General features: G+C 40.4%; 1 protein-coding gene across 1 annotated transcript; it reads right to left on the reverse strand.

Annotated features, from left to right (window-relative positions):
* Positions 1–1343: 1343 nt before the first annotated feature.
* On the reverse strand, positions 1344–29606 carry NAMPT (nicotinamide phosphoribosyltransferase). The gene is made up of 11 exons (XM_020797258.3): positions 29401–29606; positions 22786–22942; positions 18137–18240; positions 16440–16568; positions 13577–13735; positions 13021–13157; positions 12068–12293; positions 9066–9185; positions 5904–6044; positions 5644–5778; positions 1344–3949 (listed from the first exon to the last, which is right to left on the reverse strand). Exons 1-11 carry the CDS (start codon positions 29458–29460, stop codon positions 3836–3838), a joined length of 1482 nt encoding a protein of 493 aa, XP_020652917.1. The 5' UTR covers positions 29461–29606; the 3' UTR covers positions 1344–3835.
* Positions 29607–53617: the final 24011 nt, after the last annotated feature.

Here is a 53617-nt window from a genome sequence, read left to right on the forward strand (position 1 = left end):
AAGGAAAGAGGAGAAGGGGACGAGAGAGGATGAGATGGTTGGACAGTGTCACCAAAGCTACCAACATGAATTTGACTCAACTCCGAGAGGCAGTGGAAGACAGAAGGGCCTGGCACGCTCTGGTCCATGGGGTCACAAAGAGTCGGACACGACTAAAGGACTAAACAACCACCACCGATTAAAAGGGTTATAAGTAAAATAAATGTTTTAAATATGTTAAATATTAAGTTTAATTTAATCAAAAGATAAATTGATAACAGAATATATGAAGATATGCTATATAAAGGAAATATATATATGTAATAATTTTAACATAAAAGAGTAGAAAGGTGTTAAAAGTTTTCTAGTGCATTGTTCATCAGGGTAAACAAGGTTTACGTTTCACAAGCTGGACTATCGATGCCAAGCATTTAAAACAGGTTTCAAACAGTTTAAGACACTTTTAGAGGAGCGAAAAGGGACATCGGAAACGGCTCTTTGATCTCCGTTTCCCTGCTGCTTTTGAAGCTCTTTCCGATGTCCCTTTTCGCTCCTGTAAAAGTGTCTTAAACTGTTTGAAACCTGTTTTAAATGCTTGCAATTGTTAGCCCACCTCCTGAAACCTATGCAAACTTAATTTGGTGTTGTTCTGAGGCCTCGTTAATTTTTGGTGAATTTTTTTATTCTCCATTGAAAGCCACTGGACGGACCGTTCAGTGGCTTTCAATGGAGAATAAAAAAATTCACCAAAAATTAACGAAGACTCAGAACAACACCAAATTAAGTTTGCATATGTTTCAGGAGGTGGGCTAACGATTGCAAGCATTTAAAACAGGTTTCAAACAGTTTAAGACACTTTTACAGGAGTGAAAAGGGACTTCGCAAACCCATTCAAATGCACTGAGTCGGCTTCAATGCATTTCAATTGGGGAACCGCGTTTCCCTCAACGATGTTTCCTATGCCGATTTTCACTTAAGGACGGCAATTCGTTCCAATTGGAACGGATTAACCGGTTTTCAATGCATTCCTATGGGAAATGGTGTTTCACAGAATGATGTTTTCACAGAACGTTTTTTTTTTTTTTGGAACCAATTAACATCGTTGTGCGAGGCACCACTGTAAGTGCACGTCCTCAAACTCTGTGGAACTACTTGTGTTCAATGGTGTCACCTTGTTTAATTAACTTCCAGTCTCTGAACTAGTATTTGGAGAATACAGTGACCACTGAACATACCGTGGTGGGCAGTCAATGATTTATAGCATTGTATCGCCCCCTTTTCTTGAGTAATTTTACAAGAAATATAGAGAACTCATTTGCTTGTCAAACAGCGCAAGTCTAAAACAAAGTCAAATAGCTGTTAAGTTTCACTACTGGAACTAAAACTTTATTTCCATGTTGAGTACATTTTTCTTTGAAGCCAAGTACATTATAACTACTTAAAACACAGGACTTAGGTGAAGAATACTTACTCGGGTAAGCAGGTTAAGAAGGAATGTAAAACTAGAGAAGATTCTTCTTATAGTTTGATTTTTGGCAAACAATAAATACATCTCCAATCTCCCAAGACTGATTCTTTTCTATAAAAAGATTTCATATCTATGTCATAGCCATTCCTCAGAGAGAAAAATACTCATAAAAATTTCTTACGTTAAATACAGGTTACAAATAAATTATTTTTAAAATAAACACAAAACGCCTCTGAACTGTCATTTCTAAATACGAGTATTTTACTATTATGAAATGGGAGCTACAGATAATTCCTATAAAGTCATTCTTTTCCTAAAGCAACCCCCATCATGCTGCTTGTCTGCAAATGGAAGTATTGGATATTTAAGGTTCAAGCTCTGTAGGCCAAGTTGTAGCTTATACCTAACTGCTTGGTGTTTCAAATAGGGTTTTAATTCTTTCTCTCACTTCTCAGAAATATCCAGAACCCAAACATTTACTAACGGAAGTAATGCATCCTTCAGAAAAGGGCCTTTCTATAATTTTCACATTTTGTTATAAAAGAGACTTACCAGGTTTCTTGCACCATTTATCACACTCATCCCCCAGTCCATTGCAAGAAGCAATTAAACTGTTGCTGACCTTTAACCTGTGTGTGTGTGTGTGTGTGTGTGTGTGTGTAAATTTTATATATATAAGAAGGCTACTCTTGTGCATGAAGGTCATTGTTTGGGGAACTAACCAAGCCACAGTCTTCCATAATGCTCTATGTATAATTACAATATACCAGAAACCCTTGTTAAGCACAATAATTAGTAATCTAGAAAAATCAGTATACTTCGTAACAGAATTTTAAAATATGGCTTTTCAAACATTTAGAAAAGCATATTATCTGGGTTTGCTCCATTTCATTAAGAGCTCTACTGAACCATATTCCAGATAATTGCTTAAAACCACCCAGGTGACACCAATCCCATATGTGAGCTAATGAACCAAAATGATAGTGCCTCTTCTAGAAAGTCTGACAGTCCTTGTCTTCTAGTAGCTATCTAAAGTATGGCTATACACCTGAGAAGTGGACACAACTCGTCAAGTCTTTCAGTAACCAATTTGTTCTTCAATAAGGAAGTCAAAGCATGTGTAGAAAGTGAATTAAGTGCAGTCATGAAAAGAGTACCTTTCATTACCATTAGGTATTAAAATAGTTAACTTCTGCATAGTGTCCCCAACCAGGGTGGGGGGAGGCTACTAATGTAAAAGGAGTTTGGCTAGTATAATGTTTTATTAAAGTTGTTTTAACAAAAAATAGTTAAGACATCTTTACAATTCAACATCAAATTGGACAAAAAGGCAAAATTAATGACCAAAATACAAAAAAGGTAAAAAAAAGTGCACTACTCCATTTAAGTCTTCTGCTTTGAAATTTGTTACAATATATGGAAAAATAAACCCAGAAGTGTCATTCTTTTAATATACCACTTCCATACCTGTCAATATTTTACATATACATGCTCTGTAGTAGAAGGAAATTCCTTAGTTCTAGAGCCAGCTCTCCTGCATGCCTGCTTTGAAATGAGTCCCACTGAGTGCAATAGGACTTATGCCCAGGTGGACATGCAAAGATAGCAGCCTTGCTCTTGGAATACAGAGGTGCACTTGGCAATGTCTGCTGAAGTAAGAAGTCCTTCCACATTTGGCATTCCACTTATATCTCTTGCTCCCTGGCAAGACCTATATACTTAATATATTCTTATTTATAGTATCCCACTGTTCCAAGGAAGAACAGAAGTTTATCAATTAAATGATAGATAACTGTAAGGAACCATGAGGTCTGTTCTTCTGTGGGATCTGAGGGAACAATCCTGATTAAAACATCAAAATAGTGCAGTTATCACAATAAAACGTAAGGCCGTTTTTTATTTGCTGATCAATGGACAAAAGGCAATGAATTCCCCCATTCCCAAATATTCCTTGAAAGTCTGTGCTCATAAAAATCATGAAAAGTTGGAAAGACGTAATTATTGAAACTTTAAATATATTTTACACAATCTTGTTTGTACAAAAATACAAGTTAAATATAAACATAAAGCAATGATACTATTATGCAAATCTGTTTTGTGGTATGCTACTATATATATAGTATATAGTAAAAAGTCCCAGCTCTGTCTCTTGATGAGGAGATCAATACCAGATTGAATCACTACTGGCCAAGGGCCTCTAGAAACACACTGAACAAGTTTTAAACAGCAGCTATTTCCCCAATTCCTTTTAAAAAAAAGATAGGGTGGTGATGTCCATAAACCAACAAATAATTTGGCTATAATGTAGCAAACACAAACACACAGATCTCTACAAGAAACCATTTGGAGTACATAATTGTTACACATATACAAACACGGAATGAAACTTTAGTGAGATGCTGCTGTTAGTTCACTAGTCTTCAGCCTGGCATTTTTTCTTACTTCATCAAACGAATAAGACTTCGTTACTACTCCATTCTTAAACACCGTATGAAGGAGATCCTGGAAATAAACATCATTTTATTTCAAGTTTCAGTAAAACAGAGTTTTGGATCAATATGTCAAGGAGTCTACAGTTGTGAATATAGAACCTCAAATGAGAAACCTCCTAAATGCACTTTATTTTAAGAGCCTAGCTACACGTATAATTAATAACACCCTGTTTCCCAAAAATAAGACCTAACCTGAAAATAAGCCCTAGTATGATTTTTCAGGATGCTCATAATGTAAGTCATACCCAAAAAATAAGCCCCACCTAAGTGAAACCCTGCCTTCCACCATTGTATAGCAACCAGAAGACGATGACATGACTGTATTTGAATAAATGTAGATTGTTGTACATGAAAAAAAAAACATCCCCTGCAAATAAACTCTAATGCGTTTTTTGGAGCAAAAATTAATATAAGACCCGATCTTATTTTTGGAGAAACATGGTATCCAAGCCAACCCTCTAAGCACTTAATTACATTTACTTATTTATTTATATTTCACCTCACTATTGTGCCTTTCCTCCAGAGAGTTCATCCTCACAATAACCCTTCAAAGGAAGTCAGGATGAGTGAGAATGCGTCACTCAAGATTATTTAGTAAAATTTGAAGGCACAGTGGGGATCAGAATCTGGATCTCTCAAGCTGTAGTCAAATGCTAACCACTGCATCAAAGTACCCTCTCCTTTACAGACTATGTGACCTGGCTGCTGAAAAGCAGAGGAGCAGGAAAAATTTTCCACTAAAGGGAAAATAATATAATCAGAACATGTTAATTTTCATGTTACAAATATGGCAGGTATTCAGTTCTCAAGAGATCCCAACTGCAAGTAGGCTACTCAAATCTGGCAAAGTTAAGGTAAAGGTAAAGGTAAAGGTTCCCCTTGACAATTTTTGTCCAGTCGTGTCTGACTCTAGGGGGCGGCGCTCATCCCGCTCTTCAAGCCATAGAGCTAGCGTTTGTCCGAAGACAATCTTTCCGTGGTCACATGGCCAGTGTGATTTAGACACGGAACGCTGTTTACCTTCCCACCGAGATGGTACCTATTTATCTACTCGCATTTGCATGCTTTCGAACCGCTAGGTTGGCGGGAGCTAGGACAAGCAACGGGCGCTCACTCCGTCGCGTGGATTCGATCTTAGGACTGCTTGATCTTCTGACCCTGCAGCATAGGCTTCTGCGGTTTAGCCCACAGCGCCACCACGTCCCCATGGCAAAGTTAAAGCTTTACCTATATTCTTACTTTACACTTATGCTTATTAAGTTAAACTATTGGTCCACAATGCATTTTAAATAGTATTCTTTTAAAAATTGTGCCAGACATAGCTTTGCCACAAGCTTGGTCTAATTTCAGCTCAGCTGCAGACACAAGCAGACATGAAATCTGTATTTGCTTAGTTTTCTGTTTACTAGCTGTTGAGGCCACATTCCCATTGGAATCAATCTTCCAAAATACAGGATGAGGCAAATGGATATATTGTACTTTGCAGCAAATACAGGCACCCCAATACCGACCTGCCATCCCCAGCTGTTCTCTGTGTGGCCTGCTAAGGCCCAGGGTTCCCTGCCCACTTTTCCACACTCCCCAGCTGATCAGTGGCAAACAGATCAATCTCCAAGAACGATCAGTCTCAGGAATTCTCTATTGGGGTGGGTGCATGCATGCATATCTATATAAGTGCATGCTCTGGGCTGACAACACACATACCTGTCCATATTCTTCAAGATCCCCCTTGCCTTCTTCTAGTGTAACAAAGTCTCCATTTGGTCTCCTGTGTAGAGACAACCTGCCTTTCTTTGATCTTTTGTTAGGATCAGCTACGGGATCTTTAAAGACATTTACCTAGAATTTAGAATAAAAGAAATTGTGTGTAAAATATACTCATGCTCCAAATAAGCCAGTGGATAAACAAAGTCAGTGGCATTGCTTTTTCCCCCCAATTAAAAAACTGCATTCAAAGGTCTTACCCCAAGGCCATTGGTGACCACATAACTGCATTTGAATGAGCAATTCAAAAGATCCCTGGTTAGTTTCTGCAGCAAAGCTCCACCCGATCCAAAGGCAATATTTTCAATACTCCATTTCTGTTGCTTCATCCCCTCCACCATCTGAAAATGAAAGAAAGGATTTTAAGAGCTGAGCACGTAAGGTACATTTTCTGTGTTACTAATGTGCCATAGTATAGGTAAGGTAAAGGTTCCCCTTGACAAATTGTCCAGTCGTGTCCGACTCTAGGGAGCGGTGCTCATCCCCGTTTCCAAGCCGTAGAGCCAGCGTTTGTCCGAAGACAATCTTCCGTGGTCACGTGGCCAACGCAAGTAGACACAGAACGCCATTACCTTCCCATCGAGGTGGTACCTATTTATCTACTTGGATTTGCATGCTTTCGAACTGCTATGTTGGCAGGAGCTGGGACAAGCAACAGGAGCTCACTCCGTTGCATGGATTTGATCTTACAACTGCAGGTCTTCTGACCTTGCAGCGCAGAGGCTTCTGCAGTTTAACCTGCAGTGCCACCACGTCCCTCTATGCCATGGTATATGTATACGTAAATATGCATATTTATAAACACATGTATCTTATGGGCACAGGAATGAAAGCTATCTAAAGAATTCTCAATATTTAGCATTCTATCTTATTTTAAAAGAAATCATATAAAATAGTTACAAAAATCTGCTTTTAAATACTGCTTTTTGATCTCAGAGGGTCAATGTGAGGCAAACTAGTAAGTTCAATCCAATTAATTATTTTCTGGAGAAACAGCTCAATACATAAGTTTTTTTTAAAAAAATGTACTGACTCTGCAGCAGGGGTAACCAACTGAAAGCTATTTTCCAGACTGGCTAATTATTTTATTTTTTTAAAAAATTCCATAAATTCAACACTTTATGAAAATTAAAAATATGGATGTTTGCTATAATATCCAAAACCAATATGCAATAAGTAAAAATAATTGAATATATGGATACACAGTATCTATTTATAGAGAGATCAGAGCAGTACTAGAGACTTGGAGCTGTGATTTTCTGATAGTTGGTTAATAGTTCCTTAAGACTCTTACATCACAATTCAGCTGTTAGACAGCAAGTTCTGTATAATAAACTATCCACATTTAAGGAAAAGAAATATTGGAGAAACACCTGAGACGATTTCCTGCTCAAACCTGCCACTGACAAAAATCCCTCCTTAGGATCTTAGTCACGTTTTCTGTAGAGTTAGCAGTTTGCTGTTCAGCTTCAACAACAAATTGTGGCACCTAAACCAAACATTTTCTGGGTGCCATGGTGGACACTAAGAGGCACTGGGAGCCATAAAAAAGGGGCCTGGGGCCTGCAGGTTGCCTACTTTATAAGACAGAAGAAGATAAATGTATTTTTTTAAATGTCAAAACGGATAAACAGGCAGAGACATTCCTGTTTCCCTTTAGATAACGTTTATGTGCCATTGAAGTTCAAGGTTAGATAACCAGTCACCAACTGGTTACCATATCTACAGTAATTGCAGAGCAATCAAATTTTAGTCATTAGTTATGACTACTTTCAGTTCAGTCTACAGAACTATTAACCATGTCAGTGTTACACATGAACATTTCTTAAAAGAAATCTAGCTTCTATTTCATTTAGCAGGTTAACATTTAAAGCTAAATGTCAGCATGCCTTATTCCTGACACTCAGTCTAATCATGTTTATCCTGAACCAAGTCTCAGATTTCAGTGGGACTTAACAGTGCAGTCCTAGATATTCGGACGTCTGACTGAGTTCAGTGTGACTTATTCCCAGATATGCATGTATAGAAAACATTCCAAGCCGACAGACAACTTCTCTATTAGGCACACGTTTGGTTCACATTTTGTTCATTCCTTGGATTCATGTACACATGTACACATTATTAATATAATGAATCTGGGAGGAAACCCTTTTATCAAGACCACAGGAGTAATTGCTGAAATTATCTGTAACATGCTGATTTTCCCCCCATGTAGGCATGGATGAAAGCCTCTCATTAAAGCAGATACTACATGTTTAAAATAGGCAACGAGATAATTTGAGGACAGATAAGTTTTCTTTTTTGGTGTATTTTTAAGGGAGATTTATAGATTTTATAGGAAGGAATGTAGTTCAGGAATTGTCACAGATAACAGCAGGAGTAGCTGAAGTTGCTGGCCTAGGCAAACTTTGCCCACTTTTTCCGTTCCAAGTGAGGACAGATTTCAGAGGTAGAAACCTGGCTTCATACTAACGCAATATGGTACCCATGCAGGAGGAGCAGGCTTCTAAACCTTTCATACTGCAGTTCTGATCCAAGCTCACATATGCAAAATGGCTTTCTCCTGAATTAAGAAGACACTGGGAATTCTAACAAAGAACTTCCAGGTCATGTCCAGTTTCACCAGAAGTCTCATCATTGGAGTAGGATTTCCAATAAGAAGAAAATAGGTTTAAAGTTCAAATTGCAAGTTAAACTACCACTGCCACCAGGTATTACTTAGCTTCTGAGCCTCTGGAATAGGTTAGGAGAGAATATGGCAGGGTACACTGGCTAGTCATTCCCACAAATGGTCCACTAAAACAGTTCTCGTACATTTATGTCTGCGAATATGCAGTATTTAGAACCTATTTTGATCTGCTTTTGGAGTAGTGATTATAGTCTAATCTCTACTAAGTACATTTAGCTGTTCTTTGAACATCTTTACAATTAAAAATTGATGTATCTGTATTCATGTTGTGTCATTCCAAAGTATACATACTTGCATTAAGCTTTAAAAGTGCACTTAAGATAATGGCATTTGGTTTCTAGTTAAATAAAGACTTACTAAGCTTCTAGCCCAGAGTGTTATACTCATTTATTTGGGAGCAAGCTCCTCTGAATTCAGTGAGTCTTACTTTCAAGCATGCACAGAACTGTACTGTGAAAACACATCTTTTGATGATACATTCAGATTAAAGAAAATATTTTATATCCTCTTTCCCCAAGCTTCTAAAGGAAGCATGGTTAGTATAACAAAGTTTAGAAACAATAACTTGAACACTAAGACATTAACTGTTTTTTCTTCCTAGTATTTGATTTACTTAGTACTTGAGAGCAGCCACTGAAATAAATAGCCATTGATATATTAATAAAAAGCACACCTCTTGTAATGTATTAATATCTACACCATCTCCTTGAATTATTCTGAGGTAAGGAGGCAACACTTTATAGCCTTTTTCATTTTCTGTAATTGGGAACTTCTTGCCTAAAATTTCCAAAACCTGCAAAAAAAAAGAAAAAGAAAAGAAAAGAAAGAAAAAAGAAAAGTTTAAAGTTCAGCAATTTTGTCCACTACTCCATTGAAAGAAAGTTATATCACACAGATCACACAGATGTTTGTAAGCATTTAGATACAACACATTTTTAAAGAACATGAAGGAGAAAAAACTCCTAAGGGAATTTGGGCCTAAATCCAACATACTGTTAGCAGAAAAGAACAGTGTGCCAGCAGAATTGTTATTTTTCCCAGCTGTATACATACATTTATTCTTATGATTCCAGACATGCTATCTGTTGCAGAACTGTAAATCTCACTGTATTCTCCCCGTCCCACGAAAACACATAGTCTGGAATTAGGGGTATGCAAATGTAATGTCATTTGTATTAGTGGAATGACACCTTTTGAATCGGACTTTGCTCCATGTACTGAACAATACTGAAGGTATTGTTTGTGAAGGGCTAGAACTTTGTAGTACAGCACATGTCTTGTGTGCAGAAAGGCCCAGATTCAACCCATGACATCTCTAGGTAAGGCTGGGAAAGACCTTTGCCCAAGTCTGGAGGCCTATTGACAGTCAGTGTAGATCTATGAGATCCAGATTATCTGAACCAAAATGTAGGAGCAGGTGATACATTAGACCACTTAAAAAAATCAAACAACAAATAGCTAGCTTTCAATGATACTGTCATATTTTTCTGTGTATAAGACACCCTCCTTTTCCAACCCAAAATTTAGAAATCTAAGTGGGGTTTAGCAAGTGGAGGGGAAAAGCAGGGATTTCTTGCTAACCCCGCTTAGCAAGTAGAGGGGGAAAAGCAGGGATCAAAGCACTTTGATGATTCCTGCTTTCCCCCTCCACTTCCTTGCAAAGAAAATGCTTTCCCCCTCCTCTTTCTTCACAAGAATCAAGCAGAAATCAAAGCGCTTTGATGATTTCTGCTTCCACCCTCCACTTTCTTTGAATAAAGTGCTTTCCCCCTTCACTTTCTTCTCAAGAAAGTGGAGGGGAAAAGCAGGAATTATCAAAGTGCTTTGATCCCTCCCCCTGTCCTTACTTCCGTGTATAAGACAACCTTCAATTTTTCATCTAAAGATTTTAGATAAAAGTATCATCTAATACATGGAAAAATATGGTAATTCATCTTCTTCAGACTACACCTGAAGAAGATGAATTATCATCAAAAGCTAGCTGTTTGTTGTTTGATTTTTTTTTTAGTGGTCTAATAAATCACCTGCTCCCATATTTGTATTGTTTTGGAGACCACATGGCCCTTGTCTGATTTTTTTCTGAACCAAAATCATAAATGTTTGCATTCTAGCAGTAGATATGGGCAGATATGAGTGAAATTATTCTCACCTCTTTATACAACAGCTAATAAAAAAAAGTCACCACATCCAAGCATTCTCCTTCCTTAACTTGTATAGGATTTATCCAACCAAATTTGTACTTGGGGCAACAAAGCAGATAAACTAGTACTTATAACCTGGAGAAAGGCAGGTAATGGGCTATGGTGGGGGAAAGTCTGGTGGTCTGTACTGATAAGCTCAGAGATCTATCTCTGACCTATGGAAATGCAAGTTCCCCACCACTGGTGCTCACACTACTAAGCTAGATGAATCAGTGATCCTAATATAGCACAGCTCCCTATATTTAGAAATAGAAAGCACACAGAGATACTAATAAAAGTCAACCAGGATTTCAATGCTGGATTCTCAACAGATGCATCCTTCCTAAGCTCAATACTTTCTGTTTGCTTGGACTCAAGATACTGATACAGCTGATGGCAGGTAGCACTTTGTGAAGCATCCTTACCACAGACATTCAAAAGTATTCCCACTTCAGAAATGGCTGTGAGAGTCACAATATTGGGCTGAAGTGGGGATGGGACAATGTTCTTTGGATCTGATGATAGCCTTTTGTTAAGCGTCTATGTTGTTCCTTTTTAATGAAACAATAATTTTAAAAAATAGTTTGTTAAACTGACATGAGCTCTGTTAAGTAACCACAGAAAGTCAGAACATATAACTATTTTGAAACAAATAAATACTACACTCTTATATGTGCTTTCAGGAAGGTGTTAAATTATGCTATATCTGTCTGGTGCAACTAAGTGCCAATTTAAACAAACTAGATAAACTTAAGTTTGTTGTTATAGATAGCTGCACCTGAAACATTTGTGATTGTTTATCAAGCACTTCGTTGCACTCATAAACTAAAATCATTAACTTTTACTGGCTAAGCAAAGGTTCCATACATGTATAGCAGTGTTATTCCTGTTGTGTAGTCTGAATATCTGAAAGCCAAATTTGAAATTGCGAAATTTCAGACAATATTCTCATTGTTTCTGTTCTGGACAGAAACTGATACTGGACGTTTTTCATACATTCCAATTACTATCGTTTGCACTTTGCAACAGAACCACAAAATGAAAGCTCCTATTTGTTCCACCTAGTTCATGACCATCTTTTCATTGTATCTTCCATGACATTAGGGGTTGAAGAATGGAATAATAATTTTAGTAGCTAAATATAAGGATGAAAGCAATTAAAATACTGGGGATGGAAAGTGCATACTATTCTGCACTAGGATGTAGGGTCCTAAGAACCACACAGAAGAAGCCTCCATTCAAATTTTGGGGAATTCCATGATAGCACAACCATAGCCTACTCAATTTAGCTGTCTTCTGTCATGGTTTTTTTTTGTGTGGGGGGTGTTACTCAAGAAGCTGCTGTGGGGGGACAGGAGATGAGAGAGTCTGCTTCTAGAAGTCCAGTTTCATGAGTCTAATCCAGATCAAACCCACTAGGTTTAAAACACCCATGTTTCTTTCATATAAACTCATTAAGCAATTTTAAAACTTTGAGAGAATCTTAAACCATTACCTTTAGCACAGTGTCAAGAGGGTTTCCTGAATCCGGCCTAATAATCAGTGGAGCTTCTGCACTTCTTGATTCAATTAAACGCCTTAAATCTTCACCCCATATTCTTTCACAAGCATTGTAAATGTCGTAACTGTCACTGACCACAGATACAGGCACTGAAGAAAACTGTGTCACAATGTGTTCAAAAGCATCTTTTTCATGGTCCTTCCCCCAAGCTGTTATAGTACTAGAGGAAAAGTAGATATTTCAGCAGACATGTTATTAACTCAAGAGTTTATGTGTGTGAAGCTTCATTTTCCTTCTAGAAAATAAAGCACAGTTTTAGATGACTATAATCTCTTCTAAATAAATCCATTCCTCACTCATAAACTGTACAGGTTTCAATTTGTAACATTTTACAATGTGTTACATATTTACATGGTGCTCTTACCCCTGAGATATATATTTTTAAATCTATTGTCCCATGGGCATTTTTGGCTACTCTGAAAGCAGATACTGACATACCAAGAATAATGCTCACTCTCAAGACTGATATTGAATCAATCAGATTTACACAAGTGTCATTCCATCACTCAGTCATTGGTTCCATGGGCCTATTTTAAACAAGACTAACCATCAGATTTAGGGCACAGATTGCAATTTGACTTCAGAGACAGGTTGGTACCCAAAATTTACCTCGTTTGGTCACCACTATAGTAAATTCAAACTGCAAGAAAAAAAAAACCTAATACAGAAAGCACCTTTAAAAAAAATAAGTTTCTATAAGATGAATGTACATACACATAGACGTATTATGTACTGTAAATCAGTAAAGGAAACTTCCTCAGATAGTAAAGTTTAAAAAAAATACATTTCCATCTGTAATATTCATATGGGCAGAATGAACACAGCTTGTGTTAGTAAACTAAGAATAGAGGTGCAACATATGAAAAGTCAAGGAAGTGTGAAGTTACCTGTGCTCAGCAGCTGGAACAGAATAGCCTGGTACAGGGTCTTTTGTTCCATAATATTTCTTGATTAAAGCAATTCCTGCCACTGTATCAGTTCCTTTAAAGTTCACCAAATGTGCAGACGCTCCTATTCCTGCAGTCTGGGAACAAGACATGTCTGTGAATTACCAGAACAGCAAAGACTTGAACATTCTGTTTTAGTGCACAGTAATTTAACATTAAGTACTTTCTCAATTTTACAATTAACAGCTAAAGGAGAGCTTCTATTGCAGTCTAAGGTTACATCAGTGGTAGGAAAACTGCTGTCCTCCAGATGTTTCAGACTGCAACACCAAAATATGCAACAAGTTGCTCTGGTAGATGAGATGGCTGATGGGAAAATAACTGGAGCATAACAGGTTGCAGATAAAACAGGTTTTCAAAGTTTTGTTTTGACATTCTGTTTTACACAGAATTTCCAGATACAGGAACCAAGAGTAGCTGTAACTATGATCCAAAATTCTGTATGAGCTCCATTCAGCAATAAGGACTCTGAATTATTGAAAGAAAAACATGTTACCTCTTGCGAAGAGACCCCTCTGTAACCAAAGTCATGTAGTTTGTACTCCAGTCCTTCTAAACTTCCTGAGGTTTCTAGCAGATATTTTGCCAATATTTTCTTTTGTTCTCTGGAATTTGTTGCTACTGTTATGGGATACCATGACTGCACAAGGATAGTCTAGAAAAAGATGAAATGTGCAATAAATAAGAGCAAATATATCCACTGTTGGCTCTAAAGTACATATAACAGCAAAAATCAGAATGATTCATGTGAATGAGAACAGTAATATAGCGATGAAATTATTTATGGTAGGAGTTATACATGTAGGTACATAGGTACCCTATTTATAAATATTTAAGAGGGAGGCATACTGGATCAAACCCAAGTCCTCTGTGGTCCAGCATTCTGCTACTATACTGGATAACCAAATATCTATGGGAAGCCCTGATGCAAGATTTTATGTGCAAAAACATGCTCCTGGTCATGTTTGATAATGGAGCTCATGTCTGTCTGTCATGACTAGCAGACACTGGAGAGGCTTTATAGTCCTTGAATTTGTCTATTCTCCTTCTAAAACCAACTTAGGTGATGGCCATCACTACATCCTGCAGCAGTAAAAGCCATAGTTTAAATATATGATCTATAAAGAAGTACTTGATGTACAATTCTTCTATAAGCCTGACTATATGACCTTGGATTCCAGTGTGACAAGAGGGCAGGAAGGTTTCTCCCAAACCACTTCTTCCACACCAAGCACAATTCCACATACATTGATCATGTCCCTGCTTTCCTTATGGTAAAATACTGCATGCTTTGAAAGCTTCTCTTCTAGAGAGCTTGGTCCAGCCCCTTGATCATTGGGATTGCTCTTTTCCAGCTCTGCAATTTTTCTGATGTGTGATGTCAAAAACTGCATATAGTAGTGTGGTCACACCTTTCATTTGCATAGAGACATTATATAATTGTTTTATTTTTTGTTTGTTTTTTAAATTCCTGTCACAGCAGCCACATGAATTAAAATTTGGGTCAAGCTATTTACAACAAAACCAGGATCTGCTTCCTGGTTAATCACTTCCAGCTCTGACCCCATCAGGATGTGAGTGAAGCCAGAATTTTTCCTTGATCTCTCTCATGTCCTAGTTGCTTAAACTGAACCATATTTGTCGTATTAATGCCCATTTTTGCAACCTGAAGAATTTTTGCCAACCATAATTTGATGTCATTAGTAAACATGGCCACCTGGTGGCTCACCATGATCTCCAGATCATTTATAAACAAGTTTTTTTAAAGTTGGTGCTTCCTAATACACATCTATGGCAGATTCCATCACTCAGATTTCTATTGCATGTTTCACAGCACCTTTCACCAAGAAAAGATTTGTTTTACAACATTAAATTATTTTTTATTATTTTACAGCTATTTGAAGTTCCTAAAAAAATCTACCCAAATAATCCCATAACTAAAAAGCAGCAGTAAAGATAAAATCTGAGCAGTTCTGGCAAACTGTTTGTTTGTTTGTTTTCAACTAATTAGGGGGGAAATTAATGTGGTGGTAACCATAACAAAATGTGAACAAAAAAGATAGACAACAAGACAATGAAATATTGGCTGAAAAACACTTTTGATGTAACTGTATGCTGTGCAAGTAGGATAGCATCATCTGTGGCATTAATATTTTATTTAGTGGGAAGCTTCCCATTACCCCTCCCCTCAGATTCCAAATCTCCCTAGGGCTACCTTTCAACTTGGGGAAACCTTTGGGAGTTCTGGGACGGGGTGGGGTGAATGTTTAACATCCAAAAATTGCCACTGGAACACCACTTCTGGGATTGGAACTGTTGCTAGTGATTCAGCTGCCAATTGTGGACATTAAAGGCTCTCCTCATCCCAAGGCATACAAAGACTTCCTCAGGCCAAACGGAATCCTTAGGGAGCCTTGGAACCTGAAGTGGGGAGTGGGTGGGTTGAAAGCTTTCAATTCAATTAAAATAATATTACAGTTACATTATGGTGGTATTCTACTAGTACAGTATAAAGTTACTTAACAAGACTTCAGCCACTAGATACATGAAAGAATGCCCATATACCAGTCTTTTTACCAGACTCCATCTGCACAACATACTACAGTATATATATGCTACAACTTATCGTCTACTCTTCCCCCACAAAACCCTGCTTCCCTTGATCTCAGGAACATTCATACATACAGTATGTGAACGAGAAAACAATGGAGAACTGCTGTTGTTCACAAAGCAGCAGGAAAACAGGTACAGCAGCCAGTTCTTCATTACCACTTCCAGCACAATTAGAAATCAGAAGTGAAGACAACCAGGCTAAATGCAAGGCTTATGTACCTGAGTGTCTCATATTACCCTAAACGATCTGCTGCCTTTTGGTCAAAAAAGAATGAGCGCAACATTTTCATAGCATAAGAATACACGGTCCTTAGCTCATGCTCTCTATTGAAATGTATGGAAAGCTGCCTTTGCACTAACTAGTACTGAGCAGAGCACACACTGTTTGTATTCTTAAGGAACCTGCAACCCCAAGGTACTGAATTTATGAACCAATCAGCTGAATGTACAAATAGTGCTGGGTGTATCCTGAGGACAGGAAAGAGAGCCAAGCACATTAATATACTCAATGCATTAAGAATAATGCAAAATAACTCGTCACTGTAAAAATAAATACAGTCTAAAGACATTTGAACATGATACAATAATCACAAAGTATATTTGTTTATGTATTTCCCTGTTTGTTCATATCAAGGGCAGAACACCACCATTTAAAAGTGGCTTGAAATACATTATCAGGTCACAGTGAAAATGGAAGCAAATTAACTACAGAGATCTCAATCAGAGAGATATTTTTTACCACTTACCTCAACCCAGTTTGTGAGCCAGTAACAGTCTGGATCAGTGTTTTCGACAGTGAATAGTACATTTCCTCTGGGAATGACAGAGCCCTCGGGGACAGCTTTTATTTCTATCGGAAGACGCCCTTCATATTTCTGTTATACAAAAAAATAAACTAACAATAACTATCTGGAAATAGCCAAATACAGTCAGTTATTTTATTGGCTAAAGAATAGGTTTTCGTACTTACGTTTGTTTTTAATTCTATAATTTATTCCTTCAAATGAGATTTACTCAAAATTTTCACTGCTAAACTTCAGGCCTAATTCAAACAATAAATGACAAAACCTGGCACAGAACTGAGTCCTAATATTTTATTTTCCTTTCATTTTTTTTACTTCTTTCTTTTTCTACAATCTGGCAGTTGTTTTAACATTGGCTGCCATGTTTCAAGGGGACATGGTGGTGCTGTGGGTTAAACCACAGAACCCTCTGTGCTGCAGGATCAGAAGACCTGCAGTCATAAGATCAAATCCACGCGATGGAGTGAGCTCCCTCACTTGTCGCAGCTCCTGCCAACCTATTTATTTATTTGATTTGATTTGTACCCCGCCCATCTGGTCTATAAGACCACCTAGCAGTTTGAAAGCATGTAAATGCGAGTAGATAAATAGGTACCACCTCGGTGGGAAGGTAACGGTGTTCTGTGTCTAGTCGCGCTGGCCACGTGACCACGGAAACTGTATTCGGACAAACGCTGGCTCTATGGCTTGGAAACAGGGATTAACACCACTCCCTAGAGTCGGACATGACTGGACTAAATGTCAAGGGGAACCTTTACCTACCATGGTTCAACTCACATTCAGAGAGTGAGTTGCACAATAGCCAGTAAGTATCCTCTTGTGGAACTTACCAGGGAGACACAATTGATATCACAAAGTGCTGCAGATTTCCAATTAAAGAGTTCTTTTTTAATTTCAGGGTGTGTGCAACTCATGTGCAATGTGATGAAATCCTGCACACACATACCTCAAATAAAGTAGAACTTTTTAACTGGTGGCAATCTGTCACTCCCAGTAACATCATTCTTGCTATCCAGCAGAGTTACACACAAGGAAGCTGGACAAACCTTTTACAAAGTAAAATGTTGGTTCAACAGTAAATTTAAGACAATGCTGTAGCTAGCCAAGATTCCTTACAAAGGCATCAACAAATTGCATTCCATCCAAATGTTTTAGTTTCCTCTGACATGAAGTACTATAACATTTGAAGTATAAAAGTGGTTTTCTCATACTATCAGTCATGTATAATTAGCAAGGGATATTTACTTATCAGACGAATGCTGCAAATTCTTTTTGAATCTGTCACCATTTGCTATTCTAAACAGAATTTTTTTCAGCTCAATTTCTTTGCATTGGCACTAAATCCCTTACCTGAAACTGCTTGCTAGGAATTTGAACATATGATCCCTGCTTTACTCTTTATTTTATTTATTTATTTTATTTAGACTTCTACCCCGCCCATCTAAATCAAAGGTCTTTAGACTTGAAAAAATTACTCTCAGCAGTTAAACCTATCAAATTCAACTCAAGAAGCTAAGCACCTGTCAACTATGACCTAATAATCATTATGTGCAAACTTGTGGTACATTTTAACACCTATTTATAAGTGGAGGAGGATTAGTATTCCCTTAAATTAAAGTGTTCAATGATTATTATTTTACCTCAAGAATGTAGTTCCACCCCGTTTCATTGAAAACATCATCTTGAAAATGTTCCTTGTATACCTCTTTGGCTTCCTGAATTTTCTCTTTGGTTACCACTTTGCCTATGATGAAAAACAAGTGTGTCAGTTGTGTGATCTATATATATACAAATAACCAGCAACATACAAGTATGCCTGCTAAAAGTTGCTCATTTCCTGCAGCACACATGTAGTGGGGTGGAATTAGCCAAATAAATTATAACAATTTTTCCCTTATGGCAAGTGTGATTCCCTGTGGTTTAATAACTGAGATAGATTCCAAACAGTAAATCATATTTCCAAGGAAGCATTCACTTGCTTATACTTCATCATCATAAACATAACCTACTTCAAAGCTAATTTTATTGGTTAAAGAAAAATGCATTGCTAAATAAATATTTTATTATCAAAGCATAAAGGGAATCACATATCCACTTCAGCTAATAGCAAACACACAATGTTTTTCACTGCATACGGGTAAGCAGTTACATGAGATGAGGGGGATTATCTACGAGAGCAGTTTCAGGTATTTAAAGGAAGCATGGACTCATACCGAATCCTTTTTTTTTGTCTCGGTCACCCTATTTTATGGCAAGGAGAAAACAGACTGCTGGATACTAAGCTGAATAAAATGAAAATGATCTAAAGGAAACCAATGAATGCTATTAACAAAAGTATCAATTTAGGTTATCCAAAAGAAGGCTCTGTTGATGTTGCACTTTCAGAACCCAACAGTGTTATGGAGGATCTGCATCACTGCTTAAAGGTGATTTGGACCCTTCTAGACTCTGGAGACATTATTTCCGCTTTTCCTCCAGGTCTCTAGAAGCTGCAGAATGCCTATCTGTGAACTGGTGGGTTCCGCTCAAGGGCTTTTCTGAAGTATTATAACATACAGAGTGAACTCATACTGTTCCAAGTTATACCATTATATGGTGGCAATTTTCTTATGCAAACTTGGCTCAGTGAAAATTGACAATACATAACGGCTGCATTTATTTCTTTTCCAAACAGTGCTCCCTGCAGCCAACAGGGATACAAAGTGAAACCCAAGACCAGAATAATGTAGGTAGATAAAATCAATTAAAATAGCAGGTTAAATACACTGCATCATTTATAGAAATGGCTTTGCTTGCTAGCTGAAGATAACTGGAGAAACTAGTTCAGCCTCCCTTGGAAAGGAGACTCAGAGCTCAGGAGAAGTCATGAAGGACCTGTTTCAAATCCCATGTTTCAGATGATAGGGCAGAACGAATGTGAAAACATGACACTGGTTTGTATGGGAGTAATGTGGTTTTTTAGTATGTAGTCTCACATTAGGAAAGGATTTGAACATAATGAGCACTCTGAATTACTAACAGTAACCAGTGAAGCTGCTGCAACACAAATCATATGCTACCTCTAACTGGATCTGGCGGCAACATTCTGAGCTAGTGAAGTTTCTGAATACTCTTCAAAGATATTAATGTGTCCAAACAAAAAGTGACGAAGGCATGTTTCACTATACAGTGGTGCCTCGTATAGCGAGGTTAATCCGTTCCGGATTAACCTTCGCTATAGCGAAACATCGCTGAACGGGACAAAAAAAGCCATTGGAACGCATTAAACATCATTTAATGTGTTCCAAATAGGCCCAAAACTCACCGTTCAGCAATGCTCCCGGGTCTGGCAGCCATTTTCGCGCCCTCGGTAAGCGAGGGGAGGGCGCGAAAACACGTGCGGCCATTTCGGGCGTCCGGCAACAGCCGATCGCCCGAGGGCAAGAGGAGGAGGAGGAAGAGGGAAAGAGGGGCGGACACACGACCGCGTGCCACTTCCTTTCCTCCATCTGCCTGCCTGCCTGCCTGCGTTCCTCCCCAGCAGTGGCAGAAGAGGGAGGAGGAGGAAGAGGGAAAGTGTGGGAGGAGGAGGACGAAGAAGGGAGGCGGACGCACGAGTGCGCGCCACTTCCCTCCCTCCGCCTGCCTGTCTTGCCGCCTGTGTTCCTCCCCAGCGTTCCTCCCCAGCGGCGGCAGAAGAGAGAGGAGGAGGAAGAGGGAAAGTGTGGGGGGAGGAGGACGAAGAAGGGAGGCGGACGCACGAGCGCGCGCCACTTCCCTCCCTCCGCCTGCCTGTCTTGCCGCCTGTGTTCCTCCCCAGCGTTCCTCCCCAGCGGCGGCAGAAGAGAAAGGAGGAGGAAGAGGGAAAGTGTGGGGGGAGGAGGACGAAGAAGGGAGGCGGACGCACGAGCGCGCGCCACTTCCCTCCCTCCGCCTGCCTGTCTCGCCGCCTGCTTTTCTCCCCGGCCAGCATGGCCCCGCATCACTCTCACGGCGGCGGCTCCTTCCAACGGGCCCCCCACATGGAAGATCGGTAAGCGAGTTTTGCCCATTGGGGCCGACGCTATGCCTCCGCATTAGCGATCCCGGAAAAGGGATCGCTATGCGGATTCATCGTTATACGGTGCATTCGTAATACGAGGCACCACTGTATTATTGTATATTGCCCTGAATATATTGTATGTGGCAGATACCCTTTTAAAACAGAAGAAAGAGTTGCAATATCTGACATCAGCAGGTGCAGCTGTTGTAATCGCCTTGACTGTTTGTAAATGTTTCTTATATCAAGATTCAGGGGAGTCTCCGAGTATACCCCAACAGGAAAACTAAGTCACCAAAGAAAATGTACATCTAAATCATGTTCAGCCTCTATTCCCCTCATCTTCCTTTCTGCTAGCTACAGCCATTCCTGTCTTATCTGGATTAACATACAAGGTGTTTGTCCTTACTTCAGCAGATCCATTGCTATTAGATGAAAAGGAGATAAAATCTGGTGTCTATCAACATATTAAGACACAGAATGCTGAAATTTTGGATAACTTCATCTAATAGTTTCATGTAGTTATGAAACACATGGAAGATGAAACTCTGAAGGACAACACAGGCCAAGAGCAGGCAATCTAATGGCCTCCAGATGTTTGGGACTATAAAATTCCCTTAGAATTAGCTATCCTGATTGTGAATGACAGAAATTGTAGTTCAGAAAGTGTTATAAGAATGTACAGTGGTGCCTCACACAACGATGTTAATTGGTTCAAAAAAAATCAACGCTGTGTGAAACATCGTTCTGTGAAACACCATTTCTCATAGGAATGCATTGAAAACCGGTTAATCCGTTCCAATTGGAACGGATTGCCATCGCTGAGTGAAAAGGGAGATCGGGAAAGAGCTCTTTGATCTCCGTTTGCCTTTTAAAACTCTTACCGATCTCCCTTTTTGCTCCTGTAAAAGTGTCTTACAATGTTTGGAAGCTGTTTTAAATGATTGCAATGGTTAGTCCACCTCCTGAAACCTATGCAAACTGATTTTGGTGTTGTTCTGACACTTCGTTAATTTATGATGATTTTTTGTTTTTTCCATTGGAAACCATTAGACAGACCATCCAATGGTTTCCAATGGAGAAAATTCAAAAAATCATCATAAATTAACGAAGCGTAAGAACAACACCAAAATCAGTTTGCATAGGTTTCAGGAGGTGGTCTAACCAGTGCAATCATTTAAAACAGCTTCCAAACATTGTAAGACACTTTTACGGGAGCGAAAAGGGAGATCGTTGTGTGAAAATCCCCCATAGGAAACATCGCTGTGTGAGGCAGCAAATTTGACAGAAAAAGGCATCGTTGTGTGAATTCATCGTTGTGTGAGGCACTCGTTGTGCGAGGCACCACTGTATACAAGCAAAACCTATTCCTACTTTGTTAACTTCTACCACAGACCAGTGGGCCAGACAGTGAGGAATCTCCCTGGACTCTTTTTCTGGAATTACCACTGAAGGAATGATGAACCACTGTAAAATAACGCTACCAAGTCTCATCCCATGAAGGGTACCATGATAAATGGTATCAAAAGCTGTGGAGAGGTTCTGCAAAACCAACAGATACACTTTCTCCTGTCCAGTTCTACGTACAGATGGTTCATTCATATAACTATAACTGGATCTGAAGTTGGAATAAAATGTGTGTGGATAATCATCATGATCCAGGAATACCTAAAGGTAAGATATTGCTTCACATATAAACACATGGCTCAGAATTGACTGTTGGAGACTATCCTGAAAGTACCCACTTTAGTGGGATTCAGGGAGGTTTTTTAAATTATCTTGACACTACCTCTTTTAGTTCTTCTCCTCTACACTTTAATGGAATCTTATGGAAAATATACACAGCACTTCTTGGTTAGTTATTTCTCAGACATTTTAGTATCTAAACATTTACAACAATGTGCACAAAGAAAAGCAACTTATAAAAATGTGATGTACAACATTTACTGCATCTAGTGAAGACATTTAGAAAGAGGTTGCAAGAGGCTCCTGTTCAAGCTGTAAGGATAACCCAATGCCAAACTGAGTAGACACCACACAACAAAACTAGTCATTTATCTCTCTCTGTGTGTATACAAGACATATTTGGACACACACTATGCACATATGGGAATAATTTAAAAGTTAAGAGTAGAATTAAAAAACTTGAGGTTTCAGTTTTCACTGAATTAAGACATTTGAGAGCTATTCATAGTAGAAACAATTTAGACATAACGTGAAAAATTATGTCATTTATGTGCAAATATATTTAACAACTCTAGGAGGAATTACCTTTTAAGTATTTGTTAAGAATGTACTGTAACCCGTAAAAAACAGTCTCCTCATATTTCACCTTCCTAAATTTGGAGTTCTCAGTCTTCTTTTCACGACATTCAAAGTACGAATACACTTTGCTTGTATTGGGTGGATACTGTTTATAATGTGTCACCTATAACAAGAAAAGCACCAGTAAGAAATCTTTTAAGCACATCCAAAAAAGAAAATACTTAAAATAAACAATGGCTATGACATACAAATCCCAGCAAGGATCAACTTCTTTCTTCACCTTTCCAGCTTGGCCTGGCAAGCCTAAAGTCATGCAGCATTGAAAAGCAGGGCGTATTTAATCATACCACTTCCCCTGCTGGCAGCTCATGAAAACAATGATTTTCAGTTTTCTGTCCTTCCAGCTGCCCAAGCAATACATCATTGCTATTGAATATTTACCCATGTGACTTCTCTTCTACACAAGGTGCACAACTTTTCTACAACTGACAAATCAAACTGATCAGGATTCTGAACAAATGTGAACTGCCAGTTTGGTCATTTTGAACTTAGCAGCTCCACTGTCAGCACAGACGTATGCCATTAGAAATGAAGCTGTTTTTCAGAAATATTGTTGGTTTTATTACAAGGTTTTATTCAAGCACAAACCAAGTAACACAAGTTTTGCTTTTAAGTTATTACTCTGACAGATCTTGTTTGTATATGATTACAGGCAGCAATCATCAACAAATAGCCATGTTCTTGTCTGCACCATAAGGAGAAAGCTTTGCCTTATCCATAAAAAAAGCTCTTTTTAGATCTCACCTAAAGAGTTTCAACATATAAGCTATATATAAGCATGAAAACACTGTAAACCAGATTTTAATTTCCACAACAGCAATACAGATTATAAGTACATGGGCTTTCCTGCACCAATTACAATGCCATTATAAGTACTTTAAATTTTGAAGGATATATTACCCAGAAAAGTGAAAAATAAATACTGGCTTTATATTTTAATCAAAACAAATTTCAATAAATGACTAGAAGATCAGTAGTGGCAAATTCTTCTAAAAGAGGTTTAACCCAAAGTAATCAAAAACTGGATGTTATACACAGACCATTAGTTTGATGACACTTCTATGGGGAAGTATCTCCTAGCTTACTTTAAAATACGTACTTCTGACATTTAAGACCGAAGCCTTTTATTTTTCCCTTTTCTTCAAACTAATGCTATAGATTAAGATCTTTAAAAGTCAAGTTTTCTTTTCTACCACTTATATTTTTTAATTTTTTGCATTTCTCTCAGCTTGGGCAATGTATTTGACTGGTCAGTTTCACTCTGTTTTTGATACACCAGCACAATGCTGTGGTATTTGGATTTCCAACACTGCAAGGGAATTTTTGATAGGGGTAAAAAAAGTATAACAGTAAGAGTATCAGATATGTATTCGCGAAGGCTTTCACAGCCGGGATCTAATGATTGTTGTGGGTTCTTCGGGCTCTTTGGCCGTGTTCTGAAGGTTGTTCTTCCTGATGTTTCGCCAGACAGAGTTCCTACTCCAGTCCTCTGAAGATGCCGGCCTCAGAGACTGGCGAAACGTCAGGAAGAACAATCTTCAGAACATGGCCAAAGAGCCCGAAAAACCCACAACAATCATTAGTACCAGATATGTAGATCTAGAAATCCTAAATTTGAGCACAAAGTGTATGGCAATGTGCAAGTATCTTCAAAACGTCAGAGAAATAAAGCATTCTTAAATTCACTAAACTGGTTGGAGGGTCTTTTCATTGAGGGCCTAGCTCAGGCCTAAATACAGGGTACAAGTGCATATCAACTGTTATATAAATAAGGCATAATTTTCCATGGCATACCCAGGTTGGCCACCAGAAACATTTAAAGTATTTAAAAGCGTCCTATCCCTTCCTTTTAAGTTTCAAGGTTCCCTAGAGCTTCCTTTTGCCCTGAGAAATCCTTTGGGGTGTGTGTGAGAAGGCTTTAATATTTTAAAAAATTGCAGCCAGATTACTGGCAGCAGCAAACTGGTGGTGATTTTTTTCCAGCATTAAGCCTCCCCCCCCAATCTCAAGGTTTCCAAATGATTCCCAAGGGCAAAAGGAAGTCCTGGGGAGTGTTGGAACCTAAAAGGATGGGATAAGAAGCTTTTAAATACAGTACTTTAAATGCTTCTGGCACCCAACCTGGGTTATATCAGCACAATGTTATGGAACAGGTTTTTGCCCATTATCTACAATGATAGCATTTGCAAAAATCATTAGTTGTTGAACAACTTCAGATGCCAATACACAGGCCTGCAATGCATGTTTGTATTTTGGACAAAAAAGTACTGGATGCCTAACAAAATCAGCTTAATATGAAGAGTTGATTCAAAAACTTCTTCACATTCCATATAACATGAAATCCCAGATCATAAATACTATGCAACTTAGTAATGATTATATGCATTCATCCTAAGTATGATACATACTAAATGCCAATGAGTTAGATTAATCAAAGTGAAAGGGGGAAAATACCTTATATCTACTAGGAAACAAAACGTCCTGTAGCACTATAAGTCACATAATTTATTTACTTCCTTAAATTTTCTCTGCATCACTGTTATTTTTTTCTCATTGCCACTGCCTCCAAAACAACAGAAGGAAGCTAGTAAGACAAGCAAGTGTCTCAATAGTTCTGCAATTGAGTTTATAAAATACACTTCAAACCAGGTTTCTTTGCCCATCTACACATGGAAACCACAACTATGTAATTTACAGGCTTCCTTTCTATATTATGCTGTATATGTGCCTTTCCAAGTAAAGTATTAGAAAGCTGCAAATAGGGTTAAAATTTTACAGCTTATCCGTGAAAATGGGAAGCTACCCAATTAATACAATTACATATTTTGAGGGAATGATAACAGCTCTTTAGTTTTGACCATAATGGAAGACACTGGGGATAACCTTTACAGAACTTGAACACCTTAGAGAATCCTCCCATCAGAGATTCTGTTCTGAGTGCCTGCATCCTATAGGGTAGAGGCCGCCAACCATGAGTAACACAGGTGTTCTTGGACAGCAACTCCCAAAAGCCTTCACCACTAGCTGTACTGGCCAGGGTTTCTGGGAAATGCAGTCCAAGAATACCTGGGTTACCCAAGATTGGGAACCATTATTATAGAGCAGGGATCTCCAAACTTTTTACAGTGAGGGCCACACCAGATATTTTCAAAGTTTTTGAGGGCTGAAGGAACAGGAATGTGTGCACATGCATGTGTGTACACACGCCTGCCCCCGGACCGGCCACACACCCCTACCTGCCCGGCCACACACCCCTACCTGCCCACCCACACACATGCATGCATAAATATATTCAAGTATTTATGTGAAGTATTTCCCTCAAAACATACTTCTAAACCAATTGTCTTTGAAAATGTGTATTTTCATATGTTGTGGAAGGGGCTTGAGTAGAGACCTGTGCTGCGGAATTCAGATAACACAAAAATTAGTGGATTCAGTCATCATAGTAAGATGACGGAATCAATCTGTATGAGAATTCAAACTTCTCAAAAATCTCTAATTTAAAGGCACATACATGAATATATTATGCTAGTGCACTGCTTCCCTCGCCATTAATAAATCTCTCTAAGCAGCAGGATGCGTATCTCTGTGCTTGAAGTACAGCTATTCAAATACAAATAAAATCAGATCCTTTATGAAGTTAAACACCAAGTTCATTATTATGCCCTTAGTCAATTTGGTAGCATTAGACCAGAATGGGAAAAATGTTGTAAGTACGGTATATTTAGGCAAATCCAAGCAAACCGAAGGTCCTTGGTCTAGCAATAGTTCCTATATCTTTGTGTTGGAGAGGTGAATCCATATAGTGAATTTATGTATATGCAATAGAGCCGTTATTTTATTCTAGGCTTTTGAAGAATCTCTGTGTATTACTGATCCTTCTATGCTATGGATTCCCAACCAAGTTGAGGAAGTATCTTGGATTTTTGTCTGAATTTGAATTGAAAGGGACACTTGAACCTTGCAAGCAACTTCTGTATTAGTGCTATTGTTGATGACCTAAGTGCATTTTGTTGTTGGAACTGCTCATGTTTTTTGTTATATAACTGAGTAAGAAACTCATTTTGTGAAATTGTATTTGCATGGCTCATCAACAGATATCTGAGTAAATGAATAGGCCCATAGAACTCAAGAGCGTTACACCTGCATTGAGAAAGTACAGTACCAGATACATCCAGCATATCCACTAAGGTAAGAAAAGATTTCCAGTTTAAATCTTGGACAGCTGCAGTGATAGGAAACAACCTGGTGTTGTCCAAATGTTTTGGGCTGCTGTTCTTTTAAGCCCCAACTAGCATGGTCTCTATTCAGGGATTCTCAATGTGGCAAGTCAAAACATCTGGAAGACACTATGTTATGTACAACTGGCTGACCAATCGTCAAATTAGGCATAGATCTAAAAACATATTTCTGCTTAGGCCTGGCTTTCAAAAAGGTTTCTTACAACTGCTGTTACTGCAAAAGCTAGCCATTGTTTGAAGCATATCAAGCAGCACACAATCTAGCCCAGTTCTGAATATGAAATGCTGCACTGTAAGTCTTGCTCCTTTCAATAGGAAATATCTAGGCATACGTTCGCTGTTGAAATAAATGGAAATAACCCCGTTTTAACACAGAGCAATACTGCCTTCAAAGTCAAGGGTGGGAAAACTGTGCTCCTATAGATGTTGGTAGACGTCACCTCCCAGCATTCATCACAACTTGGTACACTTCCTAGGCCCAATGGAAGTTGCCTCTGGAGAGCCTCTGCTTTAAATCAACAAGTTTGACTGTAAGATCCCTTCAATGCAAATTTCCCTGTCATTTGCCTTGAGATCAATTGAGCTACATATTTACATGTTTTCATAACCAGTAATTAAGGGGTTGTTTGATTATCTTGATGGCACTAGAAATGGTTTTATCTATCAGATCTAAGCACTTCAATATCAACTTGGCCAGGGAATCAAACTTTGAAAACTACTAGCAGGAATCCCTGTAATTATAACCCAGCAGTTTAAGTGGTGTACACAGCAAAAACAACTAGAGTCCAACTTAAATCTTCTGATTATGAATTGCATCTTAATGTTCTTCTCTTGACATTAGAACAGAATTCTACTATACTATTCCTGAACAATGTTGTAAACAATTATTTTAAAAAAAAGCCCAACTTGTTTACCTTTGTTGCCCACATCTCTAACTACAAAATACTAGTAACCCTGGTAAGGATGTTTAAGAGCTCTAAACCTCTCTACAGATCAGTCAACAGAGACTCCTGATTAAAAAAACAAAAGCATACTTCTTCTGAAACGTGGTTCTTTCACTGGTTGTTAAATTTTAGCTTGGCTAAGAACAATTCTCTTTTCTCAGAAACACCCCCTTTCCTATCACCAGTCAACTAAAATTAGCCCTCTGTAGTAGTCTAGTAATGGAATGAGGCAGGTGCTTTTTCCACTGTCATTTCATGCAATACCTCCTGCCAGGATGGGAAGCAAGACTTTGAACGTCTGAAGAACATAAAAGTTGTACTGCTGAGCTAGTTTCACTTTCTACTTCGCTATTCCTCTCTTTCGTTTGCTGTTAACAGGAAACTTCTGAGCATGAGGGACCGATCGAAGGAGAGAGAGGGCACTGGCACTGCCACCAAATTCTCCCACCCACTCTCCACAGAGATAAATCACACGTCTGTGATAAGACCCCCATTCCTTCTCCGCAGCAAGCCATGCTAATTTTGATACAAGCAAAGGACACATTCCAGAACAAGGCAAGTGCTTCATCATCCACTCCTTTGGACGCATCCATGCCGCCGCCACCCCCCCCCAGGCTTCAGCGCACGGAGCGGGGGGATAAAGGACCCCCCAACTCACCAAACCTAGTCTTCGGACCAGTCACGTTTAAAAAGAGCCGCCATGTTAAAAAGTGCTACCCTTGCCTGCATAAATCACTCAAGAAGTCCCAAGAACGGAACTTACTCCTAATTGTTAAGAGCACAAAAGGTTCCGTAGCCTCAGCCTGTTGCAGAGAAGGAGAGACGGGCGGCTCTTTTCAGAAGCGAGGCTTAAACAGGCACGTAAATGCCATCTATTGCGGCATAAAGGCTTCCTTCCTGAAGGCAAAAAAGGACCTGCCCTCCTTAGGTGCCGGAGGCTGCCTCGCCGTGACCTCCTCTGCCCTCTCAACCCCACACCCTGGAGAACAAGTCCCCCCCGGGGGGGGGGGAAGCAAGCCTAGCCTTGCGAGCCGTCACACACGTAGCCCCGGGCACCCAAGCCGGGTCCTCCAGAGCCCGGCTACCTCCTGGCCCGGTGCCTGAAGCAGAACCGGGGTGGAGGGAAGAGAGGGAGGGAGGGGGAGAAGAAGCCCGAGGCAGAGATAAAGGGAAGCAGGGCGAGAATGAGATATGAGCACCGAAGCGGCGGGGAGAGGGACGCGCGAGAGGCACCCACCGGGCAGCCTCCTAACGGTTGCGAGCCCCCCCGGGGGGGTGAGGAGCGGGGCGCGTGCGGAAGTGCCCACCTCCCTCCCCAGATGGAGACCCCTCTTTTCCCCCCGCCTGCCCCCTTTTCCCCCCCTTCCCCGCCCAACCTTGTAGGAGTCGGTCATGAGGAGGATGTTGAACTCGGCTCCCTCCGCTGCACTTTCCATGTCGCCTGGAACCGAACGAGCGGCGAGACGGTGCAGCGCGCCAGTCCAGGTCGCACAGAGAGAGCGAAGGAAGGGGGACACTCTAATATGGGCTTCGGCGCCTCTCCCGTTGCCCACTGCCAAGCGCCTCAGGGGCGGCCGGGGAGGGGGCGGGGCCGAGACGTCACGGAAGGCTGAGGGAGGGGCGCCGTCTCCGCCCCCGCCCTTGATTGGACGGCGGCCTCTAGAGCGGAGGGAGGGACTGACAGAGAGGAGCTGTGAGGTCACGAGAAAGGTGGAGGGCGCGCGGCGTCTTCGCCAATTGGTTTAGAATCCCCTCCGCGGAGAGGGGGGAAGAGGTAGGGAGGGGGAGTGAGGACCAATAACGTCACACAACCAGAGGGAGGCGGGGCCGGTCCCCTGGTTGAACCGGTGATTTGCAGTTCCCTTCAGGAACGAAAAAGAGACGGAGTCGAGGCATTGACGTCATAGGAGTTAACTGCCTCATTGGATGAGGGGTCCGGCGGGTGAGCGAGCAGAGGGGAGGCGGGACATGAAGGAGAAAAAGCGTGAGGCGATGCTCGGTCGGGATGGCGCGGATAACAGGGAGAGGGTGGCGCATGCGCAGCAAAAAGGCCGGGCTCCGCTTTCGATTCCGTGGGACTGAGGTTAAAATGTGCGCTGGGGACTGGCGTGAAGGGGAATGGAAAGTGAATCCGGAGAGCGAAGATCAGAATCCTGTCAGCAGTTTTTGCCGGGAGAACTTGTCCATGTGACGGATGAAAAGAGCAGTGTGATTTCCTGAAACCAGCACACAGCGTGACCCGAGCGGATCTGGATGGATTTAATGTCCCAGAATTTGCTCATGGAATTGCACACAGATCATAAGCATTGAAAACAGCAGCAACAACCCAGATACAGGTCCATAGACGTCCAGTCCCATTTGTTCCCTAACTGAGGTTGGTCCTCGTGCAATCTTGTGTATCGTGCCTGCGGTCGCTTAATTTAAGAATGGATCTCCTGTATCAGGAACACCTGCTTAGGTCCTTGAATTTGGTGGTAGAAGCGGGACAGTGTTCTGTGATCAAGAGTAAATATTAATTCCACAAAATTTATTCCTCCCAAATAGATGAGCACAAAATGGCAAGCTAGTACGTATAACACCCAATTCCATCTGTTTCCTCTTTAGAATATAAATTGTGTATCTCCAAACCCAACCGACTCTAGTTTTTCTTATAAGTTAGATCCCTAAGTACAGTGGAAAAAAATTCCATGGACTGATTAAAAAGTGATAACGCAAAGTGTGCTGCTTACCGTATATACCACCCCATAGCACTTAAAGTACTCTCTGCAGTTTACAAGTTTATGAAGGCTACACAGACTTCGGTGTAACAGTGGAATGACTGCGATAGACAAAAGCAGCAAACTCATGTGCCGCAGTCATTAATGGCTACATAGCCAGAACTGGCCTGCTGAGAAGTAGAACGAGATAGTTCTGTATGTATGGATTTCCAGAGTTTGCAGATGTGACAAAAAGTGTAATAGAGGATTCCTCTAGCTCAGATAGCCTGGTGAGATATGAATGTGCCCAATTGGCACAGAATGAAAGGTTTGAGGATGAATGAAAACGAATGGAAAATAGAATTGTTATTGGGATGTGTGTATCATAAGACTGGCATTGTTTGGATCCACACCTTCATCGTGTATTTGGCCTGTAGCTCTTGCCATCTATCAGCATTGGGGCTGTGCTTGTTAACGGTCTTTGGGAGCTGCTGGTCAACAATATCTGGAGGGCCAGAGATTTCCCAGCTCTTAACTGTTCCTGTCTGGGCTTCATTTGAAGGTCAGACTTTTATCATGAAAGCTCTTAAAAGGAACAGGGCCTAGACTTCTCAAGGACCACAAGGCTTTCTCCCATCCATTTCCTCCTGAGCATTCCAAAATTGTCAGTGATCCCATTCCATTCATCAGCTGAGGTGTGGTGGGTGGGTGCAAGAAGCAGGGTTTGCAAAACTTCTCAGGGTTGCAGTTCCTCCTATCATTGTAAGTCTGCTACCAGTTGCTTGAAGCACACCTTGTTTAACCCATTAGACCTAAGAGAGAAAGAATGACCTGCAGCGAGTGAGTCAGCTGGCAGAGGAGGGTCTGAGTACTCCTCCCTCCAAACTAGGCAGACAAGTCCTTTCTTTTCCTGAACATAGGACAGTTGGAGGAGTCACTGCTTTTCATCAGTCCTCACCTAGTCCCTAACAGAAAACAAAATTATTTCTGAATTTTGCAGGTTTATTTTCTTTTGTAGGTGTATTTATAAGGCCGATAAATGCACTTCTTTCAAGAGGATGTGATAGAAGATGATTAGTTAGGATTATATTGATTACACTGCTGATGTATTTTTATTGTATTAAGTTTATTGATGGTTCCTTGTGTAAACCTCTTGGTGCTACTTCTTAAGAGTTCTTTAGTGGACGAAAAGCAAATACATATTTTCACAAACAATGCCACTAAAGGTTATGCTCCTTGTCTGTTGAGCAAATTGTAGTTGAGGGCTTATGTCACTGAATCCAGCTTAATGCAAACCAATTCCCTAGCTTTACTTCAGGGAGAGGGTTTCTAGACTGGCTTTCATGTGTGGATGAGGGGCTGGTTTGCATTTGGCATTTCACCAGTAGTCACATCAGTAGTCAAAAGCAGAGGTCTCCAGACTATAGCCTGTAGGTCATATCCAGCCTGCCTTGCCATTTTATCCAGCCCATTCCCTTCAGCACATGCACACATTTGTGTGTGCACGCATGTGGGGGGCAGCTGGGCATATGCACCCATGTTTCTGTTCCTTCGGCCCTCAAAAATGTTGACAATATCCGGTGTGGCCCTAATGGTCAGAAATTTGGAGACCCCCTGGTCTAAAGGATCACAGCTCAGAAGCATGCTTACCACATTCTCAACTGTTTGTGAGAACTAAGCTGGGATATACTGTACATTATTTAAGAGAGCGAAAAACAACACGTGGTTTTAGGGAGAGATTTTGTCCCAATGTTGTGCGTAGTCAAACAGGTTTTTCAGAATTAAACATACAATACTCAGTAAAACTTGTTTTACAAAGTGGCTACTGTGCAAAAGTACCTACAGTATCTCACTGATCCTTTTTGATATATTAAGCTGGTTGTCTCACACAAGCTATTATGTAAAAACATTCAAAATGTGTGTAATTTGGATCACAGCTGTACAATTTCTGACACGATGCAAGTTGAAGAAATCCATGATAAGAGCAGGTTGAAAACATATATGAATAAATTCCACTTTATGTGGAGAAAAGTTTGAAAATGGATGTCTGTTGATAGACACAATGTGAAATGAGATTGCATTATAAACTACAGTACAGACTGGTCACCCTGACAGCAATCCTAGGCAAAATTCTGGAGCAGATTATGAAGCATTAAGTCTACAAGCACTTTGAAAACAATGCAGTAGTAACCAGAAACGACTATGGAATTGTCAAGTGCAAATCCTGCCAGACTAGTCTTATCTCATTTTTTTGTTCAGGTAACCTCCCTGGTAGATGGTGGAAATATATCTTGCCTTCAGTAAAGCTCTTGACAAGGTGCTGCCTAATGTTCTGATTAGCAACCTCACTAAGGTGTGGGTTGGATAACACAAGTGTCAGGTGGACACATGGTTGCAGAATTGTACTCAGAGAGTGCTTATCAATGGCTCCTCAAACTGGGAGGAGACAAGTGGGGTACTACAAGGCTCGATACCGGGCCCAGTACTGTTCCACATTTGTATTAATTACTTGGATGAGGGAGTGAAATTAATGCTTATCAGTTTGTAGATGACACAAAAGTGGTGGAATAGCAAATACCTTGGCAGAAAGATCAGAAAGATCGCATTAGGCTCAAGCACTGGGCTGAAAACAGAACGAAATTTAACTTTGCCCTGGGATAAGTTCTACACCTAAGGGGGCAAAACCCCAAATGCACAGTTACAAGATGGGGGATACTTGGCTCAGTAATATTTAAAGTGAAAATGATCTTAGAACTTATAGAGATGAGGATATTCGTGTTCGTAAATGAATACGAATATCCCTGTTCCAGCCGGACCTAATGAGGGTCTGGCCCGTGGGACTGCCCCATCCACTCACATGTCCCAGCACCATGAAGGTCCTGCTTTTCCTGCCCCTTGCACCAGGAGCTCCACTGGCTCCCTGTTCAACTGGCCGCTCTACGCAAGGGGCAGGAAGATGTCTCCCTGCAGGGCTGCTGAGTCACCAGCTAAGCAGGGAGACAGCGCCGCTCCTGACGCAATTGGCGGGAAGAGCAGGACCTTTGTGACGCTGTGATGCATGTGCGGACAGACTGGTCCTTTAGGCTGAATGATCATTAGGTCCAGCTGGGGCAGGGATATTCGTATAGATCACACAAGCTGAATATGAGCCAACAGTGTGATGGGGCTACAAAAAAAGGCCAGTATGATTTTTCGATGCATTAATAATAGTCTCCAAATCCCATGAGTTACTAGTCCCCACTTCCTATTCAGCGCTGGTTAGGCCTCATCTAGAGTACTGTATCCAGTTCTGGACACTGCACCTTAAGATGCCAACAAACTGGAGCAAGTTCAGAGGAGGGCAACAAGAATGATCAGGGGACTTTGAGAAGAGACTGACAAAACTGGGCATGTTGAGCCTTGAGAAAAGACTGAGAGGAGACCGGTAAAACTACTCCTTAAATATCTCACTGGCTTTGAAAGTCCTATTAGGATTGCTGTAAGTCAGCAGGTAACACATCAGCTCCTGATATAAAGAGGCATTTGGTGGATCTTGTGTTAAGCATGTCATATAAACTGCAACTTATATTTTAATTATTGTGAGCTACCTTGAGTCCTTTATGGGAGAAAGGGGGCATAGAAATAAAACAATAAATAAATAAACAAACAAACTTTGAGAGACGTAATGCATGTGGTAGTATTATGATTCCAGATTTTTTTATTGTTCTCCACAGTACACCACCTTGTATGGCCTCTGGCCAGATAGGCGGTATAAAAGTTAAATAAATAAATAAATAAATAAATAAATAAATACATACATACATACATACATACATACATACATACATACATACATACATACATACATACATACATACATTTCCTTCTGGCTGTGAAAGTATAATAATAATAATATCCGGAACTGGTTCAGGTGATAGGCCTCCCCCTAGTTTCTCACCTGACCAGTTTGCAGCCTTTTTAAAATCTAAAGTGGAAGCCATCCGCCAGGAGCTCTCTCCTTTTTTAAATACAACGAGTCGAACAGAGATGTCCAGTGCTCCGTCTTGCCCTGTGATTTTCGATTCCTTTCACCCTGTGACGCCTGATTCTGTGGACAAGGTGCTTGATCACTGTCGAGGCACCTCCTCCTCCCTTGACCCTTGCTCGGCCTGGCAAATCGAAGCAGCCAGGCCGAAAACAACAGAATGGGCCACAGCAATAATAAATGGGTCTTTCCTTGAGGGCAGGTTTCCATCTGCCCTCAAGGAGACACTCATTAGGCCCATTAGAAAGAAACTTAATATGGCGGTGGACGAGATTGGCAATTATAGGCCTGTCGCCAATGTTCCTTTCATGAGCAAAGTGGTCGAGAGGGTGGTCGCTGATCAGCTTCAGGCCCACTTGCATGAGACAGATGCCCTGGACCCATTCCAGTCGGGCTTCAGGCCGCGCCACGGTACAAAGACGGCATTGGTCGCCCTACACGATGACCTGTTGAGGGAGGCTGACAGGGGCAAAGTGTCTCTGTTGGTTCTCCTCGACATCTCGGTGGCCTTTGATACCGTCGACCACGGTATCCTCCTGGGGAGGCTCTCTGAATTGGGAATTGGTGGCTTGGCGTTAGCCTGGCTCCATTCCATCCTGGAAGACCGCCCTCAAAGAGTACAGCTTGAGGAGAATGTCTCAGCCCCGTGGAGTCTCAATTGTGGGGTTCCACAGGGGTCGATTATCTCCCCAATGCTGTTTAACATCTATATGAGACCACTGGGTGGGGTCATCAGGGGGTGTGGAGCCTCGTGTCATCAGTATGCTGATGTCACCCAGCTTTACATCTTTTCACCAACTGCAGGTGATGCTGTCCTGTCCCTACAGCGCTACCTGGGGGCCATACTGCAGTGGATGCAGGAAAATGGGCTGAGGCTGAACCCGGACAAGACGGAGGTTCTGAGGGTGGGCACCCTTGGGGTTGGTGGCCTGGGTGGCTCTCTCACATTGGGGGGGGTGACCCTGGCTGCTAAGAGTGGGGTTCACAGCCTGGGGGTACACCTGGACCCGACGCTCACCATGGAAACCCAGGTGGCGTCAGTAGTTCGCACCGCCTTTTTCCACCTTTGGTGGATTGCCTGGCTGCGACCCTACCTTGACATGGGGCCGCTCACTACCTTGGTACATGCACTCGTAATCTCAAGATTAGACCACTGTAACACGCTCTACATGGGGCTGCCTTTGAGGCTGATGCGGAAACTTCAAGTGGTGCAGAATGCAGCGGCCAGACTCCTTACTGGAGTGAGAAAACACCAACTTATTTCTCCTGCTCTGGCCAAGCTGCACTGGCTGCCCATCCGTTTCCGCATTGAATTCAAAGTTCTAATGCTTACCTATAAGGCCCTAAATGGTTTAGGACCTCGATACTTGGCGGAGCGCCTGCTCCCACCAAAATCTACTCGGATCACCCGCATGAGTCAGGAGGTGAGGCTGAGGAGCCTGACGCCGAGGGAGGCCTGGACGGAAAATACTCGAAGCCGGGCCTTCTTGGCAGTGGCTCCTCGCCTTTGGAACAACCTTCCTCCAGAGATTCGCGAGGCCCCTACACTGGGTACTTTCAAATGCCAGCTGAAAACATGGATGTATATCCAGGCCTTCCCTCCTGTCAACTATTGATTTCTTTTGCTTTGCTATTTATTATTTATTTATTCCTGCACTATTTGTTATTGTTGTATGCTAATGTTTTTATGTTTTTTAATTGTTTTGATATTCTGTAAGCTGCCCAGAGTGGTAGCATCTACCAGATGGGCGGGATGTAAATCGAACAAATAAAATAAAATAAAATAAATAAAATAAATAATAACCTTAGAACTGCAGAGCTGAAAGAGACCCTATGGATCATTGAGTCCAGCCCCTATCAAGGAAATACAGTATCTAAACCACTGAACTGTCCAGCACCCTAACAAGCAGTTTATCAACTAGGATTCCATTAACTCTCTTTTTCACATAACAATGTGTTTTGTAGTTATTATTTCAAACAGCGGCTCAGCTGATGACAAACTATGATGCAAAAAAGCTCTTAGAAACAGTATATTGTTCTTTTAACTGTAGAATAATATGATGAATGTAATTGCGAAATTGATATCATCAAACCTCTAAATAGAAGTTATCATTTTTGTGTAAGTACGGTGGAAATGAAAACTGGACTGGAGGTGTGAAAAAGACCAGCATGAAAAAAGTTGGGTTGGGCAAGGGGAGAAAGTAGCCATTGGCACGGAGGGTGAAACCAAATGGCTTTCTAACTCCAGTGAAGTCAGGTTCATTCACTAATAATAAATGAAAGCCAAAGGAAAAGGCAGTGCCCCCCACTGCTCTGTCTCTTTTAATAGTTATAACTCATTTTTTAAAAAAGTAAAATGCATAGCTCAGTATGTAGTAAAGGTCCAGTGAGGCCTGCTTGTTTCCAATACGACAAAGTTTGATTGAGTATCTTATCTATGTATTGTTTAGCTTTGATTTTTTTTAAGTACTTGAGGTTGTCTGTTCATGTTGTGGATAAGTTGTATATGGTGGTAACCAACAGAAATAAACTTGTATTATTCAAGTCTACTTCGTGTCATTTGGATTCACAAGGAATATATGATAAGAGTAATGATAGAGTGTCTTATTGCATATACAGTAAGACACGTTGCTCTAATATATGTTTTAAAAAGAGATGGGAAAGGCAAGTGGAGCAGAGGAGTGAGCATGGCAAAGACTCCTGGACTACAAGAATACTGCAGAAAAAAATGTCATCAAGATTTCTGATCTGAATTTGGGATTCTTAGGGATGCCCCAAATATTCCATGTAACAGCAAAACAAAGTGTTGAGAAAGGAATCATTTTAAAAAACTTTACTAATCCTTCAATGTTTTTGAGAATATGGTCCACAAAGAATAGTTGGTCGTACATCTGATAATAATAATCATTAAGTTGCTGCTGTTGTTAATTTCTCTTAAATGCGTCAGCCTGACACCCTCCTAGGAAGCAGCCATTGGTGAGAAACTAACGTAGGAAGAAAGGCATTATTAGCACTCACAGAGGGACTGTCACTGGCTCTACTGGTCATTTTGGAACAGGTCACCACGTTAGTCTGTGCAAGCATATCAGACAAAATCCAAAGAAAAAAGACAAGACAAAAATTGTTAGGTCTTTAAGAAGAAGAAATACAATTAACAATTGGTTAGTGCAGGTGGAGTTATTTAGTCACTGCCTATGTGACAAGAAGGACACAGCCATGTGGAATTACCGTATTTTTCCATGTATTATAAGACTGCTGTATACTTTTGCCTAAAATTATTAGACTAAAAATTGAGGGCCGTCTTATACACGGAAATAAGCTGAGGATAGAGAAAAAAACAAGTGGAGGGGAAAGCAGGGATCAAAGTGATCCTACATGGGGGTATCTTATAGATGGAAAAATACGGTTACTACCATGAGGTGAACCACTAACTTGATTGGTTGGAGGTAATATTAATTAAGAGGCTGGTTAGTGTGCTTTTCATAGTTCTCTTTTGACTGTCATGCTTACGTTCTCTCCGTTTGACTGCTGAATGCCTATGTTTATGTTCCTGTGAGCATTATGTAAATATGTACAGCAAGTAAATATTCTCTGCACTTATTCCTGGTGTCTTCCTGTGTGCCTTACTATGCTGGAGCTTCTGGTCCAAACCTTTGTGAGGAGAAAATCTTCTGCTGTGATTTTAAATGCTAACAAAAATATGTGGTGCCTTAAAGACTATTATATTTTAATATGAGCTTGGTGCTGTTCAGGTGTATCAAGCTAAGATGCAGATTAACATTTTATGTGGAACACTAGTATATAGATAATCTGATAAGAGCTAACAGGCAGGCTTTCTAAAGATGGAACTGGCATTTCCAACATGTGTGATATAGACATAAACTTAGAATCAGGATTATGCAAGATATTTATTTATTTACTAAAAACATGGATGTTTTCAGAAGAGAAATAAGGGCACAGAGACACAGACAGACAGACAGACACACAGCTGAATTGCAAGCCATACCTGTGTTTACACATCTTCACGTTGGCCCCTTTTCCTAAAAGCTCCTCTCAGACTATATGGGTGGTATTTGTTTCATCAGATGAGTCATAATGCGAGCTAGTGTTGTTTTAAAGTTGCACTCTACTTTATATTCTTGGGGGGGGGGGATCCAATTTCTACAAGCTTATATGACATCTTGGCAGATGTACAGGAGCAATCCCTTCTGTTCACAACACAAGGGTGTGTCTCTGCTACAGACATTTAAATTGTCTTCTGTTTTGTGGAAGAAAACTGCAGGCCTTATGCAGAGTTCATCAAAATGTACTACTACTTTAATTAATCTCAGTTAAGAGTAATGAGCAAAGGAAAAAAAGCTACTCAAGAGAATGGATCTCCTTTCATTTATATTATCTATTTTTTTTTAATCTGTGCATTTATAGATTACCTTGTAATGGAAAACTTTAGAACAGTGTCCTTTTTATTAAACTGGAAATATTATCAAATTATTTAGACTTTTTAAAAGATGTCAATAGCAAGTTGAAAGTTAATTATTTCATAATACTTTTACCACTGTAGGTGTCATTTGAATTTTTTTGGTCTCAAAACCTACAATATTTATGATATTTCTGGATATGTTCAGTATCATATTTGTACTCAGTTTTATAGTATATTACAGTATATCATAAGTATCAGAAATCTCTTTCAGGGTAAATTAAAATGCACAAATTAAGCAGAGAAGAAGCAGTAGTGTGTGTATCTTTTTTACAGTGATGTGAAGGCATGTTCTATGCCTTAAATAAAAAATGTGACTGTTTTTCGTTTCTCTACAAGAAACCACATTTTTACAAGAAACTACTTTTTGTAGAGCTTAACCATTTTCAAAAACCAAGGGCAGTTAAAGAAAGCGAGATGTTTCACAATTATGTGGCTGTTGGCACAAAGGTGTCCATTTTCACTAGCGAGAGAAACCTTTTCCATCAGTTGTTTGATGTGGTTACAGAGAAATCAAAGCTAAAAGATCAAAATGCTCAGAAGACTACAAGGCTAAAGAGACAATCTTTATGGGAAATCTTCCATGTGAAGAATCCCTAGAGGTGTTCTTTTTTTTTTTTTAACACTTGCATCATCATGTTATAAAAAGCAGCTTGTTCTCTAATGATCCACACATAACCTTCTGGGCAATGATCAGAGGAGTTGCATTTATTGTTGAGAAAGGGCTGCATGCACATAACATGGGGCAACTCGCTTTGTGCATAATCTTAAGAACAGCTTCCATAATGTTAGGGAAAGATGAAGGATAATACCAGATATACCAGCATAACAGGATTTATTGTCAAGAATTAACCTGTGCCACTAGTTATTATTATTATTAGTATTATTAGTATTATTGTTATTATTAGTAGTAGTAGTAGTAGTAGTAGTATTTATTTATTTATTTATTTATTTATTTGATTTTGTAGCTCCCCCCAACTCAAATTACAATCCTCAATCTGTAGTTGACCCAAAACCACAAACTGAAGACTTTAATAATCTGGTAGTCCAATACAGTAAATTGAGGATGGAAAAATCGAGAAATCCTACAGGTATTGCTGACAGGCATTGAACTGATATAACCGTACAAAGAGGTTTCAACACAATGGGCAGAAAGAACATATATGGAGACTTAAGTGTATTTGATAAACGAACAAGAAATGGTCATCTTGGCTGCAAGCAGCTCACTCTGTGTGATGAACATAATATTCTGAAAGGAAGAAACCAGCAATGGACATGGAAATACCCTAATGACATAATGCTGCAAGTTGAACCAAATTTTGCCATGATAGATACAAATAACTAATTTGTAATACTGTACCTCAGTTGTTGGCAGCAGTATTGTATGCCATTAATTAAGTACAAAGAAGAACGAATTAAAAATTGCTTATGGTACTGAAGCAACTCTTAAATGAAGTGCCTTTCTCACTGAAGGTGCAGTAACAGAGCTCTATGTAAGTGAAGAATCTGACCTTGATAAAAGATTATGGCATCCTTATCAAGCAACAGACACTTTTGTATAAGTTTTTGCTTACAGTACAGTAAGGACCATTAAGGAATAAGCCATCAGCCAGGCAACACCAAATATAGCAACCAGAAGAACTCAAAGGTGGAAGAGAAAATGGGTAATATGTGCTCTGCATTATTCAAGTGATCACAATGGAAGTGTCATAAAAGGAAAAATAGCATAAGTTTCTTGATAGGAGGCCACATTCATGCTGTAAAACCACAGATTCAAAAGTTCGGAGAAAACCAAGTGTAACTGGGTTTTGTATCAATAGATTATATGAAGACATTCAACTTTGTGGAGTTCAACTCAGTAATCAGCAATCTCTATTAATACAGTGTAAATTCTACTTATATGAGTCTACTGGGGGGAAAAAGAATACTTTCTGCAGAGTCATGCTGCATCTCCTTATATAAATAGACACATGTTCTATCTGGTAGACATCATCTCAGTTTCCTGAACTAGCAACAGAGAAAAGGGTCAGCATTGGTGCAGAACAGGTTGTTCTTCTTCCTTTCACAGATGATCACACTACTTTTCCTAGTGCTCTAATAGAGTTACAGGTAAAATTGACTCTTTAGTAGTTTACCTGTCAGGGGCCATTAGATTACAGGTGAATGCTACAGAAACAAAATGGACATGTAACAAGCACCATGGTGAGGGATACAGTAAGCTTTTAGCTTGAAGAAGTTAAAAGCTAACTGTATCTTGGCCACCTGTTGTGTCCATCCAACAAGTCTGACCTGGAATTTGTAAGAAGGAGAGAAACAGTCTATTCTGCCTTCCATCACAGTTAAACAACCCTTAGAAGATGCAGAGCTGCCTGTGTGGAGGTGACGAGAACTCCTGTGAACCTGCTGCCTCTGTATCCTTGACTGGTAAATCAAAGGAGGAAAATATGCTCTCTGTTACTCAAAGAGCTATGGAAGGGAGCATGTGTGTAATAAGCCTCTGCAACTACATCCAGAGTTCTATAATTAGAATGCAGACAAGTCAGATATACGTTAGTCCAAAGGTAAGTTTGTCACAATCAAAAGTGAAAATAGGTTGACCGTGCAACACATACAACAGACAACAAATATATTTCAAGAATAGCTAAATGGATCCCGAGGGAGATGAGCACCAGACCAGTCGATCAAAGCAGAGTCTCTTAATCAAGATTTATGGGGGTGGGGAACGGCTGCAACATACAATATCAAGCATCCAGAACATGTACAGTATGGGTGGACATGTGTGGATGTCAGGGTTGTGCACAGCTGCCTTCAACAGCAGGGACAAGGGCACCAGGACACAGACAACATCACAGAGGATCAAGCCCAAACTCATACACAGACTAACTAGTGAAGATAGGAGCAGAAACCAGAGCACTAGGACTGAAACCAGGCCAACAGAGTGGGAGCACTGGGTCAGAGCAGGAATACAGGGTCAGGAATACCAGAGTTCAGAGCAGGAGTACCAAGGCTCTAGAGCAGTGGTCCCCAACCTTGGGCCTCCAGATGTTCTTGGACTACAACTCCCAGAAGCCTTCACCAGCACCTCTGCTGGCCAGGATTTCTGGGATCTGAAGTCCAAGAACATCTGGAGGCCCAAGGTTGGGGACCACTGCCCTAGAGCACAGGCATATCACAGCCAAAGACCTAGGTTGCTGAGGTAGCTTCTGGGAAGGAGAGTCCTTCCTTAAGTAGGCCTTCCCTCAGGACTCCCCGGTGGACCTCATGAGAGCCCTGGCAGCTGCTGCCCTGGCAGGGCTTGATCCTGCAAATGCTGGGCTCTTCCTTGAACCAAGCTGGGTCCAATCCTGCAGCCGCCAGAGTGGTTGTGCAGGGGGAGTCCTGCTGCCACCCAGATCATGACAGTGAATTTGCGTTGCTCCTGTGAAGCTGGGATGATGACAGATTGACCAGGACAGATACTTGCGTAATAAAGGGGTTTTGTAAGTCACGCTTGACATCTTTTGGTGCATGTTCAAAAAACACTTCTGGAGTGTTTACAGAGTAAGTAAAAAAAAAAAAAAGATGAATAAGAAGGTTGTGCTATACTGAACAGACCCCACAAAATGAAGGGAAATGACTACCCTCATGAACTAGTCTGACTAATGAATAGTCTTGTTTTTTCTTGTACATTTGAAACTGGTCAGACAATATCACAAGGTATATAAAACCTTGGAAAGTAATATCAGGACAAAGACAACAATAGTTTCTTGTGTGGGGCAGCAGAAGCTAAGACCCTGGAGCCTTTCACAGACACCGGCCTCAAACTAGAAAAATATAATAGAGTCACAATCATTAGTTGATTAAATGAACTGATTTCAAATTTGACCAAAAACTATCCCAGTTTGTCAGATTATACAGAGAAATTATTTTAAATAAGAATTTGTTTTAAATTCCCTTTCCACTCTCACAGGAGAAAATCACTCTTGTAAGAAGGTGCAGGCATCTGTCACCACAGGCACTGTCTAAAAGCCACACATTGTCTTGCACCATTCTGGTGTAGAACAGATTAGAAATATTTGAACAGAAAATATAGAAAAATATAGAATGTATAGGAGATACAGAAAAATATAGAAATATTTGAATGAATGCAAATTCATCCCTTTTTCCTAAAGCTGACAGTTCTGTGTGCAAATGTATGGCATATTCACTGATTCATCATTAAACTTCTTAGTTATTGAGTAATATTTCTTTAAGTGGACTACAGCCCTAGAACATATCAATAGGCGGCGTGCATATGTTGCTGCATGCACATGCCTCAATGTGCCAGACATATGGCTGCTGGTTTTTACCCGTGTCAACTGTTTGGGAGGCCACCTGACTCCATTCTAGCAACTGGAACTGTAAGCTTACCCTTACATGCTACAATCCAGCTAGAGGAATCAACCCAAGGTACTATATTTATGCCACATCACTTTGCATTCCTTGTACTAGATCAGGGGTGGGCAACCTCCAGAGGCTGCATGTGACCATCCCTGGATGTTGGAGGGCTGTACCTACTCCTGCAACCCTTCCCACCACGTATTCCGTACAAAAAAAGAGTGAGTGGTTTTTTTTTCAAATTGAAGCCCACATGTGCTCTTCAGTGGCCATTTTTAAAAAAATATTGAAGACTACTCAAAACATGGCAAAATGCCCCTTAGAGCAGTGATCTCCAATTTTGGGTCTCCAGATGTTCTTAGGCTACAACTCCCAGAAGCCTTCCCCACCACCTCTGTTGGCCAGGATTTCGCGGAGTAGAAGTCCAAGAACATTTGGAAGCCCAAGGTTGGAGACCACTGCCTTAGAGGCCATAAGGGGACTTTTTGAGACCGAAGTTTATTTTTTTAAAAAAAATTAAAGTATTTTGTGGGTGCTAAGGGCTACTTTTGAGCCCTTAGATAGCAACATGTCACCCATGGGATGCATATGACCCACTCTAGTTCTAGATCCATGAGCTGAACCCTGTTCCACGACATTAATCTCTTTGCCAGCTTGTGGCAACTGTCTGCATCTTTCCAGATACAGTCCTAAAATTGTGAGCATAGAAGAATGTGCTTCATCATATGAAAAATGAGGATTTTGATCCTCCCCAAGTTACACACTCTACAGAACTGCAGTGAAAATATTTTTGTTATGTGCTGTTAAGTTGCTTCTGACTCATGGTGACTAGACATAGAATGACAAGTTGTGCCCCATTATATGAAGGTATGCGCAGGGCACCACAGGTGCTGCACATTCTGTCCTCCCGCCCTCACCACACCTCACTCACACGTTGTCGCATGCTGCTGGGGTCCTCCTTCTGGGATGGTGGGCCCCTGTGGGCAGGAGCTCAGGCTGCCTTTCTCCACCTCCTCTGGCAACCAGCCACTCAGGTGAGGAGGCAAGATGTGGATTTTCCCTGCATAACCATTGAGTGGTTGGCTGCTGGAGGAGGTGGGGAAGAGCAGACCAAACTCCAACCTGCACTAGCCCACTGCCGCAGGAGGAGGATCACAGCAGCACACAACAATGTGTGAATGGACCAACCAGCCAGGGAGTGGGAGGAGGGAACATGTGGCACCTATGGTGCCTCATGGAGGCATTCATACAGAGGAGCAGGACTTAAGTTGTGCCTATCTCTAATGGTGACCCTATGAATGAGAGGTCTCCAAAATGTTCAGTCCAAAACTCAAGGCTGTGATTTCCTTTAGGGAGTCAATCCATCTCATATTTGGTTTTCCTATTTTCCTGCAAACTTTCTCTGAAAAAGACAAGGATGCCTTCTCATGATGTGCCTGAAACACAACAACCCCAATTCTATCATTTTCACCTCCAGAGATAGTTCAAACTTGATTTGCTCTAGGACCCACTTGTTCATCTTTCTGGCAATCCAGGGTATCCACAAAGCTCTCCTTCACCATATTACAAATAAAACATTTTTTCCCTGTCAACTTTATTATCCGAGTTTCACACCCATACATGGTGACTGTGAATACAAGAGTGGATGGTCTTTGTCTTGGACTCCAGTGACACATCCGTACACTTGATGATCTTTTCTAATTCCTTCATTGCTGCCCATCTGAGTCCCAGCCTTCTTCTGTTTTCTTGGCTGCACTCTCCATTTGAATTGATTAATGTTGCCTCATCTGCCAGTGTCATCTTCAGCTACCTCTGCTGTCCAGCATAGAGCTGCAGTCAAAATAATAGCTCTAGACATGTTTCTTATAATGTTTAATACAACAAGAAAAGGAAATCTTCTGAGGTTAATTTTTTTAACCCTTACTACTTTCTTATTGTCTTCTGACAGCCTTTCTACACCTGAACTAGATAAAACACATATCTGGGAACATTTATTTTATTTTATTTTATTTATATACCACCCCTCTGGCAGCCAAGGCCACATATACAAGAAGCAACAGTGTGCATCTCATAATCTCTCGAAGACATTTCTGGCAAAAATGGGAAACCATTTGTGTGCTGGGATTTCAAATGTACTCATATTTAGCGTAAGTAATAAATAGTCATTTATTTTTCTGAAAGCTAGGACTAGAGACCCTCTGTTCAGGATGAATGAGAGTGGGGGAGAATAAATTAGGCTACATAAACATAATTTAAATTATTTTGGCTATTAAGTTAGTACAGTATAACCATTCAGTGTAGATAAAAAGTCCAGCATTCCATTAAACTTCCTTAAAGGCTGTTTCATACTTGTATGTCCATCCCTTGAGTGCAACACCAAGCGATCACCTGCAGTGCATGTGGGAGACTTAAAAGATCAGATGGGACAGCCAGCTGCTCAGTTTTATCGGTCATCCGATCACTTGGTATTCCATTCTCTTCTTCGGTCAAGTATTTTCAGTTGCCACTCAAGTTGTTGAATGAAGTGAAAAGATTTTATCTCAGAGTGGTCAGGTGTCAGTTATTTGTCTGTAAAGACAGTAAACAAGGTGTGCTGGTATCAGAATATTGGTGCCTCCTACCCTCCCCCCCCACTTTACCTGAATGGGAGACAGTCAATTTAAAATGTACTCCCCACAAAAGAAGTTGCCTTACTGGACATACTGGCTGGGAGAAGGGGCAAGATTCCACAGACTCCTAGCCCCCAAAGTGACTTTTCCAAGCTCCATCTGTAGAGTGCATATATTAGACTCACAATGATATTACCATATCTTTACGCTTAGTGGCTGTATTCCAAGATGAGAGTTAAGTAACCAGGTGTGGTTCTTTGGTTGGTGTATCTAACCTCTCCTTTAGCAGGCACAATCAGGGCAGAAAGCCTGGCTCTCCTGACACAACCTTGAGTGACTCATCCTGCACACCTTTTCTATACACCTGACTTGTTTGATTTGCAAAAGTGGAAAAGTTCAGCTGAAAAAGAAAAAGGTCGCCTGATTTTTTACATTGCTTCCTCTAATGTGAGGTTTTTCTGAACTCAGGTGAAGTGATCGCTTCCTCAGTTTATTGTTCTGCCTTGCAGGATTCAGTTTTTGAAAGACTGTGGAGTTATAATTGCATCATAGCACTATCTCTTCCGCTCAGGTCATGTTATAGTCAAAATACTTGAAGGGATGTTTTGAGGTTTGTTTCAAAGCATTGAGATTTGCTTCAGTTTTCTTGAGAGGGAAAGTTCTGAGGTTTGCTCTTAGGCCATCTGTTTCCCCTTGTTTGTATCCTCAGCCCAGTTACACAAATGGTCTTCAGATTTCTGGTGTTTGTTCTGGAGTCCATCCATGTCCATCAAGTTTCAACCCATACATGACAAAAACCTTTCTGATGTCATGTTGCCTTTTACTCCATTAGGCACATCTAAGTCTTCTTTGGGGATTGGTGTTGAGGACAATGAGAGGCAGCAAAGGGATGGAGGGAGATAGTGTTCTCCTCCCCATTTCCCTCACAAATGGAGGTGGATAGGGCTACTTTATTCAGTGTCCAAAATTGTTTACTCACTGAACTCAAGTTCCTATGGATGGGATGGTCCACAATATCCCTCACTCAGCTTTTCTAACCACCAGTCTTCTTCTGCAGGCAGCTCAGAAGCAGATATTTAAAAATATCTTCAAGCTATGAGCCCACTCTGCAGCGTGGAACATTACTTTTTTGGACCACTGTTCCCAGAATCCAGTGGCCATGCTGTCTGGGATATTCAGAACCTAGAGGCCCTTTTTATATATAAAAAAGACCTACTCTTTCAGAGGGAGTGCAGCCTTATCTAGGATTAGTTGTACACTCTCTGTTCCCTCTCTGTGTGAGATGTGAGGTAAATATCGCAGTACTATCACTATCTTAGCAAAGGCTTGGGAGCATACTTACCTTGACAAAGAAACCAGCACTTGAATTAATGCAATATAAGAATGTTGATATACTGTCTTCCAGGAAGGTCTCCTTTGAAGAAAACCACAGAACTGAAAAGGAGCTGCATGTTAGCAGAAAGGAGGGGGAAAAAGAATGGTGGGATTTGTTTCTCAGCAGATAGTGTTCTTTCAAGAGGTTCATAAAAGAAAACATTCTGGAGAATCTGTGTCCTTGGATTCTAATTAAATAATAATGTTCCAATTCAGTAGCATTACAGTTTCAAAGTCTTTTACGTTGAACCTTAATTAGAACAGAATGTGTCTGTTCAGAGGTTTAATAGTTTGCTGCTTATCTGTTCCTTTCTAACCACTACATCAATTTGCCTCATATCCCATGTCTTTAAAATGCATTTGTTCTCCAAATCTATAAAGAATTGTTGTACATCATTCTGAGAGCCTTTGAGATTTAAAAAAAGCAATATATAGTAAGTACTTTAAATATATAATAAAATAGACTCTGTATAATTTCCTGAGGAGAAGGGGACGACCGAGGATGAGATGGCTGGACAGTGTCTGCGAAGCAACCAACATGAACCTGACACAACTCCGGGAGGCAGTGGAAGACAGGAGGGCCTGGCGTGCTCTGGTCCATGGGGTCACGAAGAGTCAGACACGACTAAACGACCAAACACGCACATAATTTCCTGAAATTCAACCTACAAAACAGAGATTTTTCCCCAAAGCATGTGAAACATGATACTTTCAACTAGGGCCAGCTTGGTCAGTAGGCAAAGTGATGTGCTCATGCATTCTCTGATTCTGGGACCTTTCATAGTTCTGTGAAAGAGGGAATTTCAGCAGGTGTGACTTGCATGACAAATGTCACACCTGGTGACATTTCAGCCTCTGCACAAGTTACAGGACCCCTATTGTCTTTTTCATGGGCCGTCTTGCAATCACCATAAGCCACAGATTTTGGAGAGCTGCAGTCATAACCCCTGGTCATTTTCCTGTCTTGAATTTCAGAATTCCCATAACCTTTAGAGTAAGCTCATACTGTAGTTCTTCGGCTTGATGGAAGATTCTATTTCATTGGCAGCATTGTAATAAACATCAAAGACAGCCACTCCAGTTGCTTCTGAAGGTGGAATGGGAAGGGGGTGCTAGTTTCTCCTTTGCATCAGATAGCAAAATGACTTGGGATAACTTTGTGTGTTTTTTTACAACCTGTTTGCCTGTTCTACTACCCTTTTTGCTTGCTCCTTCCTGTCATCTCTATCTCAGCATCAAGCATTCACTTCTCTTTCCCCCCTTATTCCGCTTTGAGAAGAGGTTTACCTGTTCAATTCAACTATGAAAGCGGATTAATTGGAAATAATCTCTGATATTAGGAAGACTGAGAAAGTAAATTCTGAATGTCTGGGTAAGTACAACATACAGCCCCCCCAAGAGTAAGCTGGGGCATGTTTTTAAAGGTAGGCATGTCACTAAAACTGAGCAAAAAATACAGTTTGTCTGAGGTATGCTGCTAAACTAACAGCGTTCTGAGTATGGTGTCCAAATATATTGTACAGATTCACAGGCATTTCAGCTAAGCCTGCTAAATCCTTCTGATGTTTGCAAGCAAAACTTGATCATGACTACGACAACTATTAGTCCCCTGAAAGGAAGGGAAGGGGGGGGTCTCTTTGCAATGCAACAAAGCTGCTGGTGAGAGAGCGGAAGAGATTAAAACGTAAGCATGTACGTAACAAGCAGTCATCTGTTCAAATACTATGCACTGCCAAGAGTTCTTTAATCCAAAATCTTTTTTAAAAGGATGTAGTTCTCCATAAAACACCATATTCTCATTGTATGAATGGGTTCCTCATTGGACCCATTCCTCTGAATATAACACTCTTCTGCAATAGGAGATGGGTTAGAAATTTGCAGCTGGCTGGATAGCTCGGGGAGTTAGGTTTCTGGCCTCACAGCCATAGGCTGGAGTTCAATTCCTCATTGTACAACCATGAAGAGCCAGCCTATGGAGCCTAGGGCAAGCTGCACAGTCCCAGAAGTGCCCCCAGAAGGAGGAAATTGTAAACAACTTCTGAATACTATACTCTCCACTTAGAAAACCTTGAAAAGGCTCACCATAAATCAGAATTGACTGGATGGCATACAGCAACACCAAGGAATTTTAACCATATCTCCTTGTAGATCTGCTTAGATGGACTCAGGCTGTAAGATTTGGTATTTTGATTTCAGCACAAATACAGTCACCCAGAGCAATAGCATCACTTTCCACCCTGGCTGGCAGTCAACTCTGCATAAAATGACAGTGCAACTGAGGCTATCTAGTATCTGTAACATTGATGATGGTGGTGACCACTGTTCCACCCTAACCTTGCATCAGTGTGAAATTTCCCATTCCTAATCTGGGAAAGGTACAATTAAACATCTCTACATGTGTCACATGGCTTTTATGTGAATGATTGGAATTAATAAGTAGCTGCTCTCATTCCTGATTGTGTGTCACATCATGTGTTTTACACATGATCAGGAAAATCATTAGCAACTCATTAACAACTGGCAATTTGTTCCTTCGATTTGTGCAGTTACATTTACGCTGGTATAAACCCTCAACAGGATTCTGTTCATAGTACATAAATAACAGTGAATTTAATTTTTACTGCAAAGAAAACCATTGAGATGAGGAAATCTTGCCCAAAGCCTTTCCCCAACTAGCGCTGTATTCCCACAGGGCAGGCAAATTAGAGTTTGGAGTCATTAAAAAAAACAAAACAAATAGGGATGCTTTGACCACAGTGCTGAAGCAGATCTGTTCAACTTCAGAAACAACAGTCATCATAAGGCACGCCTTATTCCAGATGAATGATTCAGCAGCATTTTAATCCATTTGTGCTCAAGTGGTTGTAAACAAGTTGGTTACATAAAGCACTGAGTTGTATTCTTGTAAGTGAAGTGAACATACCAATGCTTTTCTGAATCAAGGTTGCAAAGCAGTGTGATCTAATGCTTACTGCATCATCTTCTGCATGTTTGCTGATTTATTCCCAAATAAATTAGGTTGTACAGCTTCAGAGACTGCTCTTTGAAGCATAATCCCAGGCATGACTGCTTAGAAGGAAGTTCTATGGTTACTTGGTTTCAGTGGGATGGGGCATACAGAAAATTGTGCATAGGGCTGTTGCTCTGGAAAAGGAAATATTGAATATTTATAATATTAATAAGTAATTTTGGTGCTGACATAGCATCTTTTCAAATAAGTAAATATTCTGGGAACTGGTAATAAGAAATAAAATTCATTTATAGGTCGCTGCCTCTTTTTAGGGTAAAGAAGAAACAAGAGCTTCATGGAGAAGTGAGAAGGAAAAAGAGCCTAAGTACAACCTAAGTATAGAAATCGACACACTTTGTCAGAAAGATAGTAAGGGAGAGCCTATCTCACTATCTTTCTATTATGCCAAAACAGATTAGGTTACTTGTTACAAATGTTGGTGTTCAACTTCCAACTTCTTAAAACCATTTCTGATTTCTGTATCTTGTCATTACCAGTTTTGACTTTCAGTATGTATGTTGGAGAGTTGTAGGAAAGGTTTTCCTCAGTGAGACTATCTGTAGTGGGAAACCTTCCAATCAATCAATCAATCAATCAATCAATCAATCAATCAATCAATCAATCAATCAATCAATCAATCAATCAATCAATCAATCAATCAATCAATCAATCAATCAATCAATCAATCAAGTTTTCCTAGTGCCATTGATTGTTTTTTGCAACTATGAAGGAGTATCTGGTGTGCTCCAAGCTATGTACAGGGAGCAAACAGGTTAGTGATAAAGCCTAGTACAGTGGATCCTCTACTTAAGGTATTAATCCGTATTGGAATGGTGGCTGCAAGTCAAAAAGTCTGTAAGTCGAATCTCCATTGACCTACAATGCACTGAAAACCGATTAATCCCATAACCAGTGGTTTTTATTCTATTTTTATTCCATTTTGGTTTTTTCTGGTCTGTAAGTCGATTCTCTGGCTGCAAGTCGAATCTAAATTTTGCAGCCAGAGAAGTCTGTAACTCGAAAAGTCTGTAAGTCGAGCCGTCTGTAAGTCGAGGGTCCACTGTAGCAGTTTGGACTGATGACCCACATGAGCTGGCTGTTCTAGAACTAGACATGGCCTTAATCTTAGGAATTGTGCAAAAGCCACATTAGGTTGTGGGGTATAGAGCTTTGGGAACCTTCTGCATGTCCTCTAATTTTTCTGCTGTCCTCCAGTGACATTGGGTGACATTGACCATTGGCAAAATGAAGATTCAGCCAACAGCTTGGTATAATGTGTAAGCTGTAACAGTATTACCTACATTTCAGGGCCGACAAGGACATAACATAGTGTTCCTTTTACAATATAACTATTGGCCACATTGTTGCTTGTGCTATACAAAAAACAATAAATGCAATATTTACTTTTTGCTTCAAATCTTTGGGCTCATTTATGATACTTTTAAAAAACCTTTTAAAGTGTTCTTTTTACAATTTTTTTAAAAAGCAAAATGGTAGTAACATGTAAATAATCCATTTCTTTGGAACTAGCAAGTATTAGTTACTTTTAAAAGAAGTACTACCAATGGTAATGTGAGGACAATATTACAAGCATAGCTCTCCTCCTCCCTTTGCATATGCGCACAGCAACCCTACGAAATAGGGTAAGTGGAGAGATCATGACAATTGAGTCTTCCCAGTCCAAGTCCAGTGCCATGAGTGCCAAACTCATCTCTCCCGAAGATGTGCAACTGTTAAAAGCTGCCACTCCTGGTTAGCCTTGTTTGCCATGTTTTTTCAACTGTGTAAACGTCAATTTGTGCCAAATGTAACATGTCCACAAATCTGGACTGAAAACTATGCTCAAACCGTGGTTTGCAATTCTGGTGTAAAACAGAACTATAGTTAGCTGAACTCTGTTGCAATGGCAAAGTATGGTCTCTTGTTAACCACAGTGTTTCCCATCAATGTATACAAGAGATGGTGCAATCATTCCAGCTTTTTCAAACACCTTTTTTGTTTACATATTATTTGGGGATCCACTATTCATTTTTTCACAATGTATATAGTGGTAGTCCTTTTGATGTGACCATTACTACTGTCCTTTAGGTTATATTGCAAGTAGTTACTTGGCCAGTTGACGACCAGAAAGTATCTTGGTCTTTTTCATTGTGCATGCGGAAGGTATATTTTAAGTCTTTCAGGTCTTAACTTAGAAAAACACATAGTCATATCAAGATACGAAGCATTCATGGGTGCACACAATTTGATTTTAACAAAGACATCAGTGGGATCGTCATTGCTTGCTTACTTAACACTGGACAATGTTTCACCCGTGCAAAGCAAGGGAAGCACAGTGACTTCTCAAACAAATACAAGTTAATGCATGTTAAGCAGTAGTCATTTGTTTGTACCCAGCTTTACAGCCAGGCAACAGCACTACTTTCAAAAAAGGAACACATGTGTTCTAGTATTCATACTGAACGGAGCTTATTTATACACAATCTACATCTGAGATAACAAGTTCCCACTTGCATGCCTGGTGCAGAGCAGTGATTGCTCAAAGATTGCTCCATGGAACTCTAGGCTGTCTTGTCAGCTCAAGAGATCCTCCATGTGAGGATAGCCCACCACTGGGACCATGTGATGATACTCCCCTCTCCCGCTACAGCTGGGACCAGGACATGATTATCCCAAGGTGAGAACTTTGTTCAAAATATCTCCCAAATCACAATATCACTTCAGTACATTGCCAACATTTATCAACACTCTTAGCTCCTTGGCAGTGGGTGCTCCAGGGTTTATTCCTTGCTTCCCATCAGTTCTTACCTATTCAGTACCTAGACTGGGAGTCAGGACTGGACGAAGTGCTATCTCCTCCCTCCTCATTCAATTTTCAGATGTGGCTAGAAAGGATTTGTAAAGTTTATTTTGAAAATAAAAGCAAAATAAGAACATAAAAGTAAATTAAAAAGAAATAGAAGATCAGTTCCACATTGAAGCAAATGTATACAAGCGTACAAGATACAACAGCAATACCATAAACATCATTACTAAACCAAACAGAG

This window comes from Pogona vitticeps, chromosome 5 (assembly GCF_051106095.1).
Source record: "Pogona vitticeps strain Pit_001003342236 chromosome 5, PviZW2.1, whole genome shotgun sequence".
NCBI lineage: Eukaryota > Metazoa > Chordata > Lepidosauria > Squamata > Agamidae > Pogona > Pogona vitticeps.

Excerpts from the sequence above, each read along its gene's own strand:
- NAMPT (XM_020797258.3), bottom strand. The coding sequence starts at position 29,460 with ATGGAAAGTGCAGCGGAGGGAGCCGAGTTCAACATCCTCCTCATGACC. Across the intron at positions 18,241-22,785 it reads TCTTAACAAATACTTAAAAG|GCAAAGTGGTAACCAAAGAG; the intron begins GTAATTCCTCCT and ends TTTTCATCATAG. Across the intron at positions 12,294-13,020 it reads GTTCCAGCTGCTGAGCACAG|TACTATAACAGCTTGGGGGA; the intron begins GTAACTTCACAC and ends CTTTTCCTCTAG.